General features: G+C 32.5%; 2 protein-coding genes and 2 long non-coding RNA genes across 6 annotated transcripts; 2 read left to right on the forward strand and 2 right to left on the reverse strand.

The window, feature by feature from the left end:
• Positions 1-8,278: 8,278 nt before the first annotated feature.
• Positions 8,279-9,329, reverse strand: LOC134237240 (uncharacterized). The gene is made up of 2 exons (XR_009985783.1): positions 9,106-9,329; positions 8,279-9,073 (listed from the first exon to the last, which is right to left on the reverse strand). It is a non-coding gene; the product is annotated as an uncharacterized LOC134237240 (long non-coding RNA).
• Positions 9,330-19,404: 10,075 nt separating this feature from the next.
• Positions 19,405-35,142, reverse strand: LOC134237237 (uncharacterized). Of its 3 annotated transcripts, XR_009985780.1 has the most exons (4): positions 34,843-35,142; positions 22,660-22,732; positions 21,675-21,798; positions 19,405-20,107 (listed from the first exon to the last, which is right to left on the reverse strand). It is a non-coding gene; the product is annotated as an uncharacterized LOC134237237 (long non-coding RNA). The 3 variants fall into 3 exon arrangements; XR_009985782.1 differs by lacking the exons at positions 22,660-22,732; positions 34,843-35,142 and adding an exon at positions 22,374-22,557 and having other exon boundaries at positions 19,408-20,107; XR_009985781.1 differs by lacking the exons at positions 22,660-22,732; positions 34,843-35,142 and adding an exon at positions 22,171-22,256 and having other exon boundaries at positions 19,408-20,107.
• Positions 35,143-36,054: 912 nt separating this feature from the next.
• LOC134237238 (uncharacterized) lies at positions 36,055-36,953 on the forward strand. Its single transcript, XM_062719343.1, has 3 exons — positions 36,055-36,181; positions 36,498-36,692; positions 36,910-36,953. The coding sequence occupies exons 1-3, from the start codon at positions 36,058-36,060 to the stop codon at positions 36,951-36,953; spliced, it is 363 nt and encodes a 120-aa protein (XP_062575327.1). The 5' UTR covers positions 36,055-36,057.
• Positions 36,954-50,542: 13,589 nt separating this feature from the next.
• Positions 50,543-52,690, forward strand: LOC134237239 (ankyrin repeat domain-containing protein 50-like). Its single transcript, XM_062719344.1, has one exon. It carries the CDS (start codon positions 50,543-50,545, stop codon positions 52,688-52,690), a length of 2,148 nt encoding a protein of 715 aa, XP_062575328.1.
• Positions 52,691-55,546: the final 2,856 nt, after the last annotated feature.

Here is a 55,546-nt window from a genome sequence, read left to right on the forward strand (position 1 = left end):
AACGCAGAATTAACTTCTTTAACATCTGCGCTGGAAAATTATCCCTTTCTTATTTCTCAAGCAAGATTCATGGTTTTCATAATTTTTAAACAAGCCTTAGAAGGGCTTGAGTTATCTAAAACGATGATAGGTCATCTATTTACTCAGTTAAAATACACGAAAAGACATTATTTTTGTAGATAAAAATATTTCTAAAGACAAAAATGAAGCTTATCTTGAAAAAGTCTGTATATACGAAGATATTAAGCGTTAAAAGTCGGTTTCTTTTCTATGGCGAATGAACAATGAGTAAAGCTCCGCAGCCGCAACAGCTTCTATACAGAGATTTCGCCCTTTCCTTTGCGGAGGAATCTCAGGTAACTTTCACAGACGCTGACCAAGCATCTTAGGGCGAGTCCACTGTTTAATCTGAAAGGTGACGCAGGTTACCCCATCGGTGACAAATTCTACTATGCATGACCAGAAAATGAATGGTTGTACCCCCCATATTGAAATTGCTTCTGACGGGCCTGAGAATGAAGTGCACAGGCAATTTGAGTGACAGTAATAGCACATTAATGTTAAATTCTCCCTTGTACGTTTTTGTTTTAATTTAAAAATATCGCACTAGTTATCTTCAGCTTTGGTAACGGTTTTCGTAAGGAATATATATTAGACATGCCGCACAGATGAACACGCGATCACGTGGTTTTTTGGAGCCTGGACTCGGGACCCCCCCCCCCTCTCCACTTTGAAAAACATTTCTACCTGTAGGCTTGTAAGAAGGATATGGAAATAACGAACAGCACCCAATCTCAACGTCCATTAAACAAATATACAAAATAAGAGCAGAGCAAACACGGACCTCCGAAACATCAGAGGTGGGATCAGGTGCCATGGAGGAGTGAGCATCCCCTGCCGACCGGTCACACCCGCCGTGTGCTCGTTGTCATAATCAGGATATAACGGAAAAAATCCGTGGTCAATTCAGTGTATAAATAATGGACTAACAATTGGTATGAAAAACGTCAGTCAGCATTTCATTGTAACTAACAAGCTATTTGGATTGATGTATATTAAATTGGGACCGATGTACTTCAGTAAGCAAAATTAAAAAAAACGTATATATAGTTTGAAGTATATCAACATAAAAGATATTTCATAAAATTAAGAAACGGCCACTATGCTCTATAAAATATTCCTGAAAGTGAGTAACGTAAATTCATCTTAAAAAGTAGTACGATTAATTATATTTATCCTTCTTAAATTCAATATATGAATTTTGTTTCATGCTACATGTATTTTATTCAACAGAAAATTGATTTCGATAGCCATCATCTCATACCATTTTCGGATATTAATGACACTTCCTACTTGACTTTCTACAGCTTTCAGAGTATCTCTGACGTTTTGTCAGTATATACTTGTTTCTTGTCTATTGAAAGTGAAATAAATATACTCTTATGTACATAAAATTCTTCAATTTGTGTTCTTTCTTATTTATCAAAGTGTATAACTTTTATAGCTTATTAATATTTCTTGACTCCAAGCCCCACCTTTAGGGTGAAAGTGATGCCATGACCCGTATCTTAATATTTCTAGTAATTACTATAGTGTCATCTAGAAAAATGTATTAAAATTATCCATTTTGATTCTGGAAACATATTTAAAGTATGTCACATGAACGACAGTGAGTGTATCAAGATTTATACTTTCGACATAAATAAAAGATATATCATTAGGAAGTCAGACAAGTATCTTTCGTTTGAAAAGGATTATAATTATACTTTTAATAGGGATTGCTACAGTCACTGCGCGTTTTATACACATTTATATTACATACAGTTCGATATGGGGATTCGTCAAAAACATATTGTGTGTTGTATGCATCCTCACATGAGATCTATTTGGGATCCAGTTTACAGAAAACCCAAATGTTTAATTTTTTTTTAATGATTTATTTTTCAAGATTTTTACTCATTTCTTCTTTTTTTTTTTTAAAAAAAAAAGAAGGGCATTTTAATTAACAACAGCAAACTAGTCTACCCAATAGGCCCATAAAAGCATTAGAATTTTTTTTTAAATAAAAAAGCGAAACCTCATTTTACATCTTTTACGACGTCACAAATGACGTATAATAATCAGTAACGTCACATTTATGTGTACATGATCATAGTATAAAAGTTTTTTTTTCGAATCTGATTTCAGAAATTCTTTTCCACTATTAATTATCGTCTGAAACATGTGGGATAGAAATGTGTTGTTCTTTTACTCCTATAAATATAATACCCCCCTTGTTCGATGCATTAAATTTGTGTAAAACACATGAAAATGTATGATGGTTTGTAGTCATAGCTCTTTCACAGACAATGGTTTCCTTTTTTTCAATAGGGGCGCACACGTTACAGGTAAATATTTTCATTGGAAAATATCTCTCGCATAGTGATTGTTATTTTTCTGTTTTAATATTTTTCCGTAACGAATGTGCTCTATGCGTAACTCACGATTAACTGTCCTATTTTCGGAATTTTCCAGGAAAACTTCGAACCATTGTAAGGTTTAGATTTTACTTTGATATCTAAATCATTCGGTTTCGACAGAAATGTTGCACATGTAAACTGTATCAATGGTCTAAGGTGAGATTCGCAAAAATATTTATTCTATAGCCATCTTAAATTTTTTTATATATTTGCTAGGCCATATGAGGCACTTTGTGGGTCGAGTTCTTTAATGTCAAAAATAAAGCGTCAAAACGACGAGTAAAACGATCCCGATGTATAACAATCATGAAAGAAAATTGGGATATGGGGCTTGGCTGTGATTGTGCGTACCATACTCAATCAATAAATATTTTTTTTAATTAATCCGATTTAACTCCGTAAAAAGCAAGACATAAAATACCATCCCTTATGTTTATTTCATTTCATTTCATATACAATAAATTGTGTTTTTGATCAAAGCGCAGCATTTTTTTTATTCTGAAAATTTTGTTTTACATTGCCGAAATACTCATTATGTACAATTGGTGATATAACATTCCGATTAATGGTCTTTACTATAATTTGTGCATTTACGATATAATTATTGTTTTTCTTCTTTAATAATTAAATAAAACAACAATGATCAAACAAAAAACTTTTTACAATGTAAATCGATGTTGTACTCAGACCCTTACTGATCAAAGAGGAACAACTCTGAAAATGTTTATTTTCCTCCCTTTATTCACGGTTTTCCACAGAATCAGATACAATTACAGCAAGACCTGATAAATCCGAGAATTGAATACTATAGACCTCATATACACAATGTAAGTATAGAATTGAAAAGAATTGTTCACTTGTACTGACATTATCTGCATTTATGAATATCCTATTGCAGCAAAACGCAACTTTGACTTTCTGTCAACAATGTCGGTTCGCATTTCCTCGAATCAAAACAAAACGTAGCCTATAAGATTTTAAAAAATATCAATGTGCGATTTGATATAAATTGAAATAGATGAAGAGTTTAATGTTAAATATTTTGAAGTTAATGTGGACGAATACGGAATTTTCATTTTAACTTTAGCAGCGACGACATTGAAAGAAATGCGTACAATATCATGAGGGGTGCTTGTACATCTAATGCAAATGTCGATGTATCCCCGCGGCCACATACTATCTCGTTTGAAATAATGACATGAAAGAAACTACAATTATTTCATTTATATCATAGGAGAGTTGAACATACACCATTTTTTAATGAATAAAATTAAAGAAATGAAATTAAAAATCAACATATTCAAGTTCAACAAAACTTGAATTCGTATCCAGGTTTCGTGTGATATGGAATGCATAACGCATACGTATATGGAATTAACACTAAAATCTTTCAGTAATTTTTTCCTGATACATATAAAAAGAGTAGTCAATATTTATTCTGCATTCATGAATTTAAAAACTAATGCATACCTCCGGGATTCTTGACGAAATACCAGTATATTTGCACTGTAAACGACGTTTCGTCAAACGCTAATGGTCTGCGACGCAAAAAAGGAAGGGGTGGGGGTGATAGGGGTATTAAAAAGTTGCCTAAAAATCTACATTTAAATAGAGAACTTTTAAATTTGTAAGTTAATATATTTTTAAAGCAAAAGCAATATTCCAATTTAATTTTTTAATGTGTATTTGTAGATTTATATAACAAAGTGATCGACCTCCGTCTGAAAGACGCGCGGGAACGTGATTTATTGAGAAAGGGGGAGGGGGTAATTTTCCGCTATTAAATCAAAACTGGTCGTACAAAAATTATACAAAAAATTATGAAGATTGTTTTTACTACCAGCTACCTAAAGAAAGTTTTTTACAAAAATTAAACGACAGGTTTTTTCGCAAAAAAATTTTGAATTTGAAAAATACGCAATTTTCAAGGCTTAGATAATTCATAGTTTGAGGTCTTTAAAAATTGTTTTGATGATATGTATATAAAAAAGGTGACTATGTTTTTGTGTTAAATGGTTAAAGGAATAAGCCAATTAAATTTTACATTTATATCTAACCTGGTTTTTGAAAATCAAGGTTTAAGTAGTTCATTGATTAAAAATTTTCTCTCCTTGTAAACAACTAAAGGGGGGTAACTTTCGGAAGTTCCTGTCCAAAAACCACTCGAACGATTTTGTCCAATATATGCATACTTGCTGTAGATATAGTCATGTACTAAATATACAAAAATAAACAAAATTAAACGACAGGAATTTTTTTGGGTAGGTGTGTTGTACATCCTTAAAAATTGTACATGATGTGTTACACATCTTACATATGTAATCATTTCATTTCAGGGCATTCAGCATATATTGTGGTTTTGTCTATAAATTTGTTTGTTCATGTAATCAATAATTTGAAAATACTCAAATTAGGTAATGCATGAGAGAATAGGCAAGAAAATCAGGTTTAAGAAATGGTTTTTACTATTTATAAGGGGTTAATGTATATATTGAATCTATAAGTACATTTAGTCTATACATTTAAGGTATTTGTATATGAAATAAACCTGCATTTGAGCATTTTTTAAGACAATTGTAAACATTACTTTAACCAGTTTAAAAATGATTAGATTCACTGTCAGCATTTCATTTCTTGTAAAATAAATGAGAAAACCAATTTTATTTGAGTCAGTTTTTTTTTATGTAAATAAAAAGCATTGGAAGTTGGGAATATTTCACAAAGTTGATTGAGCATAATTCTCACTAGGACAGTAGGAGTATTATGATTTAAGCATTAAAGAAACCATTTCATATTTCAATATACAAACCATGTTTAGTCATGCAGTATATAGTTTACACTTGCCAAAAAGTAAATGGTATCTCTATTCAGGGTCAATCCAAAAGTCAAAAAGGAATGAAAAAATATTTCTCTTTATGTATCAAACATGTAGGTATTATTGCAATAAATTCACTGTATTCATTTTTTGTCCTCTTTCTATGTATGAATAGCTCTGATTTAGGCAATCAAAATACAAAAAGCAAATGAGTTATGTCAAATGATGAAGGTATACACCATAAATTAACATGGACAGAGAATTCTGAGTTTCCCTCAAATATGGCCGCCAAGTGATGTGAAATAAAAACAAAATGTGGATTCATCTATTAGGATTGAGACTTGTACATATTATGAATGATGGGTACTATGACATTAAGAATGACATGAAAGAAATAAGTTTGATTCAATTATATAAACAGTTCTTAATCCATACAGTCAAAATGGAGGGCATATATTTTTCTTTATAGGCATAAAGTAACAAACACTCACCTAATCCATCAAAATTTTACTTTTTGATAAAAGGAACCCTACTTGCTTTTTAAGTTGACATTCATATTTTTGTGTTTGACAGGTAGAGCAATCGTTTCTAACTGGTATAGTGAGAACTTTATTTTAGAATCATCAGATTGTTCTGATATTTTGGTTAAGATATCTGCATGACATCAATTAATTTGTTCATACAAAGGGATAAAAGCTTTTCCAGGTTTCCTCTTTACTCAGATTAGATTGTGTCTTGCTAACATATCCAACATATAAGATATTCATCAAAGTCAAACATAGGTAAATAAATGACTTTATTAAATTTTTAGTCAAAAGGTCAAAGAGATGTGGACATCTACTAAATTTAATTGTTTAGTTAATATTCATCAAACTTCATGGATAGGTTAATTAAACAAACTTCATATATTCTGATTTTCAGGTCAGAGAAGCACACTTTTTGCTATACCATTGTTGTCCATGAATATCTCTATTGACTTTTCAGGTTAAAGGTCAATGTATTTCTGCTACAGTAAAACTTCATTATAAGGATCTCATAGTGATATTCTTTATTTGTAAGGAATGAGATATAAAATCACCCACTCTTTCTATAATACGTCACTGAATGTGCTCCTTCATTTTAGAGAATTTTACAAGCAAATCATATACTGACTTTCAATCCTTCAAAACACAATATATATTGAATCTTGATATTCAGACTTTCAGGCTTTCAGCCTTTTAGGATTTCAATCTTAAAAACTTTAAGATTTTCAATCTTTAAAAACTATCAATCTTGAGGACTGAGTATTTAAATATTCATTTTGTCTGTCTTGTCTTTTATGTCATTATGATTAATCCTTAGTAATTCAAACTTTTCATGTTTGTAAAACTAGATTGTGAAAGTACAATGTTTGTGTAATCTTCTTAATGTTTATCTATAAATACTGATTTTAACACAGTCAAATATAATTTTCTGATGATCAAAATTTCCAACTGAATTCAAAAACAAACTGCCTGACCTATACATATTTAGAATTTCAATAACATACATTCTTGAATATCCATAAATATCAAAATATAATGATTCAGCATTAGCTATCATCTAACACTTGTTAATCTAAGGAACGCTCTTATCATAAGTTAAACGCATGAAATTCCTCATGCAGTTTTGAAGAATCTCTGTTATAAAGGATGCTAAAGACAAAGGGCCCATAAATTTCCAAGAAGTAATAATTTTTAAAACTATATATATACACATTTAATTGAGGAACATTTGAAGAAACCTTTTTCTTTATGATTCATGACTTTTCATGTAGATAGAGGCTATAATGTATAAACAATCTTTATGAAAAGAGAATGGTGTGATGTTACTCTTACCCAACACCCAAGGGAGAGGGGAGGGATGGGGGTTGAATCCCTTTTTTTGTCCAAGGAAACATGAATTTTAAAGTTTAAAAATTATAAAATTGAATTAAATTGATAAAATTAATTTTTCTTAAAGTTTTTTTTTAATTTAACATTTAAATTTTCTTTTTATTACCAGGCTTTAATAGGTGAACTGCATACAACTAAATACAGATAATTTAGAGTCTTGCATTTTTTTTATGGCAAAGCATTAATAATATATAAACCTCAGCCATATAAACAGGAGTGAAACTGAAAGCCATGGAAGTTAATATCATTATTTTTCAGCATTGTTGTAACTTAATCCATGCACTAAAGCATTTTGGTCAAGACTTCACTTACTACATTTGACATAGTTTTAATAATGCCCTATTATAAACATCTCCTCATGAACATGGGAGTATCTGATTACCATACAAGTTGATAACTTTACCTTTAGACAACTTAATTCACTCAAGTATATTTTGGTAAAGGCTTTACTTCATTTCTCTTTGAAAAACTATCACTGAGGTGATAAAGGCAGGGTCTTATATTAAATGATTTGTTACATGGTTCAATATTTATGACTGAACAAAACCCCAAAAAAGAAATTCTATATTGATTGGTAACCAATAAACATGTCATTTCATATTTAAGTGAACTAAAAAAAACACAGCCTTTAATACTAAATTTTATAATAACTCCCTTAGATTTTGTTAGCATTCTTATGAAGACAGAGGCAAATAAAAAAAAAAGGAAAGCAGCATTTTTATTTTAATATTTGAAATAGAAATAAAAAGAAATGAAACAAATAATTAAATTCAATTTTCTAATACATAGAAAGAGGACAAAAAATGAATACAGTGAATTTATTGCAATAATACCTACATGTTTGATACATAAAGAGAAATATTTTTTCATTCCTTTTTAACTTTTGGATTGTCCCTGAATAGAGATACCATTTACTTTTTTTGGCAAGTGTAAACTATATACTGCCTTACTAAACATGGTTTGTATATTGAAATATGAAATGGTTTCTTTAATGCTTAAATCATAATACTCCTACTGTCCTAGTGCGAATTATGCTCAATCAACTTTGTGAAATATTCCCATCTTCCAATGCTTCTTATTTACATTAAAAAAAACTGACTCAAATAAAATTGGTTTTCTCATTTATTTTACAAGAAATAACATGCTGACAGTGAATCTAATCATTTTTAAACTGGTTAAAGTAATGTTTACAATTGTCTTAAAATGCTCAAATGCAGGTTTATTTCATATACAAATACCTTAATTGTATAGACTAAATGTACTTATAGATTCAATATATAGATTAACCCCTTATAAATAGTAAAAACCACTTCTTAAACCTGATTTTCTTGCCTATTCTCTCATGCATTACCTAATTTGAGTATTTTCAAATTATTGATTACATGAAGAAACAAATTTATAAACAAAACCACAATATATGCTGAATGCCCTGAAATGAAATGGTTACATATGAAAGATGTGTAACCCATCATGTACAACTTTTAAGTCTACAAAATTTAAAGTTAACCATATTATACAATAAGACTACTTTTACAAGTTATGAGAAATTCTCCACCAAAAAATTTATTTATGCAAAAGCTTAATGTTAGGGTACAATTTTAAAATACATTTTACATGAATCACATAAAGAACATATCTAATCAATTTTTTGTGTTTGTTTTCCATTGGAACATCTGTGAACAAACATTCTGTTTTTTTGTATGTTTTTTTTTTTTTTTTGATACATAAAGAGCCAAAAATCATTTGGAATTGTTGTGCTAAACCCTGATACTCAGAATTTTAAGAGTTTCTGACGTATGCCCTACTTAGAAATGTTTACAATGCAACAAAGATGAAACTCATAATTGATTTAATCAGCAATTATAAAGTCATCGGGTTTACACATGCTTTTCTATCACATCATGTACATTTTTTCTACTAGTATGTCTTTGTTCACAAAAAAATTGAAATCAACAGTACTTAGCATTCCATATTAAAAATTATGAACCCTAGCTATTAAAAATCTAAAAGTATATTTGTGTATCAATGCATTATGTTTAACAAAACAATCTCTTTCACTGTGATGAAAATTGTCTTCTTCATATAACATACAGATGAAGAACTTCTTTGGATGATGTCATTTTCACATGTAGAAAAGAAACTAATTCATTAAAATTTTAAGGACATTAAAGGGTGATACAGTGCAGGGAAATAATTTTGTTACAGCATCAATGCTGATTTTGGTGCTTCCTACGCTTGCTGATTTTGATGCTTCCTTTGCTTGCTTATTTGTGATGCTAGTTATCCTTATCCTGATCCTGGTTTGATCCTTATCCTGATGCTGGTTTGAAACTAGGTCAATGCTAGTAATGCTACCGGAAGTAGGATTATCCTGCCGGAAGTGGATAATTCAAAAACAGCATCGCTATTTTAAGCCATTAAAAATAATTTTTGGGGTAATTTTTATTTGTAATTTGTATTAAATGACTTTCCTTTATCTGTTTTCACTTTGGTCAATGCTAGTTCTATCCTTTGCTTGCTGATGCTGATCCAAGTAATGTTGTTTTTTTAAATGCTGATGCTGATGCTAGTTCTATCCTGATCCTACTTATGCTGATCCTGATGCTGGTTTATGTAACAAAATTAGTTACCTGCACTGTATCAAGAGAGAAGTCCAGATATTGATAAAATTCTACAATTATCATCCAATGATGTATATGTTTGGATTTATTTTTTAATTCACAACCAAATGATATGCTGACATTTAATCTTTCAAACTTAAAAAAAAATTCTATACTTTTGAATTAAAAATTACAAAATCTAGAGGAGTCTTCCCAATACCTATCTACATGTATTTATGACTGAAGGTATGTAAATCACCAGAGTTGCTGTACTGCACCATTTGAATAAAAGTCATATCCACATTCTTGACTTTATTTCAAAACATAAATTATTGCAACCAGTCTTTACAGTACCGACCAGACCCAACCTGACACCCAAGCAGTCCCAGAAAGCAGTCCCCGGGACTGCTTTGGGACCGCTGTGGGACTGCTCTGGGACCGCTGTGGGACTGCTCTGGGACCGCTATGGGACTGCTATGAAAAGCAGTCCCAGCAGTCCCAGCTGCCCCTGGGACTGCTTTCTGGGACTGCTTTGTTCACTCATGTGTGAAAAAGGTTCTGAGTGACATGATAGCTCCGCCCCCTTGTGTATTCTGAATTTGCAGGCTCCCTGTTGTTTTGTTTACTTACAGCAGAGAGGAGTTTAAACTGTTTAATAAGCAAGGATTTCTTACATTCTTTTAATAAGTAGAGATTATTATAGTTAATTGATATTTTCAGGAACTGTATATTTACACAAATTATTGTGTATTTAGAATAAATTAAAAAACTAAAGTTGATAAATAAGGAAATCATGAGAAAATTTTATCCCTAAAAATAAACTACAAGATTATGAGAAAAAAAAAATAGCTACATGTGGGCCTTTTTAAATTATTTAATGTTAAATTTTAATTTGTACTCAGAATTTGCATTGGTACTATTTAAAAATAATCATTACAGTTAGATATAAGATTTTTTTTATTAAAAATGCTACACATTTTATAAAGACTACGCTAAAAAAGAGTATTCCGTGTAACCCTCAAATAAAACCCAACAATTTATTAAATGACGTACCATGAAATAAAATTATTCTACTATTCTCCCGTAACATAAACTATGTGAATCATTGGGGGATTAATGAATTACCGGTATCTTTTAATTAGTAAATAAGTTATTAAAAGAGTACATGTATATTTATTTTTTAAAAATGAAAATACCGGAAATTGTGATTTATTTCTTTTTTGTTTTGCTCGTGTTTACCTGGCCGATTAATGTTTATAAGGTGGTATCAACACTCATTGTTTGACTTTCAATCGCCTTTGGGCAGAAAAATCGATACATGTTATTTGGGTATTTGTATCAGTGTTAAGGCCGGTACACACGGTAAGGCTTTTTTTTTTAAACAATATTTTATTCACAGATGTTGTCGTGAATAGGATTGGGCAGCAGGCGCAGCCTATTTTAGCCCTCTCCCTACATTTAGGTCAAGGTACAAAACAAATAGTGATATTAAAAGAATGTACAAAGGAAGAAAAAAAAACACACAAACAAAATTGAACAAAGTAACAGAGAAAAAAACAGAAAAAGTCATATGTAGAAAATTAAACAGAAGAGAAAAATATAATGAACAAAATAACAAAAAAGGAAAATTACAGGGGGAGACAAAATACAAAGTAGTACCGGTTTGGGAGTACTTCTAACAAATAAAAATTATATCTATATATAGATATGACAGTGTTTATATAAAACGTTTTGTTGCTGCTATAAATGTATGTACAGCTTCAAATATTTGTATATTAATGTCAAGTCCATGGTTAGAACTACCATTTAAAAATAAATCACATTCGGGAATATTATCACAGCTTATAATATTATGTGTTGATTGAAAGAGTACATCTCTTGGAATTGTATATTTAGGACAAACAATAAAGTAATGATAGGCATTTTCAATACAATCAGTACAATGTTCACACATTGGAGTTTCAGCTAAATGTTGATTATATAAATCTGCTTTCAGATTACTAGCATTATTCCTTATCTGGCAATGTATAATATTATACTTTCTTTTTCCAAAATTAAAAAGTTCAATACTTTTCCTACAGAAATGAGATTTTAAAAGACTTTTGAATGAACATATTCCTGGAGCATTTTTAATATAATTTGGCAAGGTATTCCATTGTTTGACTGTAGAGGGGAGAAAACTTTCCATATAGGATGTTGTTCTAATATTAGGAATTTTAAATTGAGCATTATTAGTTCTAAGATTATACGAATGACTAGATGGGCGATAAGGTTCAATCAGATCATACAGATACTGTGGAGAATAACCATTAATAATTTTATAAAATAATATTAACTTATGAATTTTTCTCCTTGTTTTTAGGAGATCCCATCCAAGTTCATCATACAATTTTGTACGAGAAGAGTTACACCTTAATCCAGTAATAATTCTACCTGCTTCAACTTGTATATCTTCTAAGAGTTTAGAATCTTTTTCAGAACAATTGTCCCACACTACATCAGAATACTCAAGCACAGGTCGAACAAAAGCAAAATATATTTTAGTGAGTGTTTTACGTGATACCTGGTATTTGAGCATTCTAAGAATGTTTAATCTTTTTGAAGCTTTTTCGTGTATTATCTGTATGTGTGATGTCCACGTAGCATCTCTTTGGAAATGTAAACCTAAATGGGTATGAGAATTATTTTGAATAATAGGTGGGCCATATTCACCAAATTTAACAGGAGAATATACAATATTTTTTCTACTAAAATTTAAATTTACAGTTTTGTTAGGATTAAAATCAACAAGCCATTTCTTTGACCATTTATCAATATGTTCTAAATCATCAGTAAGTGATTGTGTAACATTTTCTTTATCTACAATAGCATATAAAGAAGTGTCATCAGCAAAAAGTCTTATATGGTTCACTAGATCATCACAAATATCATTAATATATAAAAGGAATAGGAATGGTCCTAGGACAGAACCCTGAGGAACTCCAGCATTTACTGTTTCAGAGTTTGATGTAAAACCATCTATTACAACTTTTTGTTGTCTATCAGACAAATAATTCTCAATCCAACCTAGTACATTGCCATTTATACCATAATTTGTTAGCTTTGTTAAAAGGCCTTTATGCCATACTCTATCAAATGCCTTAGAGATATCACAAAAAATAAATCTTACATCTTTACCTTTATCAAGATTCGAAATGATAGTATTATATATTTCTACCAGTTGATTAACAGTTGAATCTCCAGGTTGGAAGCCAGACTGATATTTGTATAATATGTTATTGTCCTTCATAAAATTATATAAATGTTTAAACAGTATTTTTTCCATCAATTTACACAAGACACTTGTTAGAGATATTGGTCTATATTAGATACCTCTTGAGCACTCCCTTTATTTTTAAAAACTGGTGTTATTTGCGATAACTTCCAGATATCTGGTAATTTCTTTTCCCTTAATGACATATTAAATAGAGTTGTTAGGGGCTTTTTGATAGATGTGGATATTTCTTTTAGTATTCTTGGGGATATACCATCAGGACCAGGTGGTTTACTGTTATCAATGATAGTTAACTGGTCATAAATTTCAGCTTCGGTGATAAGCATTTCAGAGAAAATGTTATTTTGTTGTGGTGGACCAGGTCCATGAAGAGGAATATCTGGTTCATTATCAAAGGAGGAAACTTGGGCAAAGTATTTATTTAGTACTGTAGCTTTTTCAACTGGATGGAAGATAAGTTTACCATTTGATTTTAATGGTGGTAAGGGTACATAATTTTTATTAAGTTTTGATATTGATTTAACAATTCTCCACCATTTCCCAGGAGGAATTGATTTATCAATCATTGAAGACATTTTTTTATTATATCTTTCCCGGGATTTTCGAATTTCATCAATGACTGTATTTCTAAGTTCTCTGTATGATTGCCAATGCAGAGGATTGTCTGTATGTTTTGCTTTATAGTGAGTTCTATTTCGTTTTCTCATGAGTTTGCGTATTGTATTATTCATAAAAACTTTATCCCTTGGTCTGATGGTTATTGTTTTCTTAGGAATATGTTTATCAATACACTTATTTAAAGTACAGACAAAATTAGAATATATTTCATTAATATTTCCAGAATTGAATACTGTATTATCCCAGTCAACTTGTAATAATTCCTCATTTATTTGACCATAATTTGCATTTTCATAATTTCTCACTTCTCTTTTGTAAGCATACTGTTTTTAAATAGTGAATTTTACTTCTACACTAGTCACACAATAAGAGCTACAGAATGGTGCTGTTGTATCATGATTTGCAATTAAGCTGGTATTATTGGTCAAAATGAGATCAATACATGCTCCTGATTTGGTTGTAAAGTTAGTAGCATCATTTATAAGATTTGTTAAGTTAAGCCTTTGTAACATTAGTTTAAATTGTTTACTTTGGTCAGACAACATGTTTACATTGAAGTCACATAATAGTATGGTAGGAATATTTAAATCAAGGACTTGTTGCATGTTGTTTAGGAAATGATCCCAATATTCTGCCCTAGAACTGGGCGGCCTATAAATGAACCCAACAAGTACTTTATTATTATTTACAACAACTTCTGACCAAAGAATCTCCATATGTAAGGAATCAAGATCTTTTCTTTCTAAAAAATGTATGTTATTTGATACGTAGAGAGCAACGCCTCCTCCAAAACGATTTCTGTCTTTTCGAATAGGTTGATGATATCCGTTTAACAAAATGTCATCATCCCTGATCGAATTATCTAACTGGGTTTCAGTGAGAGCAATGATATCGAAATCAGATAACTCAGTTGATATAACATCAACTTTTGGTAGTAAGCTACAAACATTATTATGGGCAATACGTAAGTTTGTCATTAGTGGATTATCAGGATGTGGTGGTCCGGGATTTGTTTCAATGCCAGATAATATGAGCAAATACTCGACCACAATTAATAAAAAGTGGATATTATTCATAAGTGATTTGCATATAAGAAAACGTACATACCTAGTAAGAGATAAAGTCCATGGCCATGTTACTAACTGTGATTGGCTAGTCACCAGTATCAAAAATAAAAAAACACTCACAAGGAGGAGAACTGGCCATGGACATTAATAATAGTATAACACTGCACATGTAACTTTCACATCGGAAAATAATATAAGCTATGTAACTATAAAACCGGTACTGGTAGTGTAATCCGGATTCCGGATTGAAGAAACACAAAAAACAATAACAAAATATATGTATAGCGTATAAGCAGAGAAAAAAATTCCTCAGAGTACGAAGAGGGTAAGAAGATACTTTTCGTGGAAACCAAAGTAAATAATAGGCAAGCAAAAAATAAGTGCAAAATAGAACACACAAAATGAAAGTAAACAAAAGTAACACGTGCACAAAAACATGATAATGGAAAAATAAGGATAAAATGAATATACAGAATATGTTGAAAGTATAATTTGATAGAACTTTAGCTAGAAGCATTAGAAAGACTCCGCCGCGACGTGGAGTAACTATCTGTGGTTTGGATTAAATTTAGAATTGGAAACTGTTTGTTCTAATAATAGAATATCGTAGAGCGCTTCGTCGACATGGATGATAACAGCTGACTTACGAAAACAGAGTGACGAGAAAAATGTCTTTATATAATAACAATGAGATGGAAAGTTCTGCTTGGCTTATAAAAAACCATGAGTATACTCACAGGTGAGTTGAGTTTCGATGCGGTGTCGAAGTATCCCGGACTTCCTGGGGAGAGACAGACAAGTCGAGGCCCAATTTTACTAATTCATCCTCTCGTGTGATTGACACGATTTTCTCGTCAAGGAGTTTCAGTTTGATCCGGCCGTCGATTGTCCAGGTACTGTCTATTTTTTTCTCCCGCATAAGTCTCCTGGATGTAGTATACAACTTGGATCGTGAACTTGTGAGCGCTTCATTGATAAATATTTTACTCACATTGCTCGGATTATTGTTGAACGGTTTCAAGTTTTTCTTGTTTCTGTAGACAAGATCTCGGTCACGATAGCTAACAAAACGCACGATAATATCTCTTGGGCGTTCTTCGTTGTAGGGACCAACCCTATGAGATCTATCAATCATTGTATGGTCATAATGGACATCAGTTCCCTGGAAAATAAGTTTGTTTATAACGTTTAGGACACATTTATCAGTATTCTGATTTTTTCCCTCCGGAATGCCAGTGAATTTGAGGCAATTGCGACGTGAATATTGCTCCATGTCATCCATTCTTGTTTTAAGTTGGGTGATTTCATTTTCCATGGCAATCATTTTAGCCTGCACACAACCTAAGATTCCAGATTTTATTGACTCATGTTTAAAGATAATTTCTACCGCTTGTTTCACCTTTTGGTCGTCTCCAGAGCGTTCGATGTCTTGCAATATTACACTTAAATTTTTTAAGGACGCATCTGGAGACTCACTTGAGTCACCCATATTGTCTAATGAGATGTCCCCTGATGAATCTGGACAAGGCCTTTTGTTTGGCTGGCTTGATTTGTACTTGTTAGAGTTGCGATTATTGTTATTGCTTTTTCCCATTTTTTGTTTATTATTTGTTTATTTTAACAGCCACGAACATACCTTAAATGTACAGCACATTAGGTATTATCACAAGGTATCAGGAAAATGGCGGTGAACACTTTTCACACATCTGTATGCGCAAACAATGACATGAATAGGAGCAATAAAATACCAGTTTATTACCCACTTTTTACACACTGGACACTCAGAGGCATGTCCTGAACTGGTTATTCCATCTATTGATCCAAATTATGATTAATTCCAACTTAGAAATTATGAGATTTGAAGAGATAGTCACGGAGCTGAAAAAACACGTCAGACCATTGTACTGACCTTTGACCTTTCAGTAAGGCTTGCCTTATAAGTCATGGAACTTAAGTTCTAGCCTTACCGTGTGTACACCCTTAATACACGTTTTTGGAGCCTTACAAGTCTGACTTTAGAATAGAACACTGCTCTATTTCCTAATACAAGACTTAGCTGACATTTAATTTTTGATCAATGAAAACCATTTACCCAAAGTTCAATCTATTTTTATAAAACCACACTTATTGGTATATTGAAGAAAACACAAAGCATATTCGAGTAAGATAATGATACTATCTACAAATACTTCAGGTAACCTCCTCTTCCTTGTTAAGAAGTGTGGATGCACTGGTCGGTAAAACTATTTCAAAGTCCTAGCTAGTATTCTATCATTCTGTTTAATAATGCACATTGTTTATGTTTCAAAAACACATGGAATTTATGTAAATGTTGTTTATAATTTTGTAAGTCTTGCCTTAGCGTGTGGACATGAGAGCCGTACGTCCTGCAAAACGTAAGGTTTTAGACTTGTAAGGCAAGCCTTACCGTGTGTACCGACCTTTACACATCATTGAACATGCTGGTAAACAATGATTCTTATTTCAATTTATTTAATGGGGAAAAAAAGGAATGAATGAAATGTGTATAAATTTCTTTCGGGATTAATTAATTTTGAACATAATCTGAAGCTTCCATTCTGGTGATTTACAGATGTACACTCTAACATTTACAAATAAAACACTTAAAACTGAGTTTTGTAGAACTAGGCATTAATGATAATTAATGCGACATGTCAGAAAAAATAATCATGATTGAAAAATAATACTTGGCAAAATTAACAAAGAATTTTTTTAAAAGCCCCAATACTTAAGAAAACTCTAACTTTAGAGTATCCCGATAGTCTAAATTAGCCATATAATGATAAGATCTATTTAAAGCTTCTTCTGGTGGATAATATTTATTTTCTGTATAAAAATAAATATGGGAACCAGTATCAATCAAAATAAAATTATCAATACACCAAAGAATTGTGATTAAATATTCATGTTCAGTGTAATCCATATATGTACATGTAAGTGTGAAAGCCTTCTTCCCCCAATAAATATTAATAATTATTTCAATTTTCATGCGCGTACATGTTCTGTTCATAAATGACCTTCGCGTACATGTAAGGATTCCTTGCATACTACCCAGAATCAATTTCTACTGCCTTTTATAGTCCCATTGTTTATTGGAAATCTCATTTTCTGAGTTAGCTCCGCCCATTAAATTAATAAACCCCGCCCACTGGGACTGCTGGGACTGCTTTCTGGGACTGCTGGGACTGCTCTCTGGGACCGCTGGGACTGCTGGGACCGCTCTGGGACTGCTGTGGGACTGCTCTGGGACCGCTGTGGGACTGCTCTGGGACCGCTGTGGGACTGCTTTAGCAGTCCCAGAAAGCAGTCCCCGGGACTGCTCTGGGACTGCTTTGTGTCAGGTTGGGTCTGGTCGGTACCGTATCTACGCATTGATAATAAAATTTTTACAGAATTCTAGGGTATTACATAGTAATATTCTTTAAACATCCTTGAACATAGTGCATATGATTTACATTTCAATTCTTTCCAAAGAATATGCTATGCCACCCAATTAAGCTGATATCAAGTCTCTAGGTTATCACAAAATGTTAAAGTTACAACAATTTATTATGACCCAGGAGAAAAATGATCCAAAAATCTATAGAAAATCTCCGAATCTTTCTTTACTTGTGATGTGAATTTTGAAGGTAACAAATTATTGTCAAAGGTAGTTATCTCACTAATGTCATGCTTTGACCCTGACAAAGTGTCTTATAAAACTAAGTGTATTACTTTAACTTGTTCTGTGTAGTAAGCATGAAGTCTAATGGTTGATAGAAATATTCAAGATATTATTACATCACAGATCAGGGGATACTTACATCTTTATGAGGGTCCTATTGAGACCTATTAAATTCAAAATAGGACACACACATACACAAACAAAATGTATTTACAGTTCCAGGAAAGTAATAATTACACCAAAGCTAGCTTTTAAACATCTGTGTAATTTGTTAGGGGTTGTAGAAATAAGATGAAAAATAAAAGGTTTAAATGTATACTTCTCATGCATAACAATTGTCTTCAATATGAATTGGTAAATATAAAAGTCACATTTAGATACTTTGAAGTCTGGGAATTATTATTTTTTTTGAAGATCTCATACTATCACAAAATCACAATATCAATTCTAGGATTTGATTAGACATCAATTTGTTATATGACTGCAAATTATCTATTGTTGTGTATGACAGAATATGAAAGAGATGAAGGGGAGAGCTTTTGACCTTTTTTTTTCCTTCATCATAGTTTAAAATATATATTATACAGGTTTTTATCTATGTAGTGAATATAGGATTTTTACAGAAACCCAAGGTATTACATAGTAATAATCATATAAACATCCTTGATCATTGTACATTTGATTTACATTTCATTCCTTTCCTTAGAATTTGCACTTAATTTTTATAAAGTCTATAAGTTATTACACAATGTTTAAGTTATTGCATTACAGGACTCAAATCAGTAATCTCAGTAACTAGCTTTTACCCCGGAGTAAATGATCCAAAATATATATATAATATCTTATTGATTCTTCATCTGTTTACTTATGATGTGAAGTTTGTAAGTTACAAATTATTGTCAAAGAAGTCATCTCAATAATCTTATGCTATGACCTTGACAAAGTGTCCTTAACAACAATGTGTATTCCTACCATTCTATATGTAATTAGTATGAGGAATATGGTATGATAAAGATATTCAAGATATTATTAAACCACAGATTGTGGGACACTTGCATCTTTATTGGGGGTCTTATTGAGACCAATTTTAAATTCAAAATTAAACATGATACATACACAAACAAAATATATTTACAATTCCAGGAAAGTTAAATAATAACATTAAATCCAGCATATGGATATCTGTGTAATTTCTAGGGGGTTGTAAAAATTATATGAAAAATAAAAGTTTTTAATGTGTAATTCCCATACATAACAACAGTCTTCAATATGAATTGGTAAAAATAAAAGTCACATTCAGATACTTTGAGGTCTGTGAGAATTAGTTTATAAAGAGCTCATGCTATCAGAAAATCATATTTTCAATACTTGATTTGACTAGATCTCAGTTTGATAAATGATTACACTTTATCCATAGACAGTGTCTGACAGTGAAAGATACAATCCTGGGTACTTTCTTTGCCATCCTGTAAACCACAGTCTATGATCGTACTGGTTAAATTCGTTGGAAATCATATTTATCTATGTTCTTCTTAAATCCTCCATCCTCTTAAGTTTGGTTTTCTTGTTTCAGTGTTCAAAGAGAGGATGTTCTGTTAGTCTTTACATAATCTGATAGTCTTTCACCAATCTAAGAGTAGACATAGATCATTTCCATAAGCCCTAACAAGAGAATCCTGAAAAATAAAAGAAATAATGTCTTAGTTGAAAAAGAAAAATTGTAATGTATTATAAGCTTGATGGAATTCTAAATATAGACAAAAAGGGTATAAATACAGGTTGTAACATAAGATTTTGACTTTTCATATTAACCATGGGTAACACCTCTAGTAAAGAAAAGGGTAAAGGAATGAGTAAAATACAGTATGGAGAGAGAATTCTTTCAGAGAAAGATATAGACAGAGGTATACCAGTTAAAATAAAAAAAAGATGGCACTATTGAGATCATTTCTTAAGAAGAGTATAACCAATTATGTCCAGAAAAGGGTGATCCTAATGTTGTCAGATATTACATAGAAAGACTCTTGATTGCAGAAGAAGTCAATGAAGAATATAACCATTTATTACCAAAAGAGGGTAAGAATTGCTTGGATTACCTTGAAAGACCTTTGACTAGAGAAGAAGTCAAGTTTATAGATAATAAGAGAAAACAGTTGTAAGGAAAAAAAAAGATTGTTAAAGACACATGATTTTTAGCCCACAAAAACATTGGAGATACAAGGATTACAAGATACAAGGATTAATGGAGGAAGTCCAAACTGAACTCTTGGAAGACATTGGGGCTCATTATGAGAGTAACATTCCAGTGTTTGTTTATTACAAAATTTTGTATTCTGATTTTTTTTTAAAAAAATCACTTTCATTTATTGTGCCTTTGACCATTTAAATTGACCTCATGGTCAAGTTTGTGATATATACACTCTGATAATCATCTATGATGTCTCTATGATGTTTACCTCAAAAGATTGAATCAGACTATTTGTGTTCAAAGAGCTGAAGAAACTTAATACAGACAGATCTAAGATTTTGGAAGCATACATATTAATGAGGTTAAAGGAGATATAACACTAGATTATTAAAAAGAAAGAACACAAACTCATAGAAATAATATTGAAAGTACCTTTTATGAATAAAAGTGTCATGCTCCAAGGTTTTATTTTTATAAACAGGAGAAGGTTTACAGCAGTCCCATACACTCATAAGAAGAGCTTGTGTAGTATAAACACCAGGAAATTTTATTCCCACACAACCAGATCATCTTACATCAGTTATAAGGTTACAGTCTTTATACATAGTCAAGAGGGTCATTAAGATTTCTTTTCTGGTCATCCTAATGAGCCACATTATAGTATTCGCTCCCTTTGATATAATGTTAATATTAAATGGAAAATTCAGAATTCATCAGCAATTGAAGTCAAAACTTCCTATCTTTACAACTATGCTATTAAGGAAGCTGGGGGTTAACAAATAAGCCATATTTAACTTATTCTATAGATATGCTATCTTCAGATGTTAACTATCACTCGGCAAGGAAAAATTTCATACATTTTAGTTTTAAAATTTGATCATAAATTTTTATGCCTTTTCTTCTTCTTCTAAAGGATATCAATATAGTTAAACATGACAATGACCACCAAGCCCTTTTTATTCAAATATATCATTTCAAAAATATAAACATGCATATGTTAAAAAATATACAAATAAATAAATAAAAATTAAAATTGTATCTCATTGAAACTTTACCTTCAAGTTTGTATCTATGTTGGTTGACTGACTGTGTATTTCCCAAGGAAGAGTAGACAGGCTGAACTTCATAGAGAATTGATTATAGATGGGTAGGAATAAACCATATCTTCCATGTTGAGGACTGCAGAAAATAAAATCATTTTGTTAATATGACACAGTACTGCACGAAACAATGCATGTTTAAATACAATACCAAAAAAAAAAGATCATGATTTTTTCTTGAGTATAGGAACAAAACATTTATCTTCCATGTTGATGACTGTAGAACCATTTTTAAATGTGACACAATACTACATGAAACAATACATGTTTAAATACAGTGTCAAAAAGTTCATGAGAATATTTGTATTTAATAATTACTCAAAAAAATTGTTTCCACATTTACTCAAGATGAGAAAAGTTCATCATGTAATCTTTAGATAACAAAAAAGTATAGTTACTGTATAAATCTCACAAATAAAAATTATTATCAGAGTAATTTTTAGACACTAACAGACTTTCTCTTAACAGCATATTCAATTTTGTTTAATACCTGTCAGTACAGTTTACAAAAAAAAATCAAACAAACAAACATAGTCCTACATTTTTTGAAAAGCTCATTACTAAGAAACAACAGTGAAAATGAAAGGATTATATATGCCATAAATAGCACATATTTAAAATCTAAACAAGGATAAACCTTTTGTAGATTCTTACTTTTTCTTTTATTTCATTCCTTATAGATCACAATGTGGTAAGTCTGAATTCCATGGGTAACTGACATAATGAATTATGACATTATATCACAATGCATGGAACAGGACTTATTAACATTCTGAAGATTCCTTAGTATATTTTAGGCTAAATAAGACTCTGCTTATAAGAATGTTAGAGATATTAGATCACATCAGTATTACACAGTTATTAGATTAAACCATTTAATCATGCTTAAATGCAAAGATGACCTTCATAGGAAATGTAAACAAAAACAATACAGACTTACCAGATATCCAATTATATGCCCAATAAGCCTATATCCATTAAATAATCCAGGAAAAACAACATCTCAGCTGATCCTGAAAAGATTATACAATTCAGTGATTACACATTTTAACCTCTTTTTACAATATAAATAAAGTAATAATATATAGATAAACACTGGACAGGAATGTTTTTAAAAAAATACCATGTATTTTACCAAAATTTAGTGACTATCTTTCCTTATTTAAATATAATCAAAGAATGTCCTTTCATAGAAATATTAAATGCACTCTGGGTTAAATGCAGATTACACCTCACATAAACTGAGGATAAATACCCCATTTACATTCATATAAACAAAATTTTACATAAACAATTACTCTTTTAAATAACTGATGTCACCATCAGTATGTCAGAATATCCAGGGTTTTTAAATCATGTACATTTACTTATAATGTACTCAATATATATTTTACATGTAGATTTTTGAAATCACTGACTAAATAAAAACATACATGTATAACGCATTCCAAAATCAAAACAGAAAATCTTTTTTTCTGTTTTAAGCATATTGCCCTTAGGTATTGACAAAACTCAACAAATAACACAGTTTAAAAGATATTTATTGGTGCAAATATTAAAAGTTTAAAGAACACAAACCATCGTTTACATAGCTAGATTTTACGGAGTAAATTTCCTTCCAAAACCTATCACTGAAACAGTTTTAACTACCACATTACAATTTGAAAAAGGCAAAAATCTACAGAGTAAATTTCCTCTCAAAAATGACACTATACAGTTAACATACCGCAGTCAATTCAAAAGCGACTGTCCATGATATAAAAAGATTTTACGGAGTAAATTTCCTCCCGAAAATTATCACTGATACAGTATTCACTACAAACAATTACAAATTGAAAATAGCAAAAATCTAGAGAGTAAATTTCCTCTCTAAATTCACATTGGTGCATTCTACATTCAGTATGTCATTGCCAAATCAACCACCGTTTACATAGCTAGATTTTACGGAGTAAATTTCCTCCCATAGAATTATACTGAAACAGTGTTCACTGCTTTAATTACAGTTTGTTACTAACAAAAATCCAGAGAGTAAATTTCCTCTCTAATTTCACGTCGGTGGATTGTGCATTCAGTATTTCAATGCCAAATCAACCATCGTTTACATTGCTAGATTTTACGGAGTAAATTTCCTCCCAAAGAATTTCACTGATACAGTTTTCTCTACTAACATTACAAATTAGTACTAACAAAAATCTACAGAGTAAATTTCCTCTCTAAATTCACGTCGGTGCATTGTACATTCAGTATTTCAAAGCCAAAGAAACCATCGTTTACATAGCTACATTTTACGGAGTAAATTTCCTCCCAAAGAATATCACTGATACATTGTTCACCACTATATTTCAAAATAGAAAAAAAACTCTACAGAGTAAATTTCCTCTCGAAATGCACGTTGGTGCAAAAAATATCACTGATATAGTGTACACAACTACATTACAATTTGAAAATAGCAAAAATCTGGAGAGGAAATTTCCTCTCAAAATGACATTCATACACTAAAAATAAGATAACAAGGCTTTACGGAGTAAATTTCCTCCCAAAGAATTTCACTGATAGAGTGTTCACTTCTCACATTACAGTTTGTTATTAACAAAATCTAGAGAGTAAATTTCCTCTCTAAATTCACGTCGGTGCATTGTACATTCAGTATTTCAATGCCAAATCAACCATCTTTTACGCAGCTAGATTTTACAGAGTAAATTTCCTCCCAAAGACTATCACAGATATAGTGTTCACTACCACATTCCTCCCAAAGACTATCACTGATCTAGTGTACACAACTACATTTCATCTAGAGAGGAAACTTCCTCTCAAAATGACATATACGGTAAACATACAGTAGTCAATTCAGAAGCGACTATCTTTATATGACAAGACTTTACGGAGTAAATTTCCCCCCAAAGATTTCACTGATAGAGTGTTCACTACTTACATTACAGTTTGTTATTAACAAAAATCTAGAGAGTAAATTTCCTCTCTAAATTCACGTCGGTGTATTGTACATTCGGTATTTCAATGCCAAATCAACTATCGTTAACATAGCTGGATTTTACGGAGTAAATTTCCTCCCAAAGAATATCACCGATACATTGTTCACTTCTACATTTCAACATAGAAAAAAAGTCTACGGAGTAAATTTCCTCTCAAAATGCGCGTCGGTACATTGTACATTCAGTATTTCGAAGCCAAATCAACCATCGTTTACACAGCTAGATTTTACGGAGTAAATTTCCTCCCAAAAATATCACTGATATAGTGTACACAACTACATTACAATTTGAAAATAGCAAAAATCTGGAGAGGAAATTTCCTCTCAAAATGACATTCATACACTAAAAATAAGATAACAAGGCTTTACGGAGTAAATTTCCTCCCAAAGAATTTCACTGATAGAGTGTTCACTTCTTACATTACAGTTTGTTATTAACAAAATCTAGAGAGTAAATTTCCTCTCTAAATTCACGTCGGTGCATTGAATTGTACATTCAGTATTTCAATGCCAAATCAACCATCTTTTACGCAGCTAGATTTTACAGAGTAAATTTCCTCCCAAAGACTATCACAGATATAGTGTTCACTACCACATTACAATTTGAAAATTAGCAAAAATCTACAGGGTAAATTTCCTCTCAAAAACGACACTGATACAGTTAACATACAGTAGTCAATTCAAAAGCGACTATCCTTGATATAACAATATTTTACGGAGTAAATTTCCTCCCAAAGATATCACAGATACAGTTTTCACCACAACAATTACAATTTGAAAATAGCAAAAATTTACAGAGTAAATTTCCTCTCTAAACTCACATTGGTGCATTGTACATTCAGTATTTCAAAGCCAAAGCAACCATCTTTAACATACTATATTTTACATTCATTATTCGCAGATAGAAAATAAACATCTAAAAATAAATTGATCACTTTTTACAGGAAAAAAAACATACATTTTACATCTTATTTAATAAATGACTTTCGAGGGACTCATTTATCTCAATATAGTAATGATGAAATACATTATTATTTAATCTATAAATAAACAACGAAGAATCTATACAAACACATGCATTTTTTTTTACTGATTTCAAGGCGTATTCAACGAGGCGAGGGGGTTCAATGCGCATACAGTAGCATGGTGACGTCACAAACAATATCTTAAGGACGTTGAAAACTGTATTGTCCAGTCTATATCCACGAAGAAAAAAGGTGAAGGAGGCAAGTCCCTCTCTTGATTATTGTCGAACAGTTTGATTTCAAACACATCTATCACATTTACTTTCTTTGACCGAAGCTCCACTTTTATGCTTTCCTTAAGGCTGATGCAATTGAACACTTGCTGAATGTATTTCAAACATGTCCAAAGGAAATATGGCCGCCATATTTTTAACAAATCCATTGTTGACCTATTGATAAAATTTTAAAACTCGTAAATCATCTCATAAAGTTATTTTTAAACTTTCAATTTTTCAAATCCCATGGGCATTTATTTCTTCAGGCACGCCAGAATACATGTTGCGCACCACAGTCGAGTAGTATTTCTTGTACAATTTTTGTAAAATCAAAAAATAATTTTTCCGTTGGTTTTTTGTATGGAAAGTTCATTCATCTAAAGAACACGTATATATACCCCCAGTCTACACACACATTTAGACAAACTAAGACAAGATAAATTTTTTTTTGAGGATGATGTAAATTTTCTCATATAAATCCAGATCATATACGTTTGCATGAGACACGATTTTGAATGCAGATTAGTTCAGACAGGACATTTGCTACTAAAACACTAATTACTAACGCCAAAAGGGGAGTTCAGAGAGTTAAATGATAATATGTACATGCAGGTAGTTTTACCGCAAATAATTGATCGCTAAAGTGTTTAGTATTTCACACAATAAAGAAAACAACCACCTTGACCAAGGATCGAAATCCTCATGGAACTAGTACTGTAGTTAAGGATAGAATTCATATGCCAGACACTATCTCAATTACATTTATCGTAACATATATACATATATAATTATAAATTTACCTTTATTATTCAATGTTTGGTTTTGCATGGTTTCCTAATTTCTCCATTCATCAGAAAACAGTCACTTTTATATATCCAGTCGTCACTTAAACCACTCCTGAAATAATTTTATTCACCTATTGAAGGGCGGTCTAACTTGGTTTTCTTTCTCTAACTTGCTTCGTGTTCCTTGCAACTTTTAAGTGGAGAAGCCACTGGGTACAATGCAAATATCCGATACCGCCAATTTCAAAACTACCTTACAAACAAATCCTCATGTGGGGATAATACACATGTAACCGGAAACGGAAAAATAAAATGTTTTCACACAGAACCTGAAAACAAATTCATTGTTTTCAAGATAAATGAATGATTTAGCGTTAATAGCGTTTGTAGTAAGAGAAAATTGAGATAGTCTGTTTCTTATCATTTCATCATTTTCTTTTCCGTTGCGTGAATCCCCGCTGTTACATTTGTAATCAAACCCTTGTATTGGATAGAGCTGCGGCCATGTCATAATATTCTAACCTAAATCAAGCTGTAAGTTCCATACTTTTTCACCATCAAAATCTAAGCCCTAAAAAATCATAAGTCGCCTCAGTGAGCTATTTACATTTTGTTGATATGTGTACTCTGCTGCAATTGCATAGACATTATCTTTCATGTAGCAATTACCGATATTTAGGTTTCAAAAATGTGATTGAAAATCATTGACTGTTATTTGTTTTAGTTGACCTATCGACACTAACATCATGGGGTCAAAAAAGAGAAAAATAGACTTTAGAAAAAGCTAACGCAAAAGCAAAACTTCTAAAACTTGTTTTAAGCTTTTAATTTTATAAACTCAAATAATATAATCATTTAAAAATTAAATTTGAAAAAATATATACTGGTATATTGCCTTCCTTTTTATATGCCTATATTTTCTATAATCCTAACTGTAATTTATTATTTACGACTTGTATTCGATAATGGTGTTTTGGGTGTTATAACATCTGATCTTAATTACAATAAAACCGTTATTTCAAAATTTTGTAAGCATCTTAATATATTATCTTTCAAACCTGAAAGCGCAAACTTACATCTGAGAAATTGTTAATTATGTAAATCAATTGAAGTTTATTGCATTTTTTCTAAGTTACAAGTTTAACATATATTCTACTACTACATGTATCGCATATGTATATTTATTTGATGTGACAGTATATTAATTAATACATTAATAAAAATATTTATTTTTCAAGATGTAACAAAAATATGAACAGTAAACGTGTACATTAAAAGAAATCTTGTGCGATTGGCGCGCCCAATGAAGTCAATAAAAGTGTAATTGATGCAAATCACCCGTACTCCCCAAACGCTAGCAAGACAGTTTACGGCAGTAGATTTTGATTTCAGGAGGGTGGATCCTAGGTTTTCAACTTTTTTTGGTTAAAGAAAAATACTTGATACATTCTTTCATTTATTTCTATGAGTGAAATTTTTACATTAAAATGAAAATATTAACATAGCCAATCAGGATGTGTCTAGGTATCACAACGGTAAATGTTTTCACCAAACAAATCGTATAAAAAGAATCTGGTAATTGTTTACTTGAAAAAAAATATTTAACAGGAGATGTTAAACATTACCTGTCACACTAGCTAAAACATCCTCACACACAAAACGGTACCTACGCGGCATTTTCTGACTTTTTCCATTTGCAAACAGGGCTACTTCAAATTCACGCGTTTTTTAATGTCTTTATAAACATTCCTAGTGCATCACAGGTTGTAGCCCCCCATGCCCGAAAAAAGCTCATTAAAAAAAAAAAACTTTATTAATGTTCAAAAAGTACATAAAATTTACTAGGCACAGGTACAAAAGTTGTAAAAAAGGATTGGAAGAGAATAGAAAAACGTTTCAAAAGAAAGGAAAATCAATTTGATATTTGACTAAGTTTATTTTGATCGGTCAATTACCTGTGTGTGTGATACATCTACCCATTTAGTACTCCTCCTCCCTCTTGTTTAACCAGGAAATGATACCAACTTCCGGGAATTTCGTACCCTTTTCCCAATAATTCAACTCGCAGAACTTCCAGATTTACCAAGTTATATCGTACCCGAAGTTAATTCATACAAAGGGAAATAGAATTATATGGAAATACGTAAAACAAAAATTGAAAGATAGCTTATTTCTACTAACGATTTAGTTTCCCACAGCATTGTAAAATTAATAATTTTTATAACTGTTTTTTCTTTAATTTTCTTTTTTTACAGTAATTGATTAATATGACCCCCCCCCCCCTCAAAAAAAAAGAATGGGTGCAAAGGATTCTAAATAATTAGTTCTGTACCTTTGTTTTAAACCCAATTAACTGTAGACATTAATTGCCGTGCAAAAATCTCTCGGGGAAGTTTTACAGATTAACAATAATTCAGCTTTTATTGAGTTCGCTCTCCAAATATGTTTTCTTGGCATGTTTCCTTTCTTTGAAAGGATATCTATCTATACTTCTAAAAACAACTTTTAAAAATATATAATTAAAAAAATTAAAAAGGAAAAAGCAATACTGATAAAATTTTGTTGCTGACTTAAAACGATTCAAATTTATATGTACATCATTTTTAGAATTAAAAAAAATGTATTCTTTTATTTAAGCATAATTTTTCTTGATATCTAGGCAATAAAGTTTTTTTTTCACTTAATTGAGTGACTGAAAGTAATTGCGACTTCGGCAGGATGGGCAATGTGATACCTCATTAGACCTAGAGAATACATGCTGAGCACATATTGCTCCTAATCGAGAATTAATGGATGGAGGATCTGATAACCATATGTACTTAACTGTGTGGGATTGTTTTGCATAACATGGAATATAGAAAGTAATTTTGTAGACACTATATTTTGAACTAAGACAGAATGTCCATTTTTTGGTAACTTCATGTACCTAATAATATCAATTCTCTAGAACCCTTTTGACAAGACATGCAAGATCTGTTGTCGAAAAGTTTTGCTAAGAACAGTTTTTTCTTTCAAATTTTTTCAAAAATAATTTAGTCTATCTGTACATTTTTTAATTATTAAATATTTCAAAGAGAGTTATTCTTAAACACTCGGGAATTCAACTTAATAAAAATAATCGATATCAGCCTGTGAAAAAGAAAAGATAATCTCGGCCTTATCCAAGTTCCCCTGTGATTACATAGTGTAGGGATTACATGGTGGAGTGATTACATAATACATTTTCATTTCTTTAAATTTGTGAATATACAAATTGTACAGTGATAGTGTTAAAAGTTTAAAAAAGGCATGTTTAAATTAAAAAAGAAGAAATACATGAAATAGACAGATTGTGTAACTGTAATTACACTACATAAATAATATATATCTTATTAAATCTTTACAATCATTCTTTACAATTTTTGCAGTCTGACATCCAATTAACTGTAAATAATAAATTACAATAGGATCGAAAGACACTGGCATAAAGATAGCAAATCATTTACAATGTTAGAGTTCTATTGTCAAAAATAAGTGTTTTTATAAGCTTATTTACTCTTTTTTAATCTCATTGTGAAAGTGTAGATATATCATTAAAAAGGAATAATTGTCCGTGATTTTTTTCACATCTTCATGATCTTTGGAACCGCATATCTCATATGTATTTACAAAAAATAATAATTTCAAAATACTACGACACGAGTAGATAAGGTTAATGCACTCACAGCAGAGTATAATGTTAAATATCAACAAATTGTAAGTAATAGTGTGGCAACTAGTGCCTTTCACAGGCTTAGATTTTGGAGGTGAGAAAATGTTGAAATTCCAGTTTAATTTAGGGCAGTTTATTATGACATGGCCGCAGCTCTATCCAATACAAAGGGTTGATTACAAGTGTAACAGCGGGGATTCACAGCGGAAATGAAAATGGTTAAGTGATGAGAAGCCATTAGACTATCACAATTTTCTCTCACAACAACCTAATTCATTTATCTTGAAAACGATGGATTTGTTTTTAAGTTCTGTGTTAAAACGGCTTATTTTTCCGTTTCCCGTTTCATATCCTACATATACAAGATTTGTGTGTATGGCAGTTCTGAAATTGGCGGCATCGGATATTTGCATTCTGCCCAGTGGTTCATCAACTTCAAAGTCACAGAGAACACGAAACAAGTTAGAGAAAGAAATCCAAGTTACACTGCCCCACATTTTGTGAACACAACTATTTCAGGAGTGATTTAAGTGACGACTGGGTATAAAAGTGACTGTTTTCTGATGAATGGAGAAATAAGGAAACCAAGACCAAACATTGAACAATAAAGGTAAATTTGCAATTATATAATTATGTGTATGTTACGATAAAGTGTAATTAAGGTTAGTGTCTTCAGATGAATTCTAACCTTAACTACAGTTCATGAGGATTTCGATCCTTGGTCAAGGTGGTTGCTTTATTTATTGTGTGAAATGCTAAACACTTAAGCTATCATTTTATTTGGAGTAAAACTACCCGCATGCATGTACATGTTATCATTAACCTCTCTGAACCTTTGAAAAATAATGGCGGAAGTAATACGTGTTTTAATTGCATATGTCCTGTCTGAACTCATCTGAATGCAAAATCGTGTTTCATGCAATAGTACATGTATATGATCTGGATTTATATGATAAAAGCACATCATTCTCAAATAAAATCTATCTTGTCTTAGTTTGTCTAAACGTGTGTGTAGACTGAGGGTATATGTACGCGTTCTTTAGATGAATGAAATTTTCATACGGAAAACCAACGGAATTTTACAAAAATTGTGCAAGCAACACTACTCGACTGTGGTGCACATTATGTAATCCGGCATGCCTGAAGAAATAAATGCCCATGAGTTTTGAAAAATTGAAAGTTTGAAAACAATTATATGAGATGATTTACGAGTTTAAAAATTTTATCAATAGGTAAACTATGGATTTGTTCAAAATATGGCGGCCATATTTCCTTTGGACATGTTGGGAATGCATTCAGCAAGTCTTCAATGGCATCAGCCATAAGGAAGGCATAGAAGTATCGCTTCGGTCAAAGACAGTAAATGTGATAGATGTGTTTGAAATCAAACTGTTCGACAATAATCAAGAGAGGGACTTGCCTCCTTCACCTTTTTTTCTTCGCGGATATAGACTGGACAATACAGTTTTCAACGTACTTAGAGATATTATTTGTGACATCACCATGCTACTGCATGCACACTGAACCCCCTTCCCTCGTTGAATACGCCGTGAAATCAGTCAAAAAAACTGTATGTGTTTGTATAGATTATTTGTTGTTTAATTATAGATTAAATAATAATGTATTTCATCATTAGAATATTGAGATAAAAATGTCCCTTGAAAGTCTTTTTTTGAATAAGATGTAAAATGTATGTTTTTTTCCTGTAAAAAGTTTTTTAGAGGAAATTAACCCTCTGATATTCTGCTGTTTTCTATATAAAATGTTTATTTTCTATCGGCGAATAATGAATGTAAAATCTAGTATGTTAATGATGGTTGCTTTGGCTTTGAAAAACTGAACGTACAATGCACCAATGTGAGTTAAAAGAGGAAATTTACTCTGTAAATTTTTGCTATTTTCAAATTGTAATTGTTGTGGTGAATACTGTATCAGTGATATTCTTTGGGAGGAAATTTACTCCGTAAAATATTGTTATATCAAGGATAGTCGCTTTTGAATTGACTACTGTATGCTAACTGTATCAGTGTCATTTTTGAGAGGAAATTTACCCTGTATATTTTTGCCTTTTTTCAAGTTGTAATGTGGTAGTGAACATTATATCAGTGATAGTCTTTGGGAGGAAATTTACTCCGTAAAATCTAGCTGCATAAACGATGGTTGATTTGGCTTTTAAATACTGAATGTACAATGCACCGACGTGAATTTACAGAGGAAATTTACTCTCTGGATTTTTGTTAATAGCAAACTGTAATATAAGTACTGAACACTCAATCAGTGAAATTCTTGGGGAGGAAATTTACTACGTAAAGTCTTGTTATATAAAGGATAGTCGCATCTGAATTGACTACTGTATGTTTACTGTATGAATGTCATTTTGAGAGGAAATTTGCTCTCTAGATTATTGCTATTTCAAATTTTAATGTAGTTGTGTACACTATATCAGTTATATTCTTTGGGAGGAAATTTACTCCGTAAAATCTAGCTGTGTAAACGATGGTTTCTTTGACTTTGAAATACTGAATGTACAACGTACCGACGAGAATTTAGAGAGGAAATTTACTCTGTAAATTGTGTTATAAACAAACTATAATGATAGTAGAGAACACTGTATCAGTGATATTCTTTGGGAGGAAATTTACTCCGTAACATCTAGCTATGATCACGATAGTTGATTTGGCTTTGAAATACTGAATGTACAATACACCGACGTGAATTTAGAGAGGAAATTTACTCTCTAGATTTTCGTTAATAACAAACTGTAATGTAAGTAGTGAACACTGTATCAGTGAAATTCTTTGGGAGGAAATTTACTCCGTAAAGTCTTGCTTTATAAATGGTTGTGGCTTCTGAATTGACTACTATATGTTTACTGTATGAATGTCTTTTTGAGAGGAAATTTCCTCTTTAGATTTTTGCTATTTTCAAATTGTAATGTAGTTGTGTACACCATATCAGTGATAGTCTTTGGGAGGAAATTTACTCCGTAAAATCTAGCTGTGTAAACGATGGTTGATTTGAAATACTGAATGTACAATGCAGCGACGTGCATTTTGAGAGGAAATTTACTCCGTAGACTTTTTATTCTATTTTGAAATGTAGTGGTGAACAATGTATCAGTGATATTCTTTGGGAGGAAATTTACTCCGTAAAGTGTAGCTATGTAAACGATGGTTTCTTTGGCTTTGAAATACTGAATGTACAATGCACCGACGTGAATTTAGAGAGGAAATTTACTCTGTAGATTTTTGTTAGAACTTATTTGCAATGTTAGTAGTGAACACTGTATTAGTGAAAAGCTTTGGGAGGAAATTTACTCCGTAAAATCTAGCAATGTAAACGATGGTTGATTTGGCATTGAAATACTGAATGTACAATGCACCAATGTGCATTTAGAGAGGAAATTTACTCTCTAGATTTTTGCTATTTTCAAATTGTAATTGTTGTAGTGAATACTTTATCAGTGATATTCTTTGGGAGGAAATTTACTCCGTAAAATTTTGTTTAATCATGGATAGTCGCTTTTAAATTGACTACTGAATGTTAACTGTTTCAGAGTCATTTTTGAGAGGAAATTTACCCTGTAGATGTTTGTCTTTTTCAAATTGTAATGTGGTAGTGAAAACTGTTTTCAGTGATAGTTTTTGGGAGGAAATTTACTCCATAAAACTAGCTATGTAAACGATGATTTGCGTTCTTTAAACTTTTAGTATTTGCACCAATAAATATCTTGTAAACTGTGTTATTTGTTGAGTTTTGTCAATACCTAAGGGCAAAATGCTTAAAACAGAAAAAAAGATTTTCTGTTTTGATTTTGGAATGCGTTGTATATACATGAAGGTTTTAAAAAGGGGGAGGACACACATGTTATAAATTTTACAGAGATTCTCAGACTGAGTTTTTCCCACTTTCACTGGGCCACTGTTGCACCAGAATGTAAAAGTATGAGTGACAAAGAAAACTAAAAGATTCTGTTTATTTCATTAAAAAAGATCTATCTAAGAGAAAAGATTTATTGGCATAATATGATCTGAGTGATTATCTCCATATCATTCTTTTGGTCACTGTGATAAAAGATTCATAGAGATATATTAGAAATAACAACTGAGAATATCACTTTATTTATTGTAAAGGCATGTATCAGAATTTGGATTTTATAAGATATGCTATGAGTCTCCCCATAAGAATATTTAGAATACTGATCCGATAAAAGGAATCTGAGACAATATAATCATAAATCAAGCAAAAAGATTTATCAGCATTTTGAGAATCTCTTAGTTTCCTAGAGTATTTTAGGGTAAATAAGTGCAGTGTTTATATAAATGTAATAAACATTAGGTATATAACACTGTAATAATGGATAAATACAAATATGACCTTCATAGAAAATGTATGAAGAAAAGTTTGTTAAAACTTACCAGGTAACCCGGTTACTCAGTATAGAATTATTCATACTATAAATAATCCAGTGAAATATCTTCTAGGCTGATCCAGGATTCACCTGTTCAGAAGTTTTGGTACTGAAATAGTTGTTTACATGAAGTCTCCAGCGCTGTGAAAGTCTGTATTGTTGTGTCAAAATAAGCAGCCATCGCGGCTTGTGAAGGGCTAACATGACGTCCCTGGCAAGCTTATGACGTCACAATGCATAGGTAGATCGCTGCCTAGACAGTGTACAGAAACGTACACAGTACGATCAAAAAGTAAGTCCAACCTATTTTTTGCACACGACCCTAATTTTTTTTGCACACGGTCCTTACAGATCCAACAGGTATAAAAAGATGATGCAACAGGTATAAAAAGATGATGCAACAGGTATAAAAAGATGATGCAACAGGTATAAAAAAGATGATGCAACAGGTAGTAGTAGCAGCGTATATAGTATAATGTTAACACAGTGTAAACACACCCCGTATTTAGGGGACTATGTAATGAATTGACCCACTTATCCCCCAAGGACTGTACTGAGTTGAACCCCCTATCCCCCACAGACCCGCCTAATCTGCACTCTGTTGAACCCCCTATCCCCCCAGCCCCAAAAGTGCACTGTGTTGAACTCCCTATCCCCCCAGTCCCAAAGGTGCACTCTCTTGAACCCCCTATCCCCCCAGTCCCAAAAGTGCACTGTTTTGAACCCCTATCCCCCCAGCCCCAAAAGTGCACTCTGTTGAACCCCCTATCCCCCCAGCCCCAAACGTGCACTCAGTTGACCCACCCGGCTAGACCCCTTATACTACTGATATAGTCATGTACTAAATATACAAAAATAGCGAAAATTAAACGACAGGATTTTTTAGGGGTAGGTGTGTTGTACATCCTTAATACAACAATTTCTCATGATTAATTGAAAACTAGGTAATTTGATATAAAGCGCAATTTTATCTTGAATAAAAATGAAATGCTATGTTTGGTTCACAATACAGATACATAATCTTTCTTTGAGTAAAGAAAGAAAAGATCTGTTACTAAGGAAAAACAACTGGCTAATGTAATCAGGTCCTTACTTTGTGATCCATAGCTATGTAGGCAGCTTGTTATCAATTAGTCTTTTAAGTTTTTTTAAAATAATTATTTGTTTAAAGGGGTGACAAATTTTTCAGGATGTAAATTGTAGTAGACATACAAAAAAAACAATGTCAGACAAAGAGTCACCTCAGCATGATACTGATACAGAAGTAGATTCTACACAATTGGATTCTAGCAACAACTCATCCGAATCAGAAGATTCACAATCAGAAAACTCAGAGTACGAAACTGGTGTGTATATTTTTAGAATTAAAACTTCTTTAAGGTTCCGTAAATTCCTTTTAAAAAATCATTAAATTTATAAGATTTCAAAATATTTTACTCAAACTTATAATAATATTTTTAAGAATTCATCTAAATAGTGGAATGTTTGAATTTGAATTTCACAACTTTGAATAAGGATTTAATGAATTTAAGGTTTTGCCTTTTTGTCTTATACATGAACATTAATAAAAATATTCATTATACATTTTCCTGCAATTTATTATTAATGTCCCCAGCAATGAAAATGATACTCTTAATTAAATGTTTTTTATGTTTACAACAGAGGGTGAGTCAATTGTTTCCAAAGAAGAGGAAAATTGTCTTCGATATTTCCTAGGCATTGGTATCGCAGAAAAGGCAGTAAGGATGTGGTTTGATACCGTTATTCCAGCAGATCAACTTGAAAATCATTTGAATAGTCATGAAAAGAAACTGTTAAAGAATTCCAACACTGAACAAATATCGACATTATTTCCTGGTGAGAATTTTAATATGTTACATTGTATTGAGAGGGTATTTTTTTATGTTTAAGATCTAACGTGATACCAAAAATAGGTTCAAATGTTTTATTGTAGTACTCTTAAATAAAAATAAAACACATTCCGTTTTCAAATAATACAAACGGTGACAAATTACTGGATTTAATTATTTAAAGAAAAATGACATTTAACTAGTTTTAAACTTTTTTCATCTAGAAATAGAAGCAATAAAATCGGATGATAAACACAGTTCAATATAACCAATAAAAAACAATTATAAGCAGATTTTCTAATAAATGCAGCTCCAAATTCAATACACCTTTAGGATCAAGGCATGGTCATATATATTTGCTAATTAGCCTTTGTTTTACAGGATATGGGCCAGTAGCATCGACTAGTTTTGACATATCATTGCTGTACAAAATAATAAGAAAAACGACAAAAGTTAGAAAACCAAGGCAAGATTGGGGAGGAACTCCAGATCCCATGGATATAAATCCATCTGATGACCTGGAACGAGTCCGGATTTGTCGTAACTCAATTTGTCATGGACCACAGTCAATTAGCAATACCGAATTTGAAAAGAAGTGGAAAGAATTGAAGGAGGTGAGGAAATATTTTTTCTTGTCAGTCTTAAATTTACGGGGTAAAGATTTTTCGAACATTTTATTTAATTTTCTCTTCTCTCTACATTCACGTTACAAAGCTGGAAGAACCTTTTTATAATACAAATTTACACAATATTAAAGTCATTTGGTAGTCAGGAAGAATGGCTTTTGCATGCTCACTACAAACTATTTTAGAAACAACTTGAATTTTCAACCGGGCGATAGAAATTGATTTTAAATTATGAAATAAAAAAAATCAAAAGAGAAAGTGAAGAAATATTGATATAGAAAGCACAAAGAAATTCACATTTACATGGATACCCACTTCCGCCCAAGCCCAAGGGTTGAGCTCTCGACCCTCGGAATCTGTCCCCTAGCAGTACAGGAACAGCGCGCTAGACCGCTCGGTTTTCTAGGCAAGTCAAAAAACTTGCTTTCGATGCCGATGGAATTCTCGCGGCGCTGTCCTACACTACAAGGTCATTGAGAATAGAAGTGAGATACAGTTATTTGGACATTAGTTTTAACAGAGGATTGTTACCAATACACGTTGTAATGAAATTAATTATTATTTATAAAGCACATTTTACAACAACTCTTAAACTAATATAACTGCCCTAAGTGAAGAAATATTGATATAGAAACAGAAAGAAATAAATATATATACCATATAAGTGGAAATTTTAGTGAAACGCAAATTTAGCGATTTCTCCTTAAAAACTTGTATTTTATTTTTAGCGAGAAGTAATTTTAGCGATTTTAAAATACTCCCTAAAGAAGGTAGTACAAATAACACTCAATTTATTTTTAGCGATATTCAATTTGAGCGATCTCAACAGCCTCGCTAATAATGCCGAAATTAAATCCTCGCTAAAATTTCTACTTATATATATATATATATATATATATATATATATATATATATATATATATATATATATATATATATATATATATATATATATATGTATAAACATTTTTTGTTTACCAAAATTATGGAGCAAAGACCCACTTTACATTAAAAACATACTTTAATGACATAACAATCGCATCTTTTCTAGAAATACTTGGAGTCCACTGTTTTACACTCCACTAAGTCGAGGCTCGTATAACAAACATGATTTAAATAATTTTAAAGTCGTATTTCATTACGTGAGTTGTGTAGTCTAGTGGTTAGCGTGCTAGCATCAATAGGAATGCTGCTAATGATTTTATTGCTAGAGTTTGGTTGTATATTGATTGATTGGTAGAGTTCGAGCCCAATGAATACCAAATCATTTTTATAAAAGAGTAAATTTGAATGAAAAAAATTTCCTCAGAAAGGTTTTGTTTATCATGATTTTATAAATATCAATAATGATTAATTGTATATTGTTTAACGTCCCTCTCGAGAATTTTTCAGTCATATGGAGACGTCACCGTATGATGGGGAAGGGCTTCAAATTTTGACCTTTACTCGGCACTCAGGACCAGTGAGCAGAGAGGGATCTTTATCATGCCAACGCCTGCCGCTGACATGGGGCCTCGGTTTTTAAGGTCTCACCCTAAGGACCCTCAACTTTCACTTCAAAGTGCCGAGGGCATGGCAAAGAACAGTTGCTACCCATTTTATCGACTGGGTCAGTCACGGCCGAGATACGAACTCACGACCTCCCGATCACGGAGCGAGCGCTCTACCGACTGAGCTTCCGTGAACGGTTATCAATAATGAAAATTTTACTCTAAATAATCAAGTCACAATTTGAATATTACTTTTAAATGTCTGAAGATACGGGTTTTCTGCAGGCTAAGTTCAATAATCTCCTTGTAGACGAGATATTTTACGTTAGAGGTATCTTCAAATTAATATATTTTATGCCCCCTAAACGAAGTGTCGAGGGTATATAGTATTTGTCGTGTCTGTTTGTTTGTCCCCAAAAACTTCAACCTTGCCCTTAACTTTTGATTCAGTGGATCTACGACTTTCTTGTTGCACATGTGTATTTCTTGTATCAAGACCTTTCCTTGGCTACCAAAAAACTTGACCTTTTGACCTTGGAGTTTGGCCTGCTTTTACACAAAATGTCCAAACTTTTACTTTGGCCATATCTTTTGAACAGTAGATACAAGGACATCTGTACTCCACGTTTGTATTCTTTGTTAACAGCCCTTTCATTGGATAACAAAAACTTTTATGTTTTAACCTTGACGATGTCAGAAAAAACTTTAACCTAGGCCATAACTTTTCCACGTGTGTAATTTTTGCGAAATTATACATTGGATACAGAACTTTGACCTTTTGACCTAGGAGTTTGACCTACTTTTAAAAAGCAAATCTTGACCCTATTTTTACAATGGTTAGGACTAGTGCTATCATACTTTTATTTTTACATATTTAATCCTTGTGGCAAGACCTTCCATTTGACAATGGAGTTTGACCTATTTTTAAAGATTTTTAACCTTGGTAATAAATCTTGAAGGATTAAGGCTTGGGCTTCCATACTTCACATATGTATTTTTTGTGGTAAGACCTTTCATTGGATACCAATTACCTTAATCTTTTGACCTTTACTTTGGAGATTTCTGTACTTATAGAAAAACTTTAACCTGGCCTACTTTTATATTTCAGAATTGTATTGTATTGAGTTTCCAGTTAAGAAAACTTTAATCTTTGCATTATTGCCATACGGGGGCATCAGTGTTCACATCTTGTTTTTTATTATCTTAGTGATAATTCTTATAGCAAAGATTCTTTCCACGCAAATTAAAGAAATGTCACTGTCAAAATGAAAACATTATTCTAATTTCTGTATCGTAAACTTTGATTCGACATAACATTTTATCTAATTTTATCCGTGATCTTCACTTTAAATATACACCATGTAGCATATTAAAACTTCAACTTTTTAATCTACACTGTGATCAGACACTACACAACATTGAATCCGAACTTCTCTGAGCAACACTGTCAAAATAGACGTTAAATGTACCGTCTCCATGTTAAAATCGCGTAATAAAAGATTGAGGAGCAATATGAAAACCATCTATCCTTCTGTATTCTAAATACCGGTAATCCAGAAATGAAAAAGAAACAGATAGATTACATGATAACTACGTACTGGTTCCTGCTGACACAGCAGGTAACAACATTGTCTCCGTTTGTAAGGCTCATTATATCAATTGTATTTAATTCTACATGTGGTAAAATCCAACTTATAATCATAATTCCCTTTCTAAGGAAGAAATTCTTCAAAATCGTCTGCCAGTTTGAATATTTTACATATCTCAAAGAACCAAAATGAATTTGAACTGCCCTATACATATTGGATTCGGAAACTTCATAAGAATTCTTACCAAGATACACTGAGGGTTCCAATAAATGTTCAACCAAGCTTCTTTCTTTACTCTTCACTACGACATTGACAGTAGTGAATGAAAAATACTTCAAAAGTACAGTGCGACCATATATTCAAGAAGTCTCGTTAAAGTCTTCATTTCGTAAGTTCTGTGGTCGATACTATGACCTTGTCAGCAAATACAATTTATCATTGAGTCAAATGCTGACAGACGTTTTTATACTTACCGTTAGTTCATTGTTTATACAATCTGAATTTACGACGGATTTTTCGTTATTTCCCGATTAAGACACGGCGGGTGTGATCGGTCGGCATGGGATGCTTACTCCTCCTGGCTCCTGATCACACCTCAGCTGATGTTTTGGAGGTCCGTGTTTGCTCTGCTCCTATTTTGTATTGTTTGATTGATTGATTGATGTATATTGTTTAACGTCCCTTTCGAGAACTTTTCACTCATATGGAAACGTCACCGTATGCCGGTGAAGGGCTTCAAATTTTGACCTTTACTCGGCATTCAGGGCCATTGAGCAGTGAGGGATCTTTATTGTGCCAACGCCTGCCGCTGACACGGGGCCTCGGTTTTTAAGGTCTCATCCGAAGGACCCGCAACTTTCCCTTCAAAGTCCCGAGGGCATGGCGAAGGAACAGTTGCTTCCCACTTTAACGACCAGGTCAGTCGCGGCCGAGGTACGAACTCACGACCTCCCGATCACGGAGCGAGCGCTCTACCGACTGAGCTACCGTGAACGGTTTGTATTGTTTGATAGACTTTGATATTGAATACTGTTCGTTATCCCCATCCCCTTCACCATATTGTATTTAAATTCTTTTGATTTAATATGTCAGAATGTCCTTTTCTGTATATAAAGGTCTGTAATATATACTTGGAAATAAGCAAAACACGTCATTTGTGTCGTTGACGACAATGTGTACTTACCTTTACTGCATAAATTGTCGTCCATCAATACATATTGCTGTCGGTGAAAAAATGCCTAGAACAAAATGAATGTGCAGAGTCATAAATATTATACACTTATCCACTGGGTGTGAGTGGGATAGCTCTTTTATCAAACCCGCGCCAGAGAACTATTCCCCGAGGGCTTGCACGAGGGTAGTAGTTCCTGTCAAGCGTTTTATTATACTGGTATATAAAATAATTTCTGAGGTTTTAATTATGTTGGAGTAAGATAATTCTGCAAGAATAATATGAAATCCTGATGAGTCACAATGCTACTAAAGTCATTATGACATCATCAGTTTAAAGATTTATCGCTGGAAATCAAAATTTGGCGTCAACAATTGCATGAAAATTTTCCGAGGGTGGATAGCAAAAACTGTACCCCCGGGTAATAGCTTTGCTATGCGTGGACTATAAAGGATAATTATTTTACCTTCAGAACTTCATATAGGAACCATTTGAAGTATAATAACGATTTCTTTTATTTATTGGTTAAGAACTTTCCAAAAATCTTTTATACACATTCTCCCCTATTTATTTTTCGGAACCTTTTATTTTTCGGTGTTCTGCAAATTATAAAACCCAAGGAGTTCAATGTAGATCTGTCAGTAGCTCTGTTGAGAGTTAGGGAGAGTACTGCAAGATAAGTTACTCACGGAAATGTGGCTAGTAGTGAGTAGTGAGAAGTGAGTAGCAAGTGAAGACATGCTAAACAGATAAGTTATTTTTTTTTGTTTTAATTTTCACCACACTGTTATAACTGTAGAAACGTACTTCAATCTCTCTTGATTTCAATCAATTTATTAGATAGGAATATATTCTTAATATTATTTTTCTGCAGTCATGCATGCATTAAATTTTCTTTTTGGACAGTCAAATACATGTATATATATATTCAACAAAAAAGAAACGGATTTTATTTACTCATTAAAGAAATTTTGAAAAAGTATATGGAACAACTATCTTTTTTATCATTGGATACATGTGACCTTTTTAAAGTAGAACATGGGTTTTAAACCCCTTTTGTGGAGTTATTTCCCTCGATAAATCATGTTTATGAAAATTGTGTTTTACATGATTTCTTGTAAATCGGGGTCTATTTTCCATGAACTTTTTGATTTAGAAAAACAATAAATACTTATATTAAAACCCGGCTCAAATTTATATTTTGATTCCAATGTGTGTGTTGCAATGCCACGCCTAAACAAAGATGAACGCAACAAGGCTCTAACAATAATACTAACAGGAGCTACACAACAGGAAATTGCAACTGCATTTGGTGTACATCAATCGGCTTTGCAGCACGTCCCCACCAGCAAGGAACACGGATGACAGACTAAGGACTGGTTGTAAGTGGGTTACCACACCCAGACACTACCGTCAGATCCTCTTTCAGCACCTGTGCAATCAACCCTCTTATACTGACTGCTGAAACAGCACAAAATGCACATTTGTTCGTAAGAGACTGAGAGGAGCTGGTATTCGTGAACATCATCCGTACACTGGAAATCCACTAGCGCTGAGAAGTTGCAAATGACTTATGGATTGGTTAAGACGTATGCCTCTAGAATTTGGAAGCGACGACAATGACATCAATTTAACTTGTCAATTTGGAACATAGGACGTGTTTGATTTTTATCACAACGACTCTAAAATCACTTTTTTAAAATTTAGGTTTATTAAACTGAAAACTTAGATTATCATGTTTTATTTGAATATGCGTTTCATTTTTTTAGGTCACCTGAGTTACTCAGGTGACCTATTGCTATCCGTTTTCGTCCGTCGTCGTCCGTCATCCGTCTGGTATACAGCATCTATGGGTGAAGGGGTGGGGCCAAAATCTTAAAAAATCTTCTTCTTTACTCCTGGACATCAAGCAGGCAAACTGTTGGCATGAATGTAAGGAGTATTTAGTCCTCTACCAAATTGTGGAATTCATGGCCCCAGGGTCAGGGTTTCTAGTGCTAGGGCGGGGCTATATAGATTATATAGTGAAAATGCATATTTCTTTGAAAATCTTCTTCTCTGCTCCTGGCTATTAAATAAACTAACTAAATACATAGTTAGGATTAGCAAGAGTGCCTCTTCCAGATTTGGGGTTCTGGTGTTAGGGCGGGGCTCTATAGATTATACCGGTATAGTGAACATATGCATTTATTCTTTGAGAATCTTCTTCTCTGCTTCTGGGTATAAATAAACTAACTAAGCACATAGTTATGATGAGCAAGAGTGCCTTTTTCAAAATTGTGAATTTTATGGCCCCTGGGTCAGGGGTTCTGGTTTTAGAGCAGGGCTCTATTGATTGAATAGTGAAAGTGCATTACTCTTTGAAAATCTTCTTTTGTGCTTCTGGGTATTAAATAAACTTACAAAGTACATAATTATGATGAGCAAGAGTGCCTCCTATAAAACTGTGAATTTTTTGGCCCCAGGGTCAGGGTTCTGGTGTTAGAGCAGGGCTCTATTGATTAAATAGTGAAAGTGCATTATTCTTTGAAAATCTTCTTCTCTGCTTCTGGGTATTAGATAAACTAACTAACTACATACATGTGTAGTTATGATAAGCAAGAGTGCCTCTTCCAAAATTGTGAATTTTATGACCTCAGGGTCAGGGGTTCTGGTGTTAGGGCGGGGCATTATTGATTATATAGTAAAAATACATTAATTCTTTGAAAATATTTTCCTTTGCTTCTGGGTTTTATGCCAATGATCCAAGTATATGTATTTATGATGAAAAAAGGTGCATCTAGCAAAGTGGTTTTTTATGCCCCCTGGGTCAGAGGGGGGGGGGGTACATAGTCTGAAAATATATTAATAATTTGAAATCTGCTCTTTGGTATTAAGCAATCATTGATCAATCATTTTATGATAAAATTTGCAAAATTTTGAAATATGTGTCCCCTGGGTCAGTGGTTCCTTTGTGGTGAGGTGCACATACTAGGTATAAAGTGGAAGTGCATTTTCTCTTTGTTACTCTAATCGCCTCTGGGTATTAGTAAATAGAGTAAGCATCTTAAGTTAGTAATTATGAGAAGCAATGGTGCTGCCTTTTTCAAAATTGTGAATTGCGAATTTCATGGCCTCTGGTTTAAAACACGAACCAAATTTAATTGTTTGAAAGTTGACCTATAAGGCACGTGGGCCTCTTGATGAATATAGTTGCATGGGGACTAGGACTATATTTTTTTGCGTCAGCTAAGCAAATGAGACAACAACATGACTTTAACTGACAAATCGGCTGAATGGAAATTGCATTATGGGTAACTACAGGAACTACATGAATTTTAAGCTTGAAAATAATCTAATGGCGATTGGAAAGGCACAAAGAACATGTTTTCATCCTTTTCGTAAAGCAATTTTTATTGTTTATTTTTGTTCGATTATCTCCTTGCTCACAGCGACAAACCATTTATATGTTATATAAACGTGGAATTCTAATTGTCCCCCGCTTTCGCGAAAGCGAGGGGACATTAAATCTCATTCGTCTGTCGGTCTGTCCGTCCATTACAAAAACTTTAACCTTGCCCATAACTTTTGATTGAGAGAAGCTATGACTTTCATATTTCACATGTGTATTCCTTGTAACAAGACCTTTCTTCGGGTACCACCAAATTTGACCTTTTGACCTTGCCCTTGGTGTTTGACCCACTTTTACACTAAAATTCTTAACTTTTACTTTAGCCATAACTTTTGAAAGGTAAGGACTAGGACTTTCGTATTTCACATTTGGATTTTTGTGGAGAGCCCTTTCATTGGATACAAACAAGTTTGATCTTTTGACCTTGGCCTTGGAGATTTCCGTACTTATGAAAAACATTAACAAATGCATTACTTGTAACAAGATATTTCCGAGGATGCTATGACTTCTGACCTTCACGAGTGACCTTAATTTTTTTATAATCAGCTTTATTCATAATTTTAAATAACATTTGATAGGGCGTTCATATTGGACACAATATGTCATAAAAATGACATGTTACCCACAAAGACACCAAAATTCTTTGAATTTGCTTGTTTTTATGTAGTCGAAAACGAAGTTTTGGGGTTATATAGTTTTTGTGTATCCGTCCGTTTCATTAGCTGTCTATCTGTCTCTTTGACTTTCTGTCTGTCCATCTAATTGTCTTATTTTCAGCAAACACTTAAGCCTTGTCCATAACTTTTGATCTAGTGGAGCTATGACTTTCATATTTAATACATGTATGTGTATTCCTTGTGACAAGACCTTTCTTTGGGTACAACCAAATTTGATGCCTTGGAGTTTGACCCACTTTTACACAAAAATTCCAAACTTTTACTTTGGTCATATCTTTTGAACAGAAGTAACCAGGACATTTATACTTCACATATGTATTCTTTGTGATAAGACTTTTATTGGATATCTAAAAATTGACCTTTTGACCTCGATTTTGGAGATTTACATACTTAACCTTGGCAGTAACATTTGAACGGTTAGGGCTAGAGCTTTCGTACTTCACATATGTAATCCTTGTTAAAAGACCTTCATTGGATAATAATAACTTTGACCCTTTGACTTTGGAGTTTAACCTTCTTTGGAAAACAAATATTGACCATATCTTTTAAAGTCTTAGAGCTAGTGCTTTCATACTTATTTCATTTAATCCTTTTGACAAGCCCTTTCATTTGATAACAAAACCTTTGACCTTTTGACGTTGACCTTGGTGTTTCACCTACTTTTTAAAATTTTTTAACCTTGGTCATAACTATTGAAGGGTTAAGGTTATGACTTTCATACTTCACATATGTATTCTTTGTGACAAGATTGTTTATTGGATACCAATAACCTTAACCTTTTGACGTTGACCTTGAAGATTTCCGTACTTATGAAAAACTTTAACCTTGGCAATAAGTTTTGAATGGTGAGAGCTAGGGCTTTCAAACTATACATGTGTATTTTTTGTGGCAAGACCTTTATTGGATACCAATGACCTTGACTTTAGAGAATTCGGGGCTTATGAAAAAACATTGACATTGGCAATAGGTTTTGAATGGTAAGGACCAGGGCTTTCATATTCATACTTCACATATGTAATTCTTGTGACAAGATCTTTCACTCAATACCAATAACAGTGACCTTCTGACCTTGATCTTGTAGATTTCTCTAGGGCCTACTTTTGAAAAAAAAACTTTAACCTGACGATAACTTGGAAACAAATGGTTGATAGGGCTTTCATATTTCACAATTGTATTTCAAGTTAGGAGAATCTACTTTGAATACAAATATATAAAATGTGCATTGAAGAAAAGTTTCATCTTCACCATGATGCAATACGGGGGCATCAGTGTTTCACAAACACATCTTGTGTCTAAGTCATAATGCAAGGCGATTTGCGTCTGTTGAAATTCCCTTGTTGTATTAACGGTGAATGCAATGGTTAGGTGGATTCCCTGGCAAGAACAGGTTAATGCGAATATGTAAAAAATGTTTTGTCCATTTAAATAGAGATGTTTCTGAATATGAATCGAATCCGAATCTGAAAATGAATCTGAAACGAATCTGAATCGGAGAGATTCCGATCCCGATTTGAAAATAGATATAACTCTAAATTATACACTGAGAGTATGATTACTGATGTTTTGTCTTTGATATATCAATTAATACTTGTAACATGTATAAAACATTAATTAATGTGTGTGTAGCCCCCCCCCCCCCCCATCAACAAATATCCTGCAAGAAATAAGTATATGATTTTATTTGTATTACTATATTGATGTTACAAATTAATTGAAAATAAGAGTCTTATCATGTTCGCTAGATTCATTTTTTTCTCGTGGGCTAAGGAGTGTACTACTAGTATTTGAAATGTCAACGGCAAATCAGGGATTTTGCTAAGGAAGGCGACGAAGGGGGGGGGGGGCAAATCAATAAACTCCCATAGGCATGTTTAAGGGGTTTTAATTCTCTTCGACCGAATTTGGGTATCGTGAGATATTCTGATATATGGGCGGTGACATGTTCGCGCTAGCGAACGAGCGAGGGGTATGTGATTCCCAAGGAAGGGGAGAGGGGTTAACTTTTTTTTTACTTTATTGCATACAATTTAATGAACAACATAAACAAAGAGAGGGGCTACTTTGAAATTTTGCTCTCTTGGTCATTTGAAGACGTCGAAATTAATTATATGATAAAAGGTCTATAAGAACTGGGGAAGACGTAGGGGCAGTTCCCCACCCTTTCTATTAATTTTAATTTGTAAACTTCACAATATTTACATTTCAAATGTCTTTGTCAGAGATGAAATTACAAATAGTTAATGTACTTTATTTTCTACATAAATGTACTGGTTTATCAAAAGGTGCTGTTGAAAAAATCACGTGCAGGGCGGGACAAATAGAGACAAGAAGCTGGGCTTGTAGCACGTGGATTGACAGAATCAAGAGCATGTATAAACACTGTATAAGGGAAAACTGTCAGATTTTTCGAATGCATGACGATGATCAATTGATCTGCTTTCGATAAAAAAAAAGGGGTGCGAGAAAGTGCATGGTCACAAGATAGCGTTGTTGAAAAAAATACGTCTAAATATATAAGATGCATTTACTCAATATAAGGTTCAAAACACAATTCTTGCGAGAAACAAATAAAGTAAGCTAATGAAAAATACAATAAGGTTATTTTCGAACAGGTTTACCCATAAATTGAAAGGAGTCCCTTTTTGTTATTCAGTCTACAGAATTTGACTTATCCAATTTATAACAATAAAAATCTAGTGACAAAAATATAAACACCATCCACTATTTATTTTCCTTATTAGTACATATACACGGGCATTTTTAAATTAAGAATTAAGAAATATTCTTTTTATAATGTTTTTATTAGTTTTCGAATCGGGATCGGGATCTCACCGATTCAGATTCATTTTCAGATTCGGATTCGATTCATATTCAGAAACATCTCTAATGGTCAGTAGATTCAGATTATTTTATTTACATTGAAGCTCTGGTGTTCTGAACCAGAAACAAACTACATTTTATTATGCAAAATTTCTATTAAACAACAATTAAAAATGCCGAAAACGCTTTTATAGTTTTTTATCTTTGTATTTTTTTCATAGCATTTTTGGCGACTCTTTAACTATCTTATATCGATCATAAATTGACCTGTATTTGAAGTAAAATGTAAACCTGTATATTTGGTGCAAATGTTGCTATTTATTAAAAAAAAAATGGTAAGTTGTGCTTGGAAAGATCTGCTATGCGCATTAATAACAAGAGCCATATAATAAGGCAAACAAAGGTTGGTTAGTGAAGATGATATTATTCATTTTTTTTTCAACCATAGTATCAGGCGATTTTGGATAAATGTCGCTATAAGGCTCCATTTTTGCCGTAAATTATCACAAAAACAAAACTTTTTAAACCCCCTCCCCCCCTCAGAAAGGTCTAGAAACACATTTTTCAAAAGAAAAAGACTTTAGCAATTTCCTGTTTTTTGCCAATTAAAAAGAAAATAAAACCGATTCTATCGTATAACCTTTGAACGGATCAACCTAAACCACGTGGCTTGAATTTAAATCACAATTACATTTGTAGGGGGGGGGGGCATTGGTGTTCAATAACTTTTGTTGTTAAAGGAGTTTATAATCATAGGCGAAAATACAATGATCCCTAATAAAATGAAGGTTTTAATGGGTTTTGTATTTAAGGTCATACAAAGACTTGCTGGAGGTCAACTGGATGGAGAAATAAATTCCTTACAAGACAAAGACTTAGATCACGCAGCACGGTCCTCTGTTAAACGGAGTTTGGTAGTTTTGACTGAAAAACTTCAAAATGTACAAAAACGCGTAGAGGATCATATTCAAAAACACATAAGAGGTACATATTCAGTTCTCTTAAACCATAAGCATGGTTGAGCATTGAGCTTAAAGTTTTTAGAATTAAAGGGAAAAAAAGAGTTGATTATTATTTCTTTTATGCGTCATTTTGCTTTCACGCCTGCAAATGACGTTGTTTCCATTTATAAGGCAAAGATTATTAAATATATTTGAATGCTGTTGTGTGTGTGAGTGTTTGTGTGTGTGTGGGGGGGGGTGCATTTGTGTTTGTGTGAGAAGATGTGTAGGTTATTTTTGATGAGAGTGTGTTTATATGAGTATGTGTTTTCAATTCTTAATCGTCCAAAATATTTTTTTAAAATGCAAAAAAAAAGTCAGTCATCGAAGAAAATCTGTCAAAAATACGACGTAGCTATCATTTTTCATTCGCTTTATTAATTTGTTAATAACAGAAATTTGTAAAAAAAAAGTATATTTTGTTTCTATTTCAGAACAATTTCAGAAAAAAATACAAAAGTGGAGAGAGGAGGACAAGCTTTTCGCAAAAGTACCTGCTTATCAGTCAGTTCGTGATAAACTCAGGTCCTTGCCTTTTGTGACAGTGTCGGGCAGTGGTGGTAGAGGAAAAACTTTTCTTATTCGTCATATTGCTCTGGAGCTTGCACACGAGGGATATGAGATCATTCCAGTCTCAGCAATTGAGGAGATCCCCCTATATGGAAAGCTGTATTTCAAGCAATTATTCGTTATAGATGATATCCTAGGTGTATATGGTCTAGATATGAGCTTGTATAACAATCTAAGCAGACAGTCTGAAAATGTGCTAAGCTTATTAGAGTCGGGATCTAAACTACTCATGAGTTGCAGGTCTGTTGTGTTTAAGGAGTCGAAATCTTTAAATAGTTTTGTAACAGATATCAATCATGTCATCGATTTAGATGACGAAGAAAATGAGCTCAGTGATGAAAGCATGAAAAATATATAGAAAATCACTTACAGAAAAAATACTTTGAAGATTTTAATATACCTAGAAAATTGCCGATGTTTCCACTGCTATGTAGATTATTTTCGACTTATGAAAAGTATCAGTCTGAGGGTGAAAATTTCTTCCTTCATCCATACCAGTGTATATTTTCAGATCTTGATAAAATGCGAAAGCTCAACAAATTACATTATGCAGGCTTGGTGTATTGTGTCATCAAAGATAATTGTGTCTCTCCGAAATCTTTAGATAGAAAGTGTCTGAAAGAAGTCTATGAATGTTGTCGATTAAACAGGTCAACGTCTAATTCAGAACTTGAAGATGCACTGCAGGTATTGGTGGGATCTTATCTGATGCAGAACACAGATGGTAAATATTCTCTCATTCATGACAGCTTGTTCGAAATAGTGGCAGTTCACTTTGGAAGATGTTTTCAAGACTTTTTTATTGAACATTGTACCTCTACCTCTATTTACAACCTTTTAACATTCGTTGATGAGGGGTCAACATGTTGTGAAAATCTTATTCCTGTCTTTGGCAATCACTTTTCCGTGTTGGTAGACCGCATCATTTGTGACATAAAACGATTCAATCTGTATGAAGTGTTCAGCAGAATTGGGCAATTTTCACAAAACGAAGCATTTGTTTCGGTATTTTACAAAACTTTGAAAAAATCCAGTTATGATGAGTTTAAACAATTGTTTTTTGAGGTGGAGACTAATGAACATTTAAATAAGAAAACGAAGAAACTTTTTCATGAATTGGACCAAATATGTGACAACATTTTCGAAGCAAAAAAATTTTCTGCAATAGATTTCAGTCTTTCGCTTTTGAACAAACCTCGTGTACGTGTTGTAGACTGGATTATTGCATATAACCACGTTGGTTTACTGTCTGGTCTCATAAAAATTGTCAGGGAAAAAAGTCAGCCCGTCGAAGAAAAGGCTTGTTTCACTGATGAAAACAGTCAGGACATTCTGGGAGTGATATTTGGTAATGATCTAGAATCACATTCCTTTTGTTTACGTCTCGCGTGTTCTAGCCGCAGTTTGGATATGGTCAAATTTATATTGAGTTGCGTTAAACATGAGAGTATTAATTACCTTGATAATCAGAATCAGTGGCCGTTAATGACAGCTTCTGGTGCTGGTTGTACGGACATTGTCAAGATTCTGCTTAAAGAAGGAGCAAACGTTAATTTGTGTGATAAGGACAACTTTTCGTGCCTGAATTGTTCATGTTTGCTTGGTCAATACGACGTAGCTGAGACCTTAATCAAAGAAGGCGCTGACATTAATTTGTGTACGGTAGATGGGATGTCTCCATTTAAGGCAGCAATGATGTCAGGAAATGTGCATCTTGTGAGGTATCTTATGAAAAACGGCGCAGTCTGGAACGAAGATAACCTGTCCCCGTTGCATTTTTCATCCTATCTAGGCAACCTAGAAATTCTAAAACATTTCATTAACAGTGATCCTGAATTGAAAATTGATGTCAGGTGTCTATCTGCCGCCTGTGAAAATGGTCAGAGTACTATTGTTAAGTATCTAATCGATAAGGTAGATGTCAATGAAGTTTGTGACGAATGTGATCCTGCACTTCATAGTGCTGCTACCTCAGGTCATCTCGCTATTGTAGAATATCTAGTTGAACATGGAGCTGATGTTAATTTGCTCAGTTCTTCTAAAGAGAATCCGCTTTACTTTGCCGCAATGAAAGGACACTTACACATTATTAGGTACCTTTTAGATCATGGTGCTGATATTTGTGGTAGTATTGACACATCGTCTTTATGTGTTGCTTCAGGCGAAGGTTACCTTGAAGTTGTGGAAGAACTAATCAAACGTGGTGCTGATGTTAATCTATGTGACCGCAACGAACAGTCTCCACTATGTTACGCATCTAAATCTGGACATCTGAAGACCGTAAAGTTTCTGCTACAAAATGATGCCGATATCAACGTTGGTGCTAGTTGTTTATCTTCCGCTTGTAAAGGTGGTCATTTAGATGTGGTAGAATTTCTTATTAATAAGGTTAATGTTAACCAGGTTAGTGACATTTGTGATCCTCCCATCCATTGTGCCTCTGGTCAAGGTCATATTGAAGTAATTAAATTTCTAGTTGATCATGAAGCAAATGTTAATTTACTAAATTCTTCAAGGGATAGTCCACTTTGTTGTGCTGTGGGGAATAGACAGCTTTCAGTTGTTGAATATCTTGTAGAACATGGCGCGAACGTAAACCAGGCTATTGATATTGCAATAGAAGTTGGGCAAGAACACATCCTAGATTTTATGCTGAAACATTTGAACTAGGAAACAATTTTTTTAGCATTTAGATTAGTTTGACACAAGAAATGCAGAATTTAATAAAGTCATCATTTATTTCAAATGCTAATGCATTCTCAAGACTATAACTGTTGTCGTTTCCATTTAAATATCAAGAAAAAAGAAAAAAATATATCTCTTATTATTCATTAGATTAATATAGAATCATATTATCTGTACATAACTACATAAAAGATATTCTAATTATGTATAAAGTGAAGCCAGCATCATTTACATAAAAATCTGTGTCTTATTGATTTCTGTATCTTTTTTATTAAATAATTGTATGAATAAATGACTTAGATCGATTATCCTTTTCAAGAATTGAAAATCAAATTAACATTTGAAGAATTAAATACTAGTATCCTTGCATACTTTAATTGCTACAACAAGGCTATCTGTAATGCAATGTATAATGCAGTTTTATGTTGTTCCAGCATCGGCAGTTTTTGATAGTAAAAACATACGTAAAGGATGTCCCAAAATATAAACCATTATATTATTGACATAACGGTCAGAAAGATGTATCTGGGTAACTTTCTTTTAATTTTTTGCAACAAAATATTAGAGTAAAAAAATCTCATGTAGTCACAAAATTGGAGGAAAAAATTGTGAAAAATTGCATTTCAATCAAAAAATTTATTAAAGGATCAAGCTGTCCTTATTTTAAAACTTATTATCAAAACTAGTCTTAATTTAGTGTTACTAAATCCAAATCTAAATCTTTAACATACATGTATTTAATAAATATACTTCTGATGAAAAGACAAGAGTCTCAAGGGCCAAATCGGCTTAGAACAAGCACAAAACAAGAGTTTTATCTCACAAAAAGGCATTTTAGAACATGAAAGTGGTTTGTTTCAGTACTAGTTTATAAAATATATTTAATATTTTATTAATAATGTCAATGTTGTCATACTTTAAACTCAGTTTAGATGTTTATGCTAAAAGAATTTTGTGCTTTAAGTATTATAGTGCAATAATGATGGAATACTCATAATGTGTATTTTTGTTTATTCTTTAAAGTTATTTAAGATAGGACCCCATTAGAAATAAGCTCTCGAGCTTTAATGGGTTATCCTGGTATCTATCTAGTCATGTTAAATTATTTATTTATAAAATCCTGATTACCAACTTCCATCTTTTATAAGACCATGCATAATTATGTGTATTTATTTTATGTATGATGACATGATACCAAAAAATACTACTACTACTACTACTACTAAATCAGATTAGAACTCAAAATTTTTACTGTTACAGGGGGAGGGGGTATTGTATTTTAATACTACTTAAGAATGCCTTCATATTAATACAGTATATGACTTTGCTGTTCTTGGTAAAAAGATTTTTTTTTAAATTTCTTCCTATATATAACTTCATAATAAGTTGAATCTGATTCCCCAATGTTTCCCTCCCTACCCCCAAAGGACAATGATTTGAATTAAATAAATTTAAATCTTCAATCACGAGGATGCTTACATAAGATGCATTATTATGTTTTTTTTTTGATTTAAATACTTGTCAGAATTTCTAAGTCCCCACTTGAAAAGTAAAAAAAACTAGAGCCGAGCTCGTTGCAAAGCAACGAGTAGGTCTTCCGTCCTGTTTGACCGGAAGAAACTTTCATTTAAAAAAAAAAGAGTAATGAAATCAAAAAATGGGTTAATCCTCCAAATCTATGTTAAGTATTGCAAAATTAAGCCATTCTTTGGAACTTCCGGTTTGACCGGAAGTGACGACGACGGACGGAAAATTAATATTTAAGCTTCTAGTGACACATGTTACCCAAAAACCTGTTAAAAAAGGCAAAAATATGCATTTTCTGACTACTTCCGGTTAAACCGGAAGTGACGTCGCCGGACGTATTTTGATGACCTCATTAGATAAAGCTTGATATTTTAAACAACTTTGCTTCTTTGATGTATAACAAATTCTCAATACTTTTTGAGATATCTGGAAAAAACTTTTGGCCCTTCTAAGTCACTTAAATTAGGAGTCAGCCTTTTTTCCGAGATATCATTTGAAAGATCTTCTAATTCTGCAAAAATTATGTTCTATATATTTTAACAAAATATTTTTAGTTTAGAAGATAAGAAGCAAAATATGAGTAATTTTTGGTTCTTTTAAGCATTCTAATTTTTGACCCCTATATAGCCATTTTAAATAGAGAAATCGAAAAACAAAAACCGATGTGCACAACTTCAATCCTTCTATTATCTAAAATCAGTGAAATTTCTGCTCCAGCTCTAGCCGTCTCTGAGCCTTTGTCTGGAAACGAAAACCTATAAATTTTCATTTAAAGGAAAATAACTCAAAACTGGAAGTGACTTTTTGAAATTTTAGTCAGCATTCTGATAGAGTTTATTAACGTCTATAACCTCTGAAAATTTGAGCGAAATCCGTTGAGAAATGAGTGAGATATGGGGCCTCAAAGTTGCGGTCTAGGAAGCAGAAGAAAAACTAGAGCAAAGCTCGTTGCAAAGCAACGAGTGGGTCTTCCTTCCTAGCGATAAGCAAAAGATTAAATGTTTCTGTCTAGATTGTCAACTTTGCTAACATTCTCTTTTTCGATTTGTCTCAAAAACCCTTACTTGAATTCTTTAATTTGGTGTGAGCATGAGGTCTAAAGGGTACTCTCTCTAACAGCATTCTTGAAATCGTATCCACAACAGTTTAACTTCCAATATTATGACTTTTGATATCGGATATATATGCAATTATGTTTGTGAAACGTGTCATACTACAGAAACATAAGTGTTTTGCTACATTACCATCTTAAAAATGGCTTTAAAATCATTTAATTTACAATATAACTAGGTAAATAAAATAAACAAATTATAT

Source organism: Saccostrea cucullata, unplaced genomic scaffold (assembly GCF_032062105.1).
Source record: "Saccostrea cucullata isolate Sc308-1 unplaced genomic scaffold, CSIRO_AGI_Scuc_v1 ctg3352, whole genome shotgun sequence".
In the NCBI taxonomy this organism is placed as follows: Eukaryota; Metazoa; Mollusca; class Bivalvia; order Ostreida; family Ostreidae; genus Saccostrea; species Saccostrea cuccullata.

What these genes read in the sequence shown, in the direction of transcription:
- LOC134237238 (XM_062719343.1), top strand. Translation starts at nt 36,058, where the DNA reads ATGTCAGACAAAGAGTCACCTCAGCATGATACTGATACAGAAGTAGAT. An exon ending in AAACTCAGAGTACGAAACTG is followed by an intron (nt 36,182 to 36,497) that starts GTGTGTATATTT and finishes TGTTTACAACAG; the next exon opens with AGGGTGAGTCAATTGTTTCC. An exon ending in AATATCGACATTATTTCCTG is followed by an intron (nt 36,693 to 36,909) that starts GTGAGAATTTTA and finishes TTTTTCATCTAG; the next exon opens with AAATAGAAGCAATAAAATCG.
- LOC134237239 (XM_062719344.1), top strand. Translation starts at nt 50,543, where the DNA reads ATGCGAAAGCTCAACAAATTACATTATGCAGGCTTGGTGTATTGTGTC.